Source organism: Nesoenas mayeri (assembly GCF_963082525.1).
Source record: "Nesoenas mayeri genome assembly, chromosome: 2".
Classification (NCBI taxonomy): Eukaryota; Metazoa; Chordata; class Aves; order Columbiformes; family Columbidae; genus Nesoenas; species Nesoenas mayeri.
The window spans coordinates 26,402,697-26,464,196 of NC_137543.1; the positions used below are offsets into that span (position 1 = coordinate 26,402,697).

At 40.5% G+C, this 61,500-nt stretch overlaps 2 protein-coding genes across 8 annotated transcripts; one reads left to right on the top strand and one right to left on the bottom strand.

Annotated features, from left to right (window-relative positions):
- Positions 1–23,411: 23,411 nt before the first annotated feature.
- On the bottom strand, positions 23,412–52,063 carry TMEM67 (transmembrane protein 67; the record flags this gene model as incomplete). Its single annotated transcript, XM_080364288.1, has 28 exons — positions 23,412–23,492; positions 23,935–24,077; positions 26,058–26,160; positions 26,523–26,627; positions 26,710–26,826; positions 28,112–28,228; positions 29,364–29,444; positions 29,908–30,048; positions 32,690–32,829; positions 32,926–33,025; positions 33,758–33,844; positions 34,202–34,300; positions 34,754–34,852; positions 34,948–35,004; positions 35,958–36,063; positions 37,222–37,345; positions 37,710–37,866; positions 39,242–39,307; positions 41,252–41,338; positions 42,283–42,391; positions 42,511–42,665; positions 44,928–44,990; positions 46,218–46,292; positions 46,474–46,543; positions 46,987–47,086; positions 48,312–48,405; positions 49,691–49,779; positions 51,880–52,063. The coding sequence occupies 28 exons, from the start codon at positions 52,061–52,063 to the stop codon at positions 23,412–23,414; spliced, it is 2,949 nt and encodes a 982-aa protein (XP_080220414.1).
- A 1,289-nt stretch (positions 52,064–53,352) lies between these two features.
- On the top strand, positions 53,353–59,740 carry RBM12B (RNA binding motif protein 12B). Of its 7 annotated transcripts, none has more exons than XM_080340680.1 (3): positions 53,363–53,450; positions 56,246–56,291; positions 57,100–59,740. In XM_080340680.1, the coding sequence occupies exon 3, from the start codon at positions 57,216–57,218 to the stop codon at positions 59,139–59,141; it is 1,926 nt and encodes a 641-aa protein (XP_080196806.1). In that variant the 5' UTR covers positions 53,363–53,450; positions 56,246–56,291; positions 57,100–57,215; the 3' UTR covers positions 59,142–59,740. The 7 variants fall into 7 exon arrangements, with proteins under 7 accessions (XP_080196801.1, XP_080196806.1, XP_080196804.1 ...); XM_080340678.1 differs by having other exon boundaries at positions 53,367–53,450; positions 57,020–59,740; XM_080340677.1 differs by having other exon boundaries at positions 53,368–53,450; positions 56,368–59,740.
- Positions 59,741–61,500: the final 1,760 nt, after the last annotated feature.

Below are 61,500 nucleotides of genomic sequence, written 5' to 3' on the forward strand. Positions count from 1 at the left end.
AACATTTACTGTTTGCATTATACTGGATGTTTAGTTTATATTTTTGAACAACAAAACAAAAATCTGGTTTGTGTGCCCATCCCTAGACAGTGTGCTTCTCAGTTCAAGGAAAATACTTCCCTGGTGGCTTGGAAAGGAGTTAGCTTGGGTCTAGCTACAGACAAACAACTGAGGAAGTAGTCTAACCAATATATAGCTAATATAATAATTTTAAAAGTCTTAGGGCTAGATACAATAAATTATTCTGTTCTTCCAGGTAGGTGCCCTAAGCAGAAGGTTACTGAGTGCCAGGAGTGGTGGATTCCTGCGTGAGTCGGGGACCAGCCCCCACTGCGGGACAGAGAACTGTCCTCACCTCAGCTGACCTACAGCCGGACAGTGACAGCACTGCCTGGGCCAACAGGCGGTGTGGACTGAAGGAGAAAATTATACCAGTGTTTTCCAGTTACAGTGACTAAGCTTTAGCCACCAGGTTATTACACGGTAAGACAGGATCAAGCAGAAGGAGGGACGCTATGTATTACAACCATTTGTCCATGGTGCTCAGGAACTGGAGGTAAACACCCCCCTCTGAAAGATCCTGTCAATCTCAGCAGAACAAAACTGTGCTCCTGTGCCAGGCTTCTAATCAAAAGAGAAGGCCTAACTGTGACCATTTCCAGCAGGCCTGCTTTAGGGGTGTCCTTCTAGTCCTGTGGAGTTTTTTAGAAGGTCATTTAGGGATCCCCACTCTAGTTTTGTCCTGGATTGGCAGCTGGGTGCCTTCCTTGGCTCTGGATTCCAGCCCAGAGCTGGATTTAGCTTGCAAGTCCGAATAACCTGCATATTCAGTTGCACGGATCAATGCTGTCCTGGTGGCTCACGCCAGGGAGGTGGTGCAAGGTCACAGATTTCCCCACAGACAGGCTGTGCCTCTGAGGAACCTCTAGAATGACCTGGGGGCACCAGGAAGATATTCAGTAAAGCGTGTCTGGTACTCTGCTTGTTGTCAGGAGCTCACAGCGTATGTTTCCTGTGGATGACTTTGGGCTTGCAAGTTAGCAGTCCAGGCACCTTGCCCCGTGATCATTTACTCAACGTGTTTCAAATGTCCTGGAACACATCCAGATTGTGAGCTAAGTGTTTCAGAGTAGCATTTTGACAGGTAGGATGATTTCTTCTACCAGCATTGATACTAAATGCAGAGGCTAAACTCAGGCCCCATCAGGCTGTTTCTTTAAAAATTCTTTGAACTTCGGATGCATCTCTGCAACCCACAGCTTTGTATAACTGCAGAGGTTTGTCCAATTTGGCTGGATGTTATATAATCAGTCTTTTATTTTCCTTTTGCTTGTGATCATGTTATGTAGGCTGCCTTCTTAAATTTCAGCAACCTAAGGCAGCCTGAGTCATGTGTATGAGGCTATTTTGCACTGTTGTGTAAGGTGGTGAGTTGCAAAGGTCATGGGAATGAGTTATTTAAAAACTGAAACATGCTGGGCTTTATCCAGCTTAGAATAGATGAGCTCAGAAAGGCATTTACGTTTTAAATTACAGCTTTGGTTATCAAGGACTTGGTGACTTCAAGTCAGTATTTCTGTTTCCTTAGTGAACAGCAGTAGCACACAATATTCCCTTTTCTTTTATACGTGTTGCTGATATAATAATGCATTCACACATGAGACAATTAATAAAATATTTACTCCCCAGCCTCAGAAGACAAATGCATTCACAAATACTGCCGTCATAGGCACAGTCTTCATGCTCATTAAGTTTTGGTGCTCACAGTAATTAATCTCCCTTACTGTTTTTATCTCAAAGGAAAACATTAGATTCACGGTCAAAGTGTGTACCTGAGAGCTTTGTTCCACCCAGCGGACAACCGGGTTGCAATGTGTCACTATGCTCTTGTGTCACCTGGCTCAGTCATATTGATGCCATTCAGGTGAAAGGCACAATGACAGGTAACTGTGGATGTCCCCCGGGCAGGTCCGTATGTTTCTATATGCTGTCACCTGCCTATTTGAAGCCACCCAGCCGTACCTTTGCTTATAGAAAGACCTTTCTTGCTTCATCGTTCATGTCCTCTCCTAAGCCCTCCAAGTCCCCACCCACGCAAGGGTCTGTCCAGCCATACTTCAAAGCTGAAGTGCTCTGAACTACCCCAAAAGCGCAGTTAAGCTTGGATCATTTCCCAGAGCAGCTCAGGGCAGGGCTCATCAGGCAGAGCTGGGCAGGCAGCTGTGCCAGAAGGGAAGGGCATTGCACCGCGGCCGGGGGAGCAGGAGGGAGGGAACACAGAGCCGCACCCCAGGGTGGTTTTTTTTCTCTCCATCAGCCTGTGCAGCTATCTTAACATCATTTTGGCCATTTCCAAAATCCCACATGTGCAATTGTGATTTGCTTCCATTTTCATGCAGCAAAATGTAATCAGCCTGTGATCACATCAACTCTTGTTGAAAATAGTAAGAGGAAGTTATGGGATGAGAAAAAAATACATTAAATTGGTTCAGCATGAGGAACTAGTTAAATGACTCTGGTTACTGGAAACCAAAACAGTACAATCCACCTCCCAGAGTATCCACTAGTATCACAAAATTAAGTAATACCATGTCCCATACAGGCTGGTAATACAGTGTACTGGCAAGTAACATAGGCAGAAAGTGATTAAACCATGAGTTGTGTAGTCACATATGTGCACATAAAAAACTCAAACAAAACAAAAAAAAAACCACAAAAAATGAAGGGTAGAAATGCAAAGGGCACAATAAAATTATTTCAGGGACATGACACTGAAAGAAAAGAGAACACTGGGACAAAGTGCTTCCTGAAAAAGGCTTGAATGTGAGTATAGGTGGGCTCTTGCTGTTTGACTGCCTGGTTTTTGCTGCGTTCAGAAAAACAAGAACTTTGTCTGTGTCTTTTTAAATAAAGGAATTGTAGAAAGAATAATACTTGAGTCTATTGCAGTAAAACCAGTACCAGCATCATGAGTCAAGATGATTGGTAGGATCAACAGCAACAGCTATAAAAGGAGAGCTGGAATAAGGGAGAGCAGGGACTATGAAGCTATAAGGGTTTAAAGATTTTAACAAAAAAAAAATCCCAGTGATTTTCCTAGGCTCAAGCCATTCTGTTTTGTATTTGCCTGTATCAGTGGGTAAAATATATAAGATTCAAAGGTCTTTGTGTTTCTTGCATGATAATAATAAGGGGATGCCTTACTTAGAGTCAAAATCAATGCCTTAGGTTAATCTGGAAACCACCGCTTGAATCTGCCAGCACCTGGAAGCTGGCAAAACTGGAGGAGAGCTATAAAACCAAGCAAAAGAAATCTGAAAAGAGAAGGTCTGCTCGCTTCTCTAACACGGCTCTTATCCTCTTGAACTATCCCAGGTCGAGCCGCTGTAAGACGGCATGTTCTGCAGGCCGATGGCTCCTGGCAGGCAGTCAGTACAGCTGCGAATATGAGACTCCCTGCCAAACATGAGTCTGTAATTTCTACTACTCTCCAACTGTCAGCTTTTTGAGGATACCATTTAGTCATTTCCTCGGAAGACAAAGGGTGCCCATCAGAGCTAATACTACTTCACTTGCACTTGTGTTGCCATGTGGGTGGTGGCTGTAACACGCATTTGGAAAATGCACAGGGCTGATTCAAAACGACAGCAATGGTGTTAGTGCAGGCATGCGCTGCTAGGCAGTTCGCAGAGTCCCTGAAACCTTTGTGAAACAAGGAGGAATCTTCTTCTGACATAATTCTCTCAGCTGTCTAAATAAGAGAGAAAATGTGCCTCAGGAGAAATGAGAAGTCTGTTGGTTTTCATTAACTTTTAATTTGAAGCCTGCATAACTGAATGAAACCACTGTAGTAATCTGGAAAGGGTATCCAAAAGGCCTGTTGAGTCAGAGCTAATTCCTCCCCTCTCTCTAAAAAGTGCATAGAAACAAGGTGCTTTGTTCAAGACGCACAGTATCCTCACCAGGGCCGGCAAAAGGTCTGCTCAGACTTGAGCAGCCGGAGCAGCTCTACAAAGTCATCTCAGGCTGCTGCAACATTCCCAGGGCTGTCGTAAAGGTCAGCGTGGTGTGTCCTTCAGCTGTGTGGAGTTTTGATTAGCAAATCTGCATCGTCGACAACTCTGAACTGCTTCCAGACAGCGATATATTAGGGCTCCCATGTGCGCAAGGAGTGCTCTCCCCGTGCCCAGCTTGTGCTCGGAGGCGTGGGGCTTGCTGCACAGCAAGCATTTGGCCTGTAACGCTTACTGCAGCAAGGCTCGTGCCCAACTATTCCAGCCATGTCAGGGAAGAAATGCTTGAAAATGTTGTTTTGCTGCCAAGTCTTCCTGAAAGAAAAAAAAAAAAGAGGGTAATTTCAAATACTTAAGGATGACCTATGAGAATGGACAAACCTGTGCGTCTCAAGTGTCTCCCTGCATGCCTGACACCAGTAATGCCAACACTCTTGTGAGCAGGAATTTTGTATATAAAGCAAGGAGAACCTGATTAAAGGAGAGGGGACCACAGTGTGACTGGTTCTTTCCCCACGCTTTACTGTTTTCCAGGGTCATTCCTCAAGGCCATGTTTACAGTGCTCACAGTGCCACAACCTCATATTTTCAGGATCTTAGCATATCTGCAAGAGCTGTAATTCTGCCAGGTGCCTTGCCACCTCCAACTTGTGTTTTGTGATCATGTCCAGGCCTGTTTGGCCTTGATACCAAACCCAAGTCATCAGATGTAGTGTGACGTTGGGAAGCCACATGTCCCTGATCTCATTTTGGCTTTGCCGTTACACCATAGAAGGGGTTCAGTGATGAGTCTGTTAGCAAACAGGACACATAACCACGGATGTAGTTATATGCGGTGCTTTTATTTCAGCGCTGGGAAACCAGGGGTTCACACCCAAAGCTGGCTTCAACCACTGATTCGAACTCCACTACATCTATACAATTTGGTTACATACATATTCATTAGGGTTACAACGTATGTATTGCATATTCATCAGATTACATCATTATTTCACAATATCAGTTGCAACCCCTTGGAACTACTCTAAGCATGCGCAGTGTCCTCTGGTGGTCGTTCAGGGGGTCTTCAGAATGAAATAAGGAGTCTTCTTCACTCGTGAACTTTTCACCTTTTGTCACTGCACATGGGCACTATTCCTATACTCATTATAAAATCATGTAAAATACTCAGGTTTCTTAGATGCGCATCCTCAGCACATTCTACCCGTTCAAGGTAAGATAAGGACTTACTGAGAACTAACAGAACTAATTTTCAGTTCTCTGCTCTCAAACTAAGAGATAAAAACTTGTATACCACCTGTGAAATTTCAAGATAAAGTGAGAATCTTGGATACAGTTTACAAAAGCAAAATACAGCTCACTATAACAAGTCCTGCCAGGAATCTGCCCAGCCCTGTGAACTAGAAATTCCTTCTTTCTTGTGTGCAAGCTCCACTAACCAATCGTGTGTGGCTCAGGTTTAGTTTAAAGGTTTGTCAAGTACAGCTGTGGTGCAGTTGCTTCCATATGGTGCATTGGTACAGTGGATGTTGAAGAAAATACAAGATCTGGAGCATTTTTCCCCTTTTTTTGTTCACCAACAAATAGTAAGTGAAAGCTTGTTTACCAGCTGCCTGAAACCAGGCAGCTACATAAAATATATAAAGAGGAAGGGTTTGCATTTGGTGTTTGAAAATTGCTATTTTTCTTCCTTTATAATCTGTCAGCTATGGCCACTTTCTGCACCAGAAAGAAGAGAAAAACGCTGTTTGAAGCAGAGCTGAATGACAGGCTTGCACCACGTGCCAAGGAGCAGCCGGCGAGAGAAGCACCTCCCTGGCAGCCAGGACATCAGAGGAGCTGGACGCAGAGATGAAATGTCAATATATTGATCATTACTTCTGTTTTGTTTTGTTTTCTGTTAATACCACACTACTGCCTTATTCAAGTTCACGTAATGGGAACACTGGGGACTGTGACAACACAACAAGCTGAGGCTGCTGACGCCAACAAAGGTGGGAGGGAAATACAGGCATTTAAGTGAGAGAAGAATTTGTCCCAGTTTCACCTTTTGATTTTGTGCAATGAAGGAAAACCAAAAAACTGTTGCTGACGGTGCCAGCTTTTAACCCTAACTGCACAGTTAGAGGACATTGTATTAGAATTTATGTTATTACTTAATTTCAGATTTCACCTCTTTTTTTTTTTCCTGTGCCTGTCATCTTGAAATGTATCTATCTCCCTTAATGCCTGGCCACTCTGGAAAGATTTGTCCCTGTAGTCAACAAGAACAGGGAATATGGAGATAACGTCAAATGATTTCTGCAAATATGAACTTCTCAGAAAGTTTAATTTTTGTAAAAGTTCATGCCTTTGAAATGTTTGTAGGCCAATGATTTAGACAATTTATTCTGACTTTCTGAGCACACTATTTTTCTATACCCTCAGTTAAACAGTGTGAATGAAGGTTGCCATAGTTACAGCTGAGTTCAGAAATGAGCTCTATTGTATTGCAATTCTAGTTTCTTATCTCACTCCTCCTGATGTGAAAGACACGTTTCCATCTCTGTAATTAACCATGATGTGAAAGATCTTGGTCATTCATTTAAAAATGCTTGAGCAAGTGTGGGAAGGGGGACATTTTTCATTCTCTCGTTTTCACCAAAACCAGTGAGCAACATGATACTTTCTGCACCCAGTCTGCATACCTTCTGTGCAGAACTTGGGTTAGTCCTTGAAATTTAATTTGGCATTTTAATTTACTGCAAAAATATACACCATAAAGTAAACAGATAAGCCTATGACTTTGTTTTATAAAGAATGTATTAAACATGTAAGCACCTGCATTATGTTGCCATTTATTTTGACAAAAAAAGAGTTCCCAGTGTGACTGGAGTCAGAGGGTCTTAATATTGACTTCTGTGTGATTTGGATCAGGTCTTAAGATGGCGGCTGTTGAGCAGGAATCACCAAGGACTCCATGTAATATCTACTGAAAAGCAAATGCCTTCTTTAGATGAGGAATGACAAGGTGTCTGTCTTACTGTCAGAACAACTTGTCTCCATGAGCTGTTTGCTAACACGTCAAAAATGACACATGAATAACTGATAATGATTTGGGAGCTTTTTCAGGCTCCTGGGTCATCACAAAGCAGATCAGGAGCTGGGTCATCCTGCCCTGCATGAGAGGGCTCCGCACACCTGGGTCTGCCCCATGCTCACCGGTGCGAGCAACGCCTGCTCCAGCCTGCCAGCCTTCCTCCTGTTCCTCCTCAGAATATTTCCTTGTTTTGTTTTGTTTTGTTTTGTTTTCCCCGGACAGGAATAAGGCATCTGTGTCCCTTACAGAAGGGATCCACTGGCCGTTTGGGACAAACTGCCACGAACTGACATGAATGTGGCTTTGTTTTGAACATGACATTCGATGCAACATTAAGGAAAAGCAGCATTTACCGTGCTTTAATGTTAAAATCCACCTCTCAGAGATTATACGCATGTCACATCTACACAGTAGGCATAATAAAATATGCATTTCACCCATAGTGAAATAAATCTTCAGTTTACTTGCAGCCCATGCACTGGAACGGCACATGCTTGGCTGAGCACTGCTGCTGATGGATGGCCATGCAAGGCTCCTTATGCTGGGGGCTGAGTCACTTGGTGACTCACTGGAGTAGAATGTGTGGTAGAAAAGCTCATTTTCCCAGTTACTCAGAAGTAAAATATTTTTGGATCCAAGCCTGGTTTGTGCTAGGAATACTAAGGATGTTTCTGTTTTTCTGATAAAGTTCAGTTGAGAGGCAGAGGGAGATCATTGCTGCAGTGAGCACTGAATTCTCTCAGCCTATAGCTGAGTTTTCCTTTCCAAATCAGTTTGCATGGCTCTGTCTGAAATATGCCTTGAAACAGTTGGGTCAGCTCCTGTATAAAACGCAAGAGGACTGCATTTATTCTTTCATCTTTGTTTTATATTTAATCCCCCATTGCAAACTAACATTGAGCCCTCATCTGAGACATGGGGTGTATGAAATCTGTAATTTTCCATGCCTTGATGGAGTAATTGGAAGACGAATAGCCATATGATTAAAAAAAACCCCACAACTATTTTGAAGGAATAAATGCGTGTTTATCTCAGTTAAAGCTATTGAAGTTCTTCAAAATAATAAGTGGAATTAAAATCATGTGTTTAATTAAAACCAAAGCAATGGAAGGAGTGCCCAGATTTTCCCGTAGTGAAGATCTGAGGAGGCCAAGAGTGAGACAGTGCTGGAGCTGGGGGGTCAGTCAGGAAAGTGAGGCATGTTCTGGGCTTGGTTGTCTGTGCATGGGACTGACCAGCTCTCATGACACCTGGATGTGAGCAGCTGAACACAGAACTTGCTCTGCCAGCAGCAAACACAGCAAAAGCAGAGAACCAACGAGAAAGGGGTGAAGGACTGATCGGCTGTGTGTCTCCGAGTTCAGGAAACCCATGTCCACCAGGGTAGGAAGAGGATGGACCACTCCCCAATCAAAGAATTTGTCTCTTCGTGTATCATAGAACAGTTTGAGTTGGAAGTGACCTCCAAAGGTCATCTATTTATTTTTTGAATATTCATTGAATACCAGACTATTCTAAACATGTTATTTTTTGTTCCTATTCTGTTTTTAAGTGACCACCTGGTTACAGAGGGCAACAGCGCTGTCTGAGCTGCATATGGTTCTGATGGACCAAAAACCAGCACCACACTGAACACGGCCAGGATTTCTGCCTGTTTCTGCTGGAGGCATAATGCTACAACCTTGTTGGCAGAAACAGCAATAGAAGCACTTTAGAAGGAGGTTTTAAGTGTTTGCCTTATCCCTTCAGGGGCTGGGAAGTGCGTTTGTCAGAGGCAGGTACCTGCAATTCTGCAAAGTGCCCCTGAATGTCACCTTTAGCGTGAGCCCTGGAGATGGAGTTTCTCTGAGCTACGGGTGCTCGGTGCTGCTGAGACACCTGAACAGCTCAGCCTTGGTGGGGAAATGGGGGCTGAGGGCTGGTCACCTTGTATGGAAAGACCCTGGACTCTGCAGAGCAGCCTTTGCTCCCTCAGGCAGTGTTAAAAGAGCTGCCCAATTTGACATCCATTCTTGCCCTGAGTGTTGGAAGAAGGTTTACCCAGAAGAAGAGATCATCATAACTGCAGTAGAAGTAGTACACCTCTTGTTCTGACCTATGTCTAGATCTAATACAGGCAATTTCACCCTGGCGTACACCTGGTTTTATGACACCTTGGAAATCATCAGCTAATAGCTCTTATAAACATCAAATACAGGAGAAATAAAAAGACTGATCTTGTGCCCTTAATACAATGAAGCCAACACTGAGGGTAATATATTTTCCCAAAAGAAATACGCAGGAAAACCTGCCATTCCTGCAGCAAGTGAGAGGAAGGGATGGAGAATTACAAACCCAGAGTATTCTCCTTTCCCAGAGGTGGAAGAACGGGTGGTGGGTTTGTCCCTCACAGACCGCAAAGCAGATGTCTAATTTCAAAATGAAATTTCAGTACATTTGTAGATGTGTATGAAACCTGAATGGAAATCTTGGGGTTTAGGTTGGTTGTTTAAGGTTTGCTGTTCCTGTAAACCAACCTTCCTTCCTTTCCTTCCTCTTCTTTTCTTTCTTTCTTTCTTTCTTTCTTCCTTTCTTCCTTTCTTCCTTTCTTCCTTTCTTCCTTTCTTTATTTCTTTCTTTCTTCCTTTCTTTCTTTCTTTCTTTCTTTCTTTCTTTCTTTCTTTCTTTCTTTCTTTCTTTTCTTTTCTTTTCTTTCCTTTTCTTTCCTTTTCTTTCCTTTTCTTTCCTTTTCTTTCCTTTTCTTTCCTTTTCTTTTCTTTTCTTTTCTTTTCTTTTCTTTTCTTTTCTTTTCTTTTCTTTTCTTTTCTTTTCTTTTCTTTTCTTTTCTTTTCTTTTCTCTTTTCTTTTCTTTTCTTTTCTTTTCTTTTCTTTTCTTTTCTTTTCTTTTCTTTTCTTTTCTTTTCTTTCTTTCTTTTTCTTGGAATTTTTTTTTACATTATCCAGATGCTCTCAAATGCATCCAGGCTTCTCATTCCCTTGGGAACCCTAATGTCCTTGGTGTGAGCGGTATCCCCTGGGATGCCAGGCTCTGCCCTGAGCTGCAGGGAGCTAAGCCTTGATCCTGCTAGGTGTTTCCAAGCTGCCTAGCCCTGGGAAATAAAAAATCTGAAAGAATAGAAGCCTCTGGAGCTGCAGATGAAGGAGTTCTGGGAACATGTGCCACTCAAGAAATCAGCAAGCAATGAAGCAGTTCCTGAAAAAAAATCCATTTATTTTTTCTAAGAAGTTCATAAGAAACTGCTCTGTTTGTTCAAAGCCTGCTGATTTTGGTGAACCAGCATTTTCTGATGAAAACCTAACGTTCTGGTGGAAAAACTCACTCCAGCTGTGGGACGTACATTACAGCCTGGCAGAGCTGCAATGACCCACAGCAGCCAGGCCAGCGAGCCTGGGGCTCCTCTGCCTGGGGAATGCGGCCCCACTCAGTTGTCACCCGGCCAGGGTCCACTAGCTGCCTGCAACCTGTCCAGGACTGGAGAGGAGCAGGGTGACGGGCAGCAGATCCTTCTTCACGTGTCCCACAGCCACTGCTGGAAGGGCCTGGCCCTCCCCTTCTTTGCCTCTTGATGCAACGGGGCTACTGGGGCTCATGTATCTCCAGACCAGTTTCATATTGTTTATTGACAATGAGAAAAGCCCCTTTTTACTTCCGTCAGCAGAGGCGCCGCGGCTGTACACGAGCAGCGTGCTCTGCCTCCTGTGTTATCAGCAAAATTGCCAGCTCAGCGCTAACTCCTGGACCCTGTTGTGACTGATGCTCGGCAATGATGTACGGAGCAGAGCAGCAAAACATGTTGCCTGTTTACATTTCGCTGTGCCAGGGGTAAGAAAAATGGGGTTTTAACCAGTGAATTGACCGAGTGTGTAAACATGGAATGTATATGTATACAGGTAGGTGTATGGCCCCAACATGCTGTTTCATGGAAGTATATTTCTGATCGTAAGTGATCTAAAATAACAGGAGTCTTGGTAATGTCTAGCTATTTTGCTTCACTTCATACTTTCTGAGTAATTCTCACAAGACATAGATGGCAGTGATAAGAAGCTGATGGTCCTGGAGTTATTTGCATGTTATTCCATATAACAATACATATATATAATACATATAACAATATGATACAACGGCTTTAACTGAAATTATTGTAGGCCTAACATTAGAAAACCAACACCAACTTGAGATAATTACAGGGAGAATGTTTTCAATTAGCTCCAGGATCGGACTTTCTTCATTGGAAACTCCAGTTCTGCTGTTTTGTCCATTTAACCTCCTCGCTGGCACAGAGAGCAGGGAAATGATGAGCTGGAGTTACCGACAGCACAGGAGGACAGAGGCAGACACAAGAATAAGACGTGACAAAGACACAGCATGGACCTGGCTGAAGCAAATAAACATAAGCAAATTCACGACAGCAAATAAAATACTGGATATTTTACATCACTTAATGACAGGGGCAAGTTTTATAACCTGATATTTTGCAGCGTTTGATATGTTTTTTAATCTGCTATTTTCTGGCCACACAGATATATATCCATGTAATATCTTTCATGCCTAACTCTGTCCCTCTAATATCAGATCCTATTCCATGCATGTTACTTTGAAGTTCCATTAAGACACATTTTGTGCTTTTGTAGGGCACTTAAAAACCTGGTTGGAGTTCAATACAGAGGTTTTCACAAGCGGAACTGGGAGGCCCTTCCTTTGGCTTCTGCCTCACATTCATCCCCTTGGCAGCTGCCAGTGGCAGAGTCCAATATGCATCCAATGGACTGGGTGGTCGGAGAACATCACGGTTCTGTTTGCTTTGAGGAAGCCTCAGCGTTGGAAGCTAGCTGGCAGTGCTGGAGTTGCCCCTAGAAAGGCAACGTGTGGGCTGGAGCTTGTCCCTGTGTAAGAGCAGGCTGCACAGAGTGGTCTTTGCCCAGGAGTCTTCAAGCGCTTGGCAGAGGTTTGATGGCAAAGAGGCGATGTAACATTTTGCAAGGTATTTGGGGAGCCCAGAGTGTTTCAGCTGCCATTCTTGGCAGGCATCCCCAACTCCTTGTGCTGCAGTGGCATCATGTGAGTTAAATTGCCACACCACTGCTTTCAGCCTTCAGCCCAGGCGTTTTTGGAGAACAACAGCAAACTTCATCAAGAGGCATTTCTCCTGTATTCCCAGATGTTTTTACCCTCCTTCCCCAGCCCGCTCTATCCCTGGAGACAAAACAAAATCCTATATCAGTCCTGGATGCAGAATTTCCCCAGGGCAAAGTTGGTCCTGTAGTCACTTGCTGTCCAAGAAAAAGCCTGACTTGGTCTGACCTGACTTCTGCCAGCAGCTGAGCGTGGAAGTAACCGCGCGGGACGGTGGCTGCCAGAGCTGCCTGGCAGTGCCACTTCCTGGTGGCAGCCCTGTCCCTGGGAGAGGCTGCAGGGCTGGCACCTGTCCTGCTGCAGGACATGCAGGTAGGGGCACTCTCAGTGTCTTCTAGCACTGTGGTAGGCGGGAATGTCATATTTGGGATAGGCAGGTGCATAAGGTGGGGAAATGTCCTTAGAGAAGGAGGAGTGGACTGGTGGGCTTCAAAGGGAAAAGGAGTTTGGAGTGAAAGCCAAGCAGTCCCCAGCAACATGTCTAAGAGTGGTGTGACAACTGCTCCTTGTTTCTTGGGCACTGGGCTGGTAGTGCAAAACCTCTTGGCTCCTCTTCCTCCAGCAGCGAGGAGGAGTTTCCTGCAGAGCAGAGCTCGGCCTGGTAGCAGAGCTGCTGCTGCGCGATGGGTTGGATCCTAAAGCGCTGCTTCAGTGCCAAAGGGCCGTTTTGGAGGTGGCTGGGCAGGCGTGGGAGGGGCAGCTGGAGGGAGGAAGGGGTGCCAGAAAACACCCTTCCTCCCTCGGCCCACACAGCTCATAGAAGTGCCTCTTTTGTTCTGCTTTTTTACACACTCCCAAAGATGCCAGCTGCGGTGAAGTCACCCCACCAGCTCTCGTTTTGGGAGTGCAGCCCCCTGAGCCAAGAGCCAGCTCGACTGCAGCAGGGCTCCAGCATGGGCTCAGCCTTCCAAAATCGCTTCCCTGAAGCTGTATCTCATTTAAACTTGTGTGCTCAGGCACATGCAAAAGGGGAATTGTCAGCTGCGTTGCTTCATGCTTTTCCAGAGCCCCGCGGTTTGCTGAACACAAACCTGTCCAGTCCAGTCTCCCAGCAGAATCAATGGGCACAGCGGCTGCCCCTGCCCCTGGAGAGGACTTCACTGAGAGGCCTCCTGTTCTTTCCAGGTTATGAAAGGAATTTAAACTTTTCTAACAGGTCACCGGCAAGACAATGTTCTTAAGTCAATACTGCCCTGGGACTGAGCAAACAAGAAAGGTTGTTTGAAACATTTCTGTTCCAGGCTTGAGTACAGCCTTCATTACGTGTGTGTAAGTGCAGCGAAAAATTGCATTTGATTAACAGCATACTTCATCAGGATCATACATACCTTTCCCAGCTCAGAGATTAACCCTAAAAATGTACATTTTAGGAGGAAACTGTAGGAGAGCCTGTGCTATTAGGCAGCAAAGGGGAACAGGCCACCAGTAGGGTTTAAGCATGTGCTCAGTGGGTCTTTTTGAGAAAAGCATTTAGAAGCACCAGCATCACTGGCCAAAGCAAATGGTGATTTTCCCTTTCCTTTAGCTAAAATCAGTCCTTGGCAGCAAGGGAGACAGACAGCTGGAGCATCACCAGACTTTGGACAGGGATGTGAGCTTTGAGGCAGTTTTATGGTTGCTTACAGCATTCCTTTAAACTCTTAAGCAATGCCTTGCAGCCAGGCTGGTAACTGGACCCAACTGGCTCTTGGGCTAATGGTTACAAACAACCAGGGGCCAGGGGAGTTGATTTTAAGCTGCCAGCATGGCCACCTCACTGGGAACTATCAGATTTATTTACAGAGGTGGTTCCAGGGTGTAAGGAGCCCTTTGGGGATACCCAGAACCGCTGTTGTGAGCGCTGTGGGAAGGTGCTCTCTGCTCCCCGCCGTGCTGCTGGTGTGGGTGCTCCCGCACAGCTGGGCCCTGGTCCTGGCTGCTCCCAGCAAGAACCGGAGGGAAAGCAGAGGAGGGGCGGCTCCTGGGGAGTCCCTGGGAGGGAAAAGGAGCGTTTCTCTCACAGCAGGCAGTTTGTCTCGAGGGATCAGGCTTCGTCCCTCACTGTCCCCAGGGTTTCTGACACTTCTGGAAAAATCCCACAACAGCCAGCCGTGCAGAGCGAGGCCCTGGCTTGGCCTGAGGACATGTGCTGGGGGCTGCCTCTGGTCCTGAGGGGCAACTTAAGCTGAAGGCATGGACCTGGAGTGGAAGACACAGGTCCTCAGGATGTCTCAGGGGTGAATTTCAGGCTTGTCAGTGAGAAACCTACCCAGCAGGCTGGGCAGTGTTGTGTTATTGGGATGAACATAGCCTCTACTGGCTTCATTTCCTCAATTAAAATGACATCTATCCCAATAAATCCATGTTTCTTTAAACTCTGCTTCGGAATGCTTGTAACTGAGGAGATTTGGCCTGTTAAGATGTCTCATGGAGAGGTGGCCGAGTTTCCCTTTTTCTTAGCAGGAGCTCCAGGTGGTTTCACTGTTCATCAGGAGGGACCACAGAAACACCACCTTCCCCTCCACCGGACATGCACACACACTTTCTCTCGCTGTTTACCACATCACAGGAGCCTTTTCGCTCTCTGCATGCAATTTCTGCTGGTTTCACCCTAAGTGAAAAATTCAGTCTAAATTCCTCTGGAAGCAGATGCTCTCCAATGTAACCGGCACCCAGCAGAGAGCAGCTTGCCAGGAGCAACTTGTTCAGAAAAGCATTTTTTCTCATGCAGGAATAAAACCAGGTGCAGAGTCATGAGTCAGAGTGTGAGATACTGGAACAGGTTGCCCAGAGAACTTGTGGATACCCTATCACTGGAAGTGTTCATGGTCATGTTGGACGGGGCTTTGAGCAACCTGATGTAGTGGAAGGTGTCCCTGCCCATGGCAGGAGGCTCGGACATGATGGTCTCTGAAGGTCCCTTCCAACCCAAACCATTCTGTGGTTCTATAATTGCTTACGAAATGAGAGTGTTGGTGGTTCACCATAGGTCCCTCATTCACTCTGGGGGTGGCTGCAGAGACCCCAGAGCTCCCTGGGGAAGCACATCAGGCTGCCTTGGTCGGGCACACACAGGTAGCCAAGCATGTGGCCATATACCCAGAAGGGAGCCCAGGGATCAAAGAGGAGTATCAGTGGTCTAGTTTCCAGAAACCAGACCTGCAGATCCCAGTCATATATTCACTGTGGATCTCCTGAGCCTTTGTCACACAGGGCAAAGCTTGAGGGTGGCACCATCCAGAACTGTAGGCACCTTTCTCGAGAAATGCTGTATTTGCTGGGACAAAGGAATCTTGGGTAAGGTCTGAACACAAAACCATGTGAGAAGCTGTCATCACAGGGCAAGTGTCTCTGCTGCATCAGGTTTGGGTCCCTCACTCTCAGCCCAGCTCGGAGCATGTCAGGTGGGGAGATGACGAGCGGCCAGGGATCATAGCAGTACTGTGTGTTCATCGTTCACATTTACTGCATGTCCTTCTCGCAGAAAAGCAGATACAGAGAAGGAGCAGATGAGAACGGTCTGCCTTATATTTCCTGCACCATCCAAAAAAACATCCAAAAGAGCTGTTGGAGCTGAGCTGAGGCTGTTCTTTGCTGTAGTGCTGCTGGGCCAGGCTGGGCCCTACTGTCCCCACTGCCCTGGACACCTCTGCCCAGGCCTGGCTCCTCCATCTGTTCCGCTCTTCACCTGGTGCCACCAGCATCGTCCTTTCCCTGTGGGGCAGCAAGCTCTGACAGGCTCCTTTCTCATCAGCATCCCTCCGAGCTGCGTTCCCCGTTAGATCCATTTCAGCATCAATGCACAGGCGGCGTCAGGGGCCGGGGCTCATTCCCAGCTGTGGGGTGACTTCTGGGGTGTTTGTTTTGGAGCACAGGCACCACAGCGCTGGCTTGCTCTTCTTGCAGACTTCAATTGAGCTGAGAGTCTGACAGAAGGGTGCGAAAAGCAGCCAGGATTGTGCACACCAGCATATACACAGGCACAGAATGTGGAAACATCCACCTCCTCTAATTATACACTGTTGTTTCCAGTGAGGCTTTTGTAACTACTGGTGTCATGACAGTGATGGGGGGAGGGAGGTGTGTTTTGCTTCCCAAAATCTCGAACTGCTGCTCTCACCTGCTGCACCCATTTCAAGCTCTCCCAGTTAAAGCAGCTGCAACCCAGCAGTGCTGCAGAGAACAGGGAAGCCGAGAACGCTAAAAGCTTCAGGAAACAAAAGCCATTCCCCAGAGGGGATCAATTCCTTGCTGTTCCTCTAATGTCTAGATATATTCAAATGCGTCTGCTACTTAATTGCATCTTTAAGAGTCCCGGCCCTACCCTGGTAATGATTGCTGAGGGTGCAGCATTGCCCGTGATGACAAATGATGGGAAAGGGTCAGAGGAGCAAAGAGCACCAGGTGGCACCAGCAAGAGAGGCTCCGTTACCTCCTGGTGGCTTCTGGCTTGATGTCTGGTGAGTATGGGCAACGAATATTGTTATTTCCAAGAAGCGTGTAATCAAAGCCTCATTCTACTGTTGTTCGTACTGTCAGGAATAACCCCCTGGGGAGCAGTGTGAGCCTGAACAGCAAAAGAGGTCAGGAAACTGTGTTTTGCTTGCTGTTTGAGGTGAGGAAGCAAAACTGCCCCTCTGCTCTGCTCTGGTCAGACCCCACTTGAAGTCCTGTGTCCAGCTCTGGAGCTCTCAGCACAGCAGAGACATGGACCTGTTGGAGAGGGGCCAGAGGAGACCACAAATACCATCAGAGCAATGGAACAGCTCTGCTGTGAGGACAGGCTGAGAGAGCTGGGGCTGTTCAGCCTGGAGAAGAGAAGGCTCCGGGGAGACCTTATTGTGGCCTTTCAGTATTTAGAAGGAGCCTATAAGAAGGATTGGGGACAGAGGTTTTAGAAGGGCGTGTTATGACAGGACAAGGGGTGATGGTTTTCAGCTAAAGGAGGGGAGATTCAGGCTAGACGTGAGGAGGAATTTTTTTATAGTGAAACAAAGAGAAACTAATTTCTGACTCTATGCCTTTGGGAGTAATAAACACCTGAGAGGTCCCTCTCCTGACATCATCTCTACTCCAACCTTCCAGTATAATGTGATAAATATGGAGCTTTCAGTACAGCTGTTACTGAACATAAAGATCCCAGCATAATTCCTGCATCCCCTTGCCAAGATTTTGGAGGGGAGTGGGGGGAGAGGTGTCTCTCTGCAGGGCCAGGAGAACCTGGAAGTGAAGGGGTGAGGGCCAGAGGCTGGGGCAGATGGGGCAGCTGCCCGGGGCTGTGCCCCAAAGCCAGCACCTGGATCTGTCCTCTGGGGGGGGCGCAGAGGAAGATGCTGGTCCTCACAGTGCTCCAGCAGCTCCACAGCACATGGAAAGAACTCAGGGGAAACCATGGCATGTGAAGGAGCAAAATCGTTTGTCCCAACTTGGCTGCTCCCAGCGGGGTGCAGATGGAAAGGGGATTAGGTCCGGCTTGGGAAGAGACTGAGCTGTTTGCTAAGGATGGAGGTTGGTGCAACAATTCTTGTCCCTGGGATCAGGCAAAGCCAAAAGCAAATACCTCCATTCAGCATTTTCAGGAAGAAGTGGAGACTTATTTTTCAAATGATTTGGAGGAGATTATTTTCCTGCAGTTGTAAACCAGGGTGGAAAGGTCATGGAGACCACGGGGTTACAGGTCATTTTTTTAATTTCAGTTTCTTCATACTGAATAAGCTTTTCTGCCACTCTGATGCACTGAGCTGTAAAATGGAAATTCGCTAGCTGCTGTAATAGTAGGCACTTATGAAACCAAACCAAACCAAACCAAACAAACAAAAAGAAACCATATAGATCTGTCTCTTCAATTGTTGTGTATTTTGTAGGCATAACTGTGCTATGACAAATATGTTTCCTTTTCTTTGCTTAGATATAGCCTCTGCTTTTCATACCACAAACACTGCAGGTTATGAGGTCGTGAGGAGATTGTTTGGTGTGGGCTCTGATTTCACAGGCAAAAAAAGAACAATTCTGAACATTTAAAGGGAAATTCTCAATGTCAACTCATGTGGTGCCGTCTCTGGATGTCTGCAGAGACTCTGAGCCTCAGAACTATTCCACAGGTGAGCTTCAAATATTGATTATTTCCTAATTAACCTCCAGGGCTGCCTCACCTCTCCCCAGCTGCCAGGTTTACAGCTGTTCCTGCTGTGACAGATCTTTCTTGGAAAACTAAGGAGGTGACAAGTCTTGAGTAGCACCAGTAGGTTGGCAAAGCAGTCTGGATCAGAGACGGGTGCAGATGGTCAGGGCTCTGGACCATCAGGACTCAGTGAAGCTCTGCCAGGATAAGATGGAAATATTCATCTTACAGAGATGCAAATGCATCTTTGTGGGGTTTCCTGTGGATCAGCCCTCAGACTCCGTGATCCCCAGCCCGAGCTGTGGATCCAGGTCCTCCCTGTGGGCACCAGAGCGCAGAACCCCCTGCAGACTCCTGCCCACAGAGGCTGGCAGCAGCTCGGTGACACCCACAGCCAGGCTGCCTTTAGCAGCCAGTGGTGGGCCAGTCAGGATGGTGTTTTTCCAAACCGGCCATGGCAGGTATCGTCTTCTGTCTGCTGTGGCACGATAAGAGTCACACCAGGAAGCTGGGAGTGCCAGGGTGGAGATGGTATGTAGCCAAGAATGGAGGCAAAGCTGGAGGAAGCCAGTGCTCTGTTTGGAGGTGTCTTGGTTTCATTCCGTCTTCCTTTTAGACATACACAGAAGTCAGGACTTCATGCCTTTAAACTGATGTATAATGCTATGTTTCGATTTTCATTCTCACCAAAGGAGCTGTGCTGAGGCACACCTTGGCACGCAGTTCATTGCCAGCCAGCTTGGCAGCAATCTCCTCCAAAGGCCACCTCCCCTCGGCCTCGGGCCAGCCAGGCTATGTCCAAATGTGGCCAGAGACACCGGGACAGGCAGCAGCAGCCCCAGCAGAGCCTGCAGGCAGGAGGGCAGGGCCAGGATCTGCAGGTGGTGGGGCCAAGTAGGAGGCTGGGGCTGGCACCACCTGGAGGCCCTGGCTTGAGGCACAGGAGAGAGGGACAGCGGAGTAGCACTGTGAAATGGTGAAAAGATGCAGAAGAAAAGCATGTGATACCGAAATCCTGGCTAGAGACAAGAAGAGACGTAGGGGAAAGCAGGTGCTGAAGAAGACTGGTTTTGAGGTGTTTGATGGTTACCTCCTTCCACTACCTCAGCTCACTCATGATTGCTGTAGGAACATAACACAATGTCACCCTTTCCTAGTTACATACTGCTCGTACACTCCCTTTCAGACTGAAAACACAGAGAAAAGCCCACAAGCTTGGTTTGGGTGACATCGCTGTGCTGCTTACACTGCAGCATCTGATGGGTGGGGTGAAGTTCTGAGCATCCCACCAGTTGCACTTCCCAACTCTGCTACTATTTACTTCCACCACAAACCTGCCCCTGCCATTACAATGAATGCTGTAGTAAAATCCAAATCACTCAAGTCCTCACTAGTAAATGATGGGATCAAGCTGGAACACAAGAGGTTCCACTTAAATTTGAGAAGAAACTTCTTCTCAGTGAGGGTGACAGAACACTGGAACAGGCTGCCCAGGGAGGTTGTGGAGTCTCCTTCTCTGGAGACATTCAAAACTCACCTGGACATGTTCCTGTGCGACCTCACCTAGGCGTTCCTGCTCCAGCAGGGGGATTGGACTAGATGATCTTTTGAGGTCCCTTTCAATCCCAGACATTCTGTGATACTGTGAAACCTGGGAATTTCAAACGTGTTATTGAAATTAGTGTCCCTTGTCTGCATATGAGTTATATTTGTGGAATTAACTATTTTGGTATCTAACCCCTAAGACACTCAGCAAAAAGCAACCATCAGATTCCATTAGTTGTGGCTGTACAAAACTGTACCCCCCATTGCCACACCGACTGCAAAAACCCTTCCTTGCACTTGTCCTGGCAGAGCTTCTGTGGGCTGCAGGGCCAGCAGCAGCCCCCTGCGTGACTCTGAAACCTCACGTACATGGAAGGAAAAGCATGTTGTAGGCTTAGGTCAACTGATTTAACAAATACAAAAAGTTCCTCCTGTCCTTGAAAATATTTTTATTGCTCAGAGGGATAGATATGAGAATTTGAAATGCCATGCGATTTTAAAATAAAACATTTAGAAACTTGAAAGACACTCATCATGTGAATGACACACTGTAGCTGCGTATTAGTTTTAAAAAGGAAAAATATTAAGTTGGAAACAAAATCATAGGAGCTATTTCTTGAACAAACATCAAGCAATAGGAGAACAAAGCGCAGTCAACCCGTTTCAGGTGTTCACTGGACAGCAAGAATGAAGAAAAGCTTCTATGAATTCCTGGAGCTTTTGATTCCTGTAATTATTTCCTAAATCACGTAGAGCACATGTGTTAGCTATATTAACATTTTAGATAAATGACCTGGAAAAATAAAACACAACAGAGTAGTGTGTGCACTGAGGAGAAAGAGGAGGACAAGCAACTGAACTGTTTTGACAGGACATTTTTAGATTTATCTATCATTTATCTGTAACAAGAGTTGCATTTAGCAGTAGTTCTTGCAAATTGCAAGGTCATTAAAGCTTTCACGTGCTCTTCTGAGCAGCAGATAATTAAAGGCATATCTAAAACAAACTCAAAGCACAGTTTTTGCATGGAAAGGTATACCTGGTTAGCCAAAGCATTGAGAGCAGGGTCCAGAGTGAGAGGCCCGTGCTGAAAGGTTTCCACCTCTGCTGGTACTGGGACTAACTGAATTAAAACTACACAGCAATGCCTACAGATGGCACAACCGCATCTTTGTTTTGCTTGCAGACATTCTGCAACATGCTGGTTTACCCAGGTCTGGTTACTACTTTTTACTTGTTTTGACTGAAGTCAGACGTAAATGGGACAGTTCTGGATGAGGTATGTCTGAAATGTGGTTCTGGTCCCTGGAATAACTTAATGACTATGGACACGTCATGAGAATCTGCACAGAGAAAAGCGTGTGCCTGTTACCACTGACAACGATGCACAGTCATATTGCTGCAAAGTGTCAGTAGGAAAAGACCTGTCTTAGGGTCATCCGTAGTCTACTTGCTCACTTATGGACCACAGTAACTTTCTACACCCTTTTATTAATAGTTACATCAGTCATCTTGAACAAATATGGTCACATGAGAAAGATTACATTTCCTCGTGTACACTGGCATTTCAGTAGGACTTGCAAGATCTGGAAAGTTCAGTTTAGTTAAGCTATGCAAAGATATTGACCAAAGAAATACACGGGCATCATGTGAGCCTAACTTTGCCTTGCAAATGTCCTAGTGCAGACCATTTTTCAGATTTTTAGCTTAAATTACCATTTTGGCACTCAGTAGATCACTGACAGGAATTATGAGAGAAACCTCACAACATGATTTTTGGCAGTATTTACAGATCCAGGCCCTAATTACCTTAATTACTACATTCACTACAAAGGCAACAACCTTCATTTTATTTATAGTGGCCATTTCACTCTGTTGGAAATTTTGTGTTCTCACCTTTTTTCAGGCATAATGTACACCAACAAACTAAGAATTGTGCACAGAAGCAGACAAAAGTAAGGAAAGCACGACATGGAAAAACCCATGCTAAACTGCACACTAATAAATGTATGTCCCACAGAAAATCAGCTCTGCAGTTATCTACTTTGTCACAGCTTTACTGACATACACACATTCTACCAGTTTATAGCAACTATGTAAGACTAGTAAGCTATTAATACAAAGGTTTTGCAAGGCCAAAAGCAAATGCACCAGAGCAATAATGTCCCTGAGATTTATGTCCATAAGTTTAATATCATGATATGATATGATATGATCAATGTGAAAACACATTCCCCTTTATGAAGCCAAGAACCATCCGAAACACAGTGCTGCTTCAACTCTGATAAGTATGTCGGCATTGAAAATCTGCTAGGTCCAACTCATCCTGTCCTCAGTCTCTGTTTTGGAACAAGCATGCTAACCTTGACTTGCCTTTTTACGCTGTTTTTGCTGGTGAAAGTCCCTTGTTGAATCATCTAAAGACAAGTAACAGTTACAAAAACAGCAAACACCATTCATGTTTAATCATTTACTGAAAAACAACATTTTAAAAAACTAGGGAGATTTTACAGAGATACAAATGGGAGGTAGACACCTCACTTTGAGGTGTTTTGAAGGCCATTCATAATCTCCCTTAACACTTCATAAGTGGCACTTGAGTAATTATTAACTCATCTAAATTCCAAAAATATGACAATAAGACGATGATGGTCTCTGTGTTGTTCCTAAAAATAATAAAGCTAGAGAATTAGAGACACAGAGGTACATGAGCATATATAGGCACCTGTGAAAACACTTCTAAATGGATAAGAACAATTACTTCTATTTCACTTGTGTGGAAACAGCACAGAAGAATTACTCTGTTTCCCTGGGCATCTTGCATCAATGACAGAAGATCAGGAACAAACCCCAAATACCTCTAACTTCCCCTCTGACTGTTTTTCTGCATTGTTGTAACACTACTGTATTTCAAACACAAGGAACCTTTGTCATGTGCAGTCCACACTCAAGAGAAACAATGATAAAAAACAAGAGAAGAGACAAAAGTGTATAATACTATGAAACAATGAAGACAAGTTAACATTTCAAGTCGGAGTCGCTGTAAATAAGTGATATTTAAAAAGTCCTCTTGAAATACTAACTCAATTCAAAACAAATTCTGTGCTATGTAAAACTGTAAATATGTTTGCTAAACATATAGCTCAAAATAAATTACATGAAAAAAAGGGATTTAGGCAATTTTCCAAAAATTTAAGAGTTGACAACCTCTCCTGCCAATCAGAATGCTCAAATTTTTGCCTCAAAGTGAGTGGTCCTTATCTTTTATTTTATTCTAATAATAACAACGGTAAGCTTACTTCTGTCTTATTTTCATGTACTTTTCCTTTTAAAGGCCTATGGCTTAGTGTTCACAAATTAAAACAAATATTTGTAAATACATAAAGTTTAATAGCACACAATACAAAACCGATACATTTCAAAACCATTACATTATTATTATTGAGAAGTGCAGTACAACTACTCTGCAGGTCGGAGATGCTTTGATCGTGGACATAATTTCCTCTATTAACTTCTCAACAAAGTTTTTAATCTTCTTAATTAAATGAGAAATCTTTCATCCACCAAGGTTTTGGATGCCAAATTCTTCTGCCCAAGTGTATTACGAATAAACCTAAATATCTAAGAACATTTTAGAAAAAAATGCATTAAAGAAGAAATACTTAAAAGAGTATGTTTCAGTACTTAATATAAAATAATAACTTTATACTATCTTTAAATCATAATAACATGAGTAGATTAGGTGCTTAACTTTGTTCAGCATTTTTTATATCTTTCCAACCCGAAATATGATATAACTATGTGTGATTAGTTTTAATAGTCACTTGTGTTTTCTATTGAAAGTTATTTGTAGTCTCTTAATTCATGACAGGCATGTGAGTAAAATTAATTTATCAGAAGCCTATTTGACAAAAAAGTCAGAGAAGTATTTTAGAAGCTCTCAATATAATCTTCTGTCACCACATACTGCTAACCTACTGCTCTAATTTTCTACTTAAATAAATAAACTTCCATACTAACCTATATTTTTAAAATATTGCTTTGTTCTTAAATTAAAATTTACCTCTTGTTGCAAGTATGTTAGAATAGCGGCTAAAATAAAACTTTGGGAAGCCAGATCCACAACAGAGAAAAACAGGATATCAAAGATGAGCAGCGTTGTCTCATTTCCATAATAGAGAACATCACTGAAAGAGTGCCCTTCATCTACAAAAAATAAAAATAAATTGAAAACTGATTATTTCTGTGATATACAAGTTTGTGTCAGTTTGTGCTGAGTAAGCTGGTAAGAAAAAGGAAAGTCAGTGCAAGGGCCAGTTATGGCATTCTATTGAAGCAAAGTGATACAAACCTTTTCACTTATAAAATGGCTTAATACTGACAAACACAATAGGAAAAGCCCACGGGTCACATACAACTTTATTCACTCCCAAAATCTCAATCATATTGTTTAAGAAAGGCTACTCTGAACAAGACGCAGATGTAACTTCCTCATCACTGACATATTGAGCAAGTGTAAGCTCTGGCTCTAACTCAAGAAAATAATAAAAACATATGCTTAAAGGCTTACTTAGAAGTAACTTCACAACTTAACATCATCTTTGTTCCTTTGGTTAGCAGTTTCCCAGAAACAGGTCTTATAAGCTTAAAATACCTTTTTCACAGCCAAAGTAGTCTAGACCACTTATCCACTTCAAAGCATGACTTTCAAAAGAGAAAAGAACACTTAAAATAATTACAGAAAACAGATTATTTTCCCTCTTCCTACTACATGTCTAATGCAAGTTTTATATGAAACAGCTTATTTTCATTACAACTTGCGTATGTCCTACTGCCAAGAAATTCTCATTTGTATCTAAACTTCTGGGAGCCATAGCAGTGTAAACCACCAAGCAATATATTTATACCCACCCTTCTGATTAGGAACTTGGAAACAATGGCAGTCAGAAAGACCAAACCTTTGTTGAATGCTGCACAATTTGGAGACAACACATCATGCTTACTCAGTTCTAACTCTGACATTGCATACCTGACAATATCTATGGCTGAGTAAACCTGAGGTTTAGAACAGGGTTTTGGGATGACTGATATTGCAAGGTGTGGAATCACAGACTGAGGCTGAAGAAAGTCCTAGTTATACTTTTAAGGCAGATAGTTGTTCCCTGGCAACATTTATTAGTAAAGATAGTGCTCCACCATGATAGAGGAGGAGAGCCCAGGCCTTTAATGAATTAGGTGTAGCTCAGACATCTGGACTGAGCAAAAATATCAGCCTACAATCAGGGCTAGTTTGAAAGAATGTGCTGCATTCCTGATAACTAGTCAGGTTTACAGTTCATATTAGGATTCAGCTTTTGCGGCTGTGGTGTCAGAAAGCAGGGAAAGTTCTGCAAAGCTCAGTGATGTAATTGGTGGATTGCTATTAGGTAAGAACAATGACATATGTGTAATGGTCATCTGGCAACACCTACGGATTGGGTTATGGTTCTGATAAGGTTTTGAGTTTCTGAACAGCAAAGCTGGAGAGCCAAGTACTTGAGGGTCTCAAAATGAGGGTTTGTATCATCTTGGATCACTAGTTAATGTCTAGTGTTCATGCAGGTGTTGGCCATACTTATGGTTAGGGGAAGAATCAAGGTCGGAACTAAGGTTTTCAAAGGTAATTTTTGATGGATTCTGTACAGCTCGGGGACTGAGGAAGCAGATTGGTATCAGGCCCAAGTTCAGAGCTTATATTTCATTGCCTCTAAAACATCCTCACTGTGATCAATATCCTTTGTAAAGAAATTATCTTTTGTACTTTTAGTTGTTTCGTAAGAGATTTAGTTCTATATATTAAAAATAAAAGTAACAGAGAGCTATTTAAATATTGTGGGTCCTTCTTTCCATTTACAAAGTAGATATCTGATCTAGAGAGTGAGTTAAAGGAGCATTTAGTACATGTGCACATCTCCACACAGAGTCCTTTCAGTTGCCTAAAAGAAAAACATTGCATGTGAGCAACAAATTCTAAATAGGATGTCTGTAGCCTGAAGAACATTTCTTAAATACCTCCCTTACAAATGGTCATTTAGTGACCTTTCCTGCTGTAAAGTCCAGTTTAGACTGTTAACCCTTGGGAAAGAAATCTACACAGAAACCTACATACTTATAATAGTACAAATACCAAGTCACAAATTTTTTTACCATTGTAAAAAATACTTTTCTCTATTGGTTCCATGAACTCCATGCCAAGAATCCGCTCAAGCAGCAACTTATCTTTAACAATATAATCCATCTCTTTGTGAACCTGTAAGAAAAGGAAAAACAAAACTTCTTGTTTTATGATTTTGAAGAAAAAGTGCTTGTTACAAAGTGAAGTAGAGCCAGCTAAGGCCTTTATGAATGAAAAAAAAACACCAGTCTACTTCATGACAAAAATAAGTAGATAATAAAAAAGAGTTTGTCATTTTTAAGAGCAAGCTGCCCTGTTGGACAGTACTCAGTATTTTTTTTTGAATGAAGCACTCTTCCAGTTGCCACACAGTCTTTAACAACAAGGCTTTAACCACATATGCTTAAAGAGAAATTACAGTCTTTCAGATTTACAATTTTTAGTCTCTACTTACTATAATTATATTTTCCTTAGTATAGTAATGTCAATATACATACGTGATCAATAAAAGAACCGAGAAATCTGTTCATTGTGTTGTATGCCCTTGTGCTTTGTTCAAAAGTATTTGCAGATGAGTCCAAAAGCCTTGCGGGACCACGTTTCTGAAATATAACATGACCATGACTTCAGCAGAAGAATTACGTATTTTAAATGACATTTACAGAATACAAATATCTTACTTACTCTTGTTAGGGTTTCATGAATCCTGTCATAGTGCAGTCGCATTCTTCTTGAAATGGAAATCTGAAATGTCTGGCCATCTGTATTCGGCAACAAACCTCTCTGACTACATAGATTTTCCTATACAATTAAAGCAATTGTAGATTAGCATTATTAATGGCATTCATAGACCCAAGAAAGTCAAAAGCTTTTAATTTCTTCTCTTTCATGTACTCATAGTACTTAATATCTCTAAACATATGAATCCACTACACTCTTAGTTCTATTTTAGCAAGGTTTTCTTAGGACATGAAATCCTGACCCCTGCTGTCACAAAGTCATATTCCTCTTTCCACTTGAGTTCAGTTCACTACTTTCCAATACATCTTTGACATTCATTCTGAAGCCCTTTCTTTTATGTTTACAATTTATTCTATATGTGTCCTACTTTTTTTGTGCTTTGGATTCCTGACTTTTTCCATATGTTTCTCAGGTCACATTTAATAAATCTCAAAAAACCCAATAAAATATAAAATTTGACAACTCTATAGGGAAAACATCTGCTTTTTTTCAAAAAATATATTAAAATAAGCAATTAGGAAAAAATTGTAGGAACACATAAGTAAAAAATATTAAAAAGATTCCTCCATATTTCAATGTCTGAGATTTAAGTTTCACAGGGATATGTCTTTTTCTGTCCACTTATCATTGAAATAGCAATATCCTTTGTCTAAGGTACTTTCTTCCTACTTATCCCTACAAAGATGCAAAATGTCATGAAATGTAGTGCAAAGTGCTCCAAACTTGTATGACACATTTTACCTTTGCCTGATCTTGCAGTAAAGTGTCACCATTAATCCAGGACACAACGATAAAACAAACTAGAAAAAACACTTATTCAAATTACCTTCTGTAAAGAACAGGTTAAATCACCAAAGAAGAATAGATGAAATAAAACAAGTTTTTCGAAGTCTCTGTATGAGGAATTTTTCAGACTTGTCTATTATTGAAAGGTTCTTGGTATGCACTTTTTTGAATGTGGTCATGAGCTCATGAAAAGCTTCAATATCAAAAAGAAGGTTCTTAAATACATGAAAAACCTTTTTAGAAAAACAGGAATTGTATATTTATGAAATGAAAGAGAAACAGAGAAGAGGAAATAACGAAGAAGAAAGATGAAGAGCTAGTTAAAAGCACTACTCAGTCATATATTTACACACAAACAGCCAGTATCTTTTAAAGTGTTACAACTTGGTGCAAAGTAATCACAGAATCATAAGGCCTTTAAGATCAAGTCCAACTGTTAACCTAACACTGCCAAGTCCACCACTGAACACAAGTAATGCACAAGTGCAGGACCTTAATGCAAAGTTTTTTAATAAAATAAATAATTAGAGCAGGTATAAACATTACTACTTTTACTTACTGCTTCTCTCTTTAGGTTCATATTCATTTCTTCCATATTGGTATCAGCATGTCCATGCACAGAGCGACCGTGGATATAATAACCAAAGCAGCTGTGTGACAAGAGAAACACTGAAATCTAAAAGAGATGAGAGAAAAGAATACTTTAATTAAACATTATCATTTTATTTCTGAACTTTTCAACTGACAGTAGAAATCAGCATGACTAGCCCTTCTACAAATACAAAGTAGGCGGGTACCAAAATAAATATGGCAGAAAAAAATATTTAATAACTCTTTACTGATTAATCCTATCCATGTTTAACTCGAAACACACACCAGCTTCAAGTTTAGTCTATCGACAGCAAGGATCAGTACTTAATTCTACTGAGCCAAAAAATTAAAGCAAAGTTATTGGCTTTTATTTTGATTCAAAAGTTACTTCTGTGATACATAATGTATATGCATGACTCTAGTTGAGCTCCTAGGAGACTGTATTTAATAGAATTTCATTTGGCATGATACAATGCTTATCTATCACATATAACCTCAAATTAACTCTCTCTACAACCCATGCTCTACATGGGTGTTTCATGGAAGAGGAATAACCAAGGCTGAAAAGGCCGATAAAAAGGATTAATCTCTAAATTTTTAAGAAGTTCTGGAGAAATGAGCTGGTCCAACCTGTTCTGACTGCACTCTTCTTTGGTTAAAAAGGAATTCTCGCAGTACAGAGCTACAAGACCCAATTAGTTCAGATGTAAGTGGAAATGCATGAAAAAGGTGATAACTGTCCAAGGAGGACAACCATGGAGTTCAGTGGTTGAGGGACAACCACAAGACAGGAGCAGAAACTGAACATAAAGCTATTGAATAAAACCAAGACAGCCATGGCTGTAATACAAAAGTACTAAAATGCAAACCAGCAGACAGAATGGCAGCAAAGGGTTCCACACCTAATTTCTGTCATAATTTGTTACTTTTTAATTCTGTATGAGCATATGTAACCAATTTAACTTCAAGAACAACCTAAAAATCACAGGTCTAAAAGGACATATTGATACCTATAGTTCCAGACTCTTTTTCCAATTAAAGTTTAACTGAAATCTTGTAGATTGCACCAATAAAGTGAGCTCAAAAAAAATTACTTTGGCTGTTAGATAGTAATCTCTGATTAAATTAAAAGAATAAATGTTATTTCATATTCTTAAAACTATCTTCTGTGTTATTCTATTAAAATTGCTGCTGTACAGATTAGACAAAGAAATACTTACATTGCTCATGCAACACAAATCAACAAACTGGCTTATCTTATCTTCAACAAATCTTTCATAAAACACAGAAAAAAATATAATCTGAAAGAAATCAACCAAATTTTCTTTTATTAGTTCAACAGATTTGACTTTATTAAGCAATTAGCGTCACAGTTTAACACCCACAAATTACAGACCACCATTGCATTGGACTATGAAAAGGGACTGACATCCTTCCTCTAAGAAGTAAAGTTGTAGCAATAACCTGCTTTTCATTTTGAACTTGGAGATGCTTCAAAACTGTTCAAAACAAAGCAGTTGTGTAAACTAACATCTTTGGGAGGATTAAAATTCTGACTACTAAGTAAGATGTCTCACAGCTCAGAAGATGAATTTTGAGCTCTAAAGGTGTTCCATGCTAAAGTAGCTACAAGTCTAGATCATGTAAAACAGTTACCAGTCTACCCAACGCTATGATACATGGTACGGATGGCCTGGTGGTATGTTCTAGCTTTCAAGAACTGGCCTGAAAATGATAATTTAGTATGTCACATGTTTCACACACCTGTAACAAGGCAATGGCTAGCCAGAGTGCTGCAGACACACCAAATCTTAAAATGCGGCTGCAAGGAGCGATGTAGCTGTCGCTGCTTCTCGTAAGACTGGAAGAAGAATCCATTAAAGCCAGGTTTGAAAATCCCACCACCTGAAGAGATAAAAATGTCAATGTAACGACATGAGGCAATTAATAGTATTAATTATTACCCTGTTGTTTCTGTTATAACAGGAAGAAGAAAAAAATTGGAAAAATGGACCTGGGAATATTAGCATGTTCACTGTGATAGAGCTCACTCGTGTGATCCAGAGTTATTAACAAGAAACATAATTAAAATCATTAAACTGCATGCATGTGTTGACACAATTTCAGAACACATGCAGCTAAATCTCAGGACAGATCAACATTGATTTTTACTGAAAAACTCCAAAGATTCTACTGTTAGACTGCAGAAAGAGATTATTTCTGTCAAATTTCATCTCTTTGGTCCTATATATTCCAGTGTTAATTTTTTACTGTAAGGACTTTAAGAAACAGATTTTTTTTTTGCTTTTATTGAACGGAAATATATTTACCTCTATTGTCTTTATGACTGAATATATTTTAAGCAAACAATCTAGAAAAAAAATCCCAGATAAAGAAGATGAGAGAAACACTATGTCTTGAAACACCAAAGAGGTGAGAATTTTCTGAAAATAATTCAGAATTGGAGCTGCACCATCAACATATTTGTGGTGGGTTAACCCTCACCACAGCAGGATGGGGAACAGGAAGAACAAAAGCAAGAAAACTTATTGGTCAAGATAAAGACAGTTTAATAAGCCAAGAAAAGGGAAGAAGGTGGTGAAACCAAACCAAACCAAACCAAACCAAACCAAACCAAACCAAACCAAACAACATGACAAGAGATGCAAAGGCAATTACTACCTGCCAGAGGCAGACCAATGCCCAGCCAGTCACCAGAATAATCCCTCCCCTCCATTGCTCAGCATGATGGTACATGACATGGAATGGCCCTTTGGTCAGCAGGGACCATCTCTCCTGGTTGTGTTCTCCTCACAGCTTCTTGTGCACCCCAGCCCTCTCATGGAATCACAGAATGGTTAAGGCTGGAAAGGACCTCTGGAGATCATCCTTGATGCTGTGCAAGCACTGTTCAGCCATAGCAAAACTGTCAGTGTGTTATTAGCCTTGTTTTGACCACAAATCCAAAGTATGACATCCTATGGGCTGCTGTGAAGAAAATTAACTCCATCCCAGCCAGACCAAGCACAGTAGTGGAAAGGTCAGTTTTGCGGTCAAAGTGCCATGTAGCCAACACTGCCATGGTGACCCAGTGCCAAACAGGGGCTGCTGCAGTGCCAGCCATGAGGCCCGAGGGCTGGGAGACTCCTTCTGCCACACTCTCCAACTTCCTCCAACTACTGCACTTCCTGACTTGTTTTCCACCACTGCAGAGTCTGTCACCACGATTAATGAGAACTGAACAGTCACTTCATCAAAATCGGTAAGCCAAGAAGGCAGGTTTGAGCAATACAGAAGTTCCTATCTGTAGGGAGGAGCTAAGTGCTATATCTACCCTGAGCATTACACTTCTAGGGAAACTACATTCCAGACTCCAGCATGACAATGAAAGTTATAAAGATCAGCTGAAGTTTTCACAAATACCAATATTAACCTATTTAGGTATCTTTCATGACTTCCTCCACTATCAGTGGCAAGAAAATGATTTTTCAGAGGGAAATTTATAGCAGAAGTTATAGAGCAAGCTGTTAATCACCCTCTACTAAGAGCAGCCTCTCCCTTCTAGTAATATCAGGAGCCTATGAAGAGTAACCTGAGCAAACTAATTAGTTGTAGGAATACTCGCTCTTTCTTCTCCCATTCCTTCCTTAGAACATGGAACAGAAGTTGTTCCTGCCCTGTATTTACCAACAGCAAAAATACTGATGTAGTGAATGAGAAAAGTTTTTTTGTTTTGTTTTGGTGTGGGTTTTTTTGTTTGTGGTTTTTTTTTCTGTATTTAATTTAAAAGAAAAATAGGAAATTCAAAACCAGAAACTAAAAAATTAATAAAAGTATCAAAAATATGTAAAAAACCCCTCATATAAATAACTATATGCTATATGCTTCAAGAATACTTCCCAAAATAAAAGTACTTACCAAGAAACAAACCAAAATGTTTTGAAAAGCTAAAGCTGAAGTTCTCATATCTCCTTAAGCTGTAACTGAAGGCATACTGCCTTGTGTTATGCCATCAGGAACAGAACTGGCACATTTCATTTCCTGCTTTATAAAAGGTCACTACAGCAAATTAGCAGGAAGGAAGTTCAGTTTAGATAAATATGAAACCAGAAATAAACCATGGCAAGAGGGAGCCAGCAGGCAAACAAAGAATTGAGTGTGTACACAGATTTATTAGTCTCTTAAGGAAACTCCCTACCTTAAAAAAACCAAACAGAACTAACAAAGTTCTCTAAGTTAATTAAGGGTTGTTTGTGTGGGTTTTATTTTAAGCCTTCCTTAATGAAACATTGCAAAATATTGCAATGACCTATACATACATCATACAAATACGTTTTAAAATGTTAAAGTAATTATTTCACTAAGTTACACATTTTCAAGTGAACTTGAAGGTCATCCATTATTACCACAGAGCAAGCAAGAAACAAAAACCAAACCCTTACGTTACACTCTGGTTGTGAATCATAAAAAGATAATAATAATAATAATAATAATAATAATAATAATAATAATAATAATAATAATAATAATAATAATAATAATATACCTCCAGGAAAAAAAGAACTGCAAGCACTTGAAAGAGGTGATTTATCTTCCTCACTGTCTGAATTTCATTCCATTCATTTGCTATAAAATATGTTCTCCATATGCTCACAGGTGCCACGGCACTTTTAATAACACCTTCACCTTAAAAGAATGCATACAATAAAGCTCTGAAAGTTAATGCTTGACAGTATTAATTTAATCAAATCTGTTTACACACACAAGCATAGTTTGAGTTACCTTCAACCGCTTTAAGAACTTTGCCCTTAGGTCTTTCCCAGTCAATGAAGAAAATATCTATAGTAAGTTGTGAAACCAGCAATTGTAAGAATTGTAGAGCCTAAGAAAGAAATAGGGGAAATGTAAACAGTAAGGATAGCAACAACAAACAGCCAATGATGAAGAAACAGTAATTGCACGTCATTCATTGAACATAACAACTGATACACTTGACTCTACCTGAGACTGCAACTTTGTTACCAACTTTTGCTATTTTTTTTTTTAACTTAAAAGCTGGGAGTAATGGTAAATCATGGGAGGATGTGCAAAATAATAAAGAAAATATATAAAAGTAACAAATTTATAAAAAATTGACTAAGTAGTTTCCCATGACGTATTAACCCGTATTCTGAATTCCAATTCAATAAAATAACCAAAATTAGTAAAACACTTGTATGTCCCATGAAGACAGAATATTGATATTTGAATTCTAGAAGTATGCTTGAACATGATTATTTTGATGTCTTCTTTTTAATCAGGAACGGACAGCACTTGCACTCTGCTTTAAAAGAAAGTACTTGCTTTCTTGATATAGTGTTATTTTATTTGGATTTCTTTGAACCTTAATCCTTGACAGAATAATTTTCCATAGATCATCTTTCTTAGACATTTATTTCCCCATAGAGTCACCACAAAATAAATGTCTATGGAAAACCGATTTAATTCTTAGAATAATTATTTACATCTATACACTAATAAAATAAACTATACAAAATGTTTAAAAACAAGCCTACTGAAAATATGCAGAAGTGTATGTTGAAATATCTTTCATGCCAGAAGAAAAAATATTTACCTTTAAACTAAAGGCACATGCTATGTATGTAACAAAATATTCTTCTTGAGATGGAAGTGGTAAAAGGACAGAGACAAACTGCTGAGCCTGTAATTGAGAAATTACACTGAAACAATGTGGATGGCATATGTAACAACATACCAAGTGCATAAACATGAATCACATTTTGCAGAAAAATATCAATATTTAACCTGTAATCACTTTGAATTTTTAAAATATTTTAAGTGACTATTAAGCAGACTGCAAGCACAATGAATCCTAAGGAGAAGAAACAGTTGAACACAAAAATATAAGCACACAAAACAAAACATGATATAGAACTTGCCTCAATAGTCTGACCAGAAAGGCAAAAATAAAAATAAAAAAAAAGGAAAAAAGAAAATGAATTTTTGTGTAAATACAGATGCAATATTAACAGGTTTTCATAACTGGAAAAACACTTACTTTGAAGAACACAAGCCAATAAATTCCTGTGCCCACGGTGATGACAAAGAAAACGTTGGCAAGGTCTCCAGCATAAAACAGTAAGAACTTGAAAACTGTCTGCAATTATAAAAACCCACTGTAGAGATCTGTGAAACTGATTAAGTAATGCATATGTACATTCATATAAATGTTATGCAGCTCATACTACAGGAAACTCTAGCACTGAAAATTACCTTTGAACAACATTTTTCTAGTATGGTCATATATCTTTATGGTATATTCAGCATCTGGAACTCCTACTTGTTAGTCTTTGTTCCAAGAAGAATTAATCTGAAAACTAAGGCCACTCAACTGATCAGAATATCTCTGTAAATACCTTTACTTTTAGCAAAAGTATTTCCTAAATAACAACATCGGAATCCTCAAGAGAACCTAATTCTAGGTCACAGTTCTATGCACTAGGCTAGAAATCATTCCAGCTACCACAAGAAACAGAGTAGTTATATTACAGCAAAGATCTCCTTCAAGAGAGGAAGATGTGTCCCTTTTTATGTTACCAGCTGTTTATACCTGCAAGTCAATTATAGAGCTTCCTGTGCGCCTCTTCCAGCCTGCAGTCTTGAGAAGGGACCACAACACTGCAAGCCCACCCAACACACCCAACGTGATCTGAAGAGAACAAAAAATGACTTGCATGTATTTTTAAAAAACACAAAATAGAAATAAATCATTATACCGACAAATGAAAGGGCGATACAACTTACATCAGTCTGAACCCGAGCCTCTGACTGATCCATCTCATAACTGACTGAGAAGGAGACCTGAATATTAAGATACAAAAAGTAAATACGGATAGAAATTCTGAAATGCTACAACTATTACAGACAGCGGTAGTTTCATACACTTTTTTGGTGGGCTACTATACAACTACAACATATATCTTCTTTTACTGTATATATCTGACCTGGTGTGCTCCAGTGCCAGACTTGGCACTAAGACATGCTCTGTTACACTTAGTGCAGATTTCACTGACAGTAATGCTGGAGATGGACACCTGCTACCTGCAACTTAGCAGCTGGACCTAATCACAATCCTTTAAAATGTGCATAATTTTTTTCCTTCTGAAAGGAGACCCCAAAGGTTTGATACTTTCCCTTTTATCAGTGTTGATTACTAGTAACTTTAATGTAATGACATCAATATGCAAAATCAAGAACTGAGCTCTTACATAGCTGAGACACCAAAGTTTTTTACAGCTTGAATGAAATAAAAATTGTCAGGCAGCATCAAAATTGCTCCCTCTAGTGTAAATTCCTGTCTAACCTAAGACCCATTTTTACTTAAGGCTGAAAGATTTGTACAAGGAAAAGAAAAACTTTGTCTTGGTTTTATAACATTCTGGCCTGAGTCTCTGTCACTGCAAGGCTCAAATTAACACAAGTATGATAATAAATAGTATTTTAATTTGGTTTAAAAAAAAAAAGTACAAATCCTCCCCAAAACTAATCCTCCCTCCCCTCTGCCTTCGCTTCCTAAAATATCTGTTCCTGTCAGAACTCCTTCTATCACCACACTTGGATTTATGTCTAAATATGCTTAGTTACTAGAAGCTTTAGGTTTTAGTGAAAACTTGCAACTTAAAAACTGAGCAGAACTAGAAAGTGCTTATTAGATTTTTACAACTCCCCCACACATGTTCACTCAACTGGAATTCCAACAAAACTAAAAGCATGATTAAGAAATCAGTTCAATTAAGACAGCACAAATATCTCACCATGACACCCTGGGTTTCAGGGTTTTGGACAAGCACATCTGTGTAAGCAACAGTAATTAGAGGAGGGTAGATAGTTCCTCTCTGAGCAGGGGATACCAGGCGAATTCTGCAGAAATACAGACAGTATCACTTTTAATACAAAAAATGGATTAATTGCTTGGAAAGTATTGATTGAAACTTGTACTAATAAGAAAATATTAAATGAACAGAACAACCTGATCAATAAATTGTGAGTTTCAAACCCCATGACATGGCAATTCACATTTTAAAAGCAAACAGAGCATACAAAGACATGTACACAAATATATAAATAGAAAAAGCTGGGAAACTCTAAGAAAATACCTGAATCAATCTTTACCTACTGCTTACATTAAGATAGCTGCAATGAAAGTCAATTCCAAAAAGTAACTTTTCTCAAAACATTATACAGTGACCTTTTCTATATTTTGTATTTCTGGCATTATCCTTTTTTTCCAAGGTAGGAGGGTGTTCTCCTAAGATACATAAGCTAATCCTTATTTTTTGAAATAATGTAATACATAATTCTCAGCAAATGGAGTTAGTACATTAAAATCTTCAGGATTATTACTTGTATGGATCAGTTCTCAGTGCTACTCAGGAATCTTTTTAACTAATAAGTTAAGAAGAAGAACTGAAGGAAACGGGATATCTCAATTTTCAGACAGTCATGTCAAAGGAAGACATTACATAAAGGAGGAGAAACAAGGGCTCTTCCAAAACATATTCCAGCTGAGATTAACCATCAGTAATGGCCCTAACAGGTAGTTTCACAATTGCAGTTACATGACTACAAGTCTGTTTTGCATTGTATAGCAGAATAGGTAACAGCTTGCAAAAATACTGCAAAAAAAGAATAGAGACTATGAAATAGCATCCTTGTATAGTCAGCTACACATTGAAAAATAATTAGCAGAGGAGTTTTTAGGTCTTTCCAGATGACACCTGCTTCCACAAGGTGACTGAATGCCTGCTAACTTGCATTAGGCATACACAATCCAATCCATTTTAACTGGAAAGTAATCACAGTAATTTTAACCCCCACGAATCACTGTTACGTATTCTGACTCACTCATCAGAACAACCTGTGGAAACTCTTGCTATTTCCAAGTATGAAACGGAAAAAGCAGCACAGGACATACCAGAAACAACATAATAAAACAACTTTCTTTTAAGACAATAAAATGCAGATTGCACTAAAATTGCTTTACTTTCTATGCACTATGTATCGTATGCAATTAATCACCTTATTGTTATTTTGCTAGCAATTCGAATTACTCTTGGTAGTTTTCCCAAGTCATTCTCTTTTCCACTTAGCGTGTCCACCAAAAAAAATCGACGAGTCAAAAGCCAGTTGTTCATATTACTGCCTTTGAAAAAACATGATAGCCACATAATTTGAAATAAACTAATTCAACACAGAAAAAACAATGAAATCTACTAGAAATGACACATATAACTGTATGATATATATAACTGTATCCAGGGTAAAAATACTTATTTTCAACTTGAAGACATAATTAAATCAGACTACTTTATTGGTGCATATTATTGACTGGGCTAGTGTCTGCAACCAAAGCTTGCACTTAACACTAGCAGAACTTGCCCACAAATATTAAAGTCTTAAAACAGAAACAAGTTATGGTGTGTCGTGGTATCTTTAATACAAATGCTTTCTATTCAAAGTTATTCACATTATTTAAATTCACAGAAATATTACTATGACAGTCTTACCTTGATTAACAAACATTTCACTGTATTGAAGATTCAAGTTTAAAACTGGCACAGCCCAAAGATATTGTTGTCCATTGTCACCATTATATTTAAGGAACAGGTCATAAAAGATTGGATTAGCAAAATCCAATAAAATCTTGGAAACTGAAATTTTGCACTATGAGAAAAGAAATGTTAAAATAAAAGGTCACTTTAGCCATTTAATGATTTTATCAAGTTGTGGATTCTTCTCCTACAAAATTATTGTGGAATCTGTCCCACTTCTTCACAAAAGACAAAGTATTCTGGCTATTTCCAAGCAATTACCGAGTTTTTATACAAACCTCTTGGAAATTATTGCAATTGACCAGAACGACTGATGTGGGAAATGAAGCTCTGCTAACATTTTTCAACAGATTAGGAAAAAAATATCCCAGCAAATTTCCCAGACATAAAATTTGAAACAGCATAAACACTAAAGTCAAGAAACACAAACGCTGAAGTCACGGAGTTCAGTGACTGGTTCTGGGCTCACCAGTACAAAACAGAAACAGAGATACTTGATATAGTGCAGCACAGGCTGCTGAGATGATGAAGGGACTGACGCATCTCTCCTGTGAGGCCAGGCTGAAAGAGCTGGGACTGTTTTGCCTGGAGATGAGAAGGCTCAGGGAGGATCTTATTAATGTGTACACATACCTGAAGGAAGGGTATACAAGACAAAGCCAGGCTCTTTTCAGTCGTGCCCAGTGACAGGACCAGAGGGCACACACTGAAACCCTCTGAGAATCAGGAAACACTGAGCACTGGCACAGGTTGCCCAGAAAGGTTGTGGAGTCTCCCTCCTTGGACATATTCAAAAGCTGCCTGGGCACAGTCCTGGGCAACCAGCTTTAGGTGGCCCTGCTTGAGCAGGGGGTTGGACAAGATGACCTTCAGAGGTCCTGCCAGCCTCAGTCACTGTGATTGTGTGAAGAAATTAGATGTGAAAGTAGTGTTTTGTGTATGTGAACAACCACGCCATCTTGAAATACTTATATAACATGTCTACCATGTTTCCTCCAAAGCTGTAGGGAAAAAAAAAGTGATGCATACAATCCATGAAAATAATTACATTAAAAATACTCAGTAAGTTAATATTTATTGGTGTTTGTATTTAAACCCAGTCATATTAACTGTTGTTAATACTTAACGGCAGGCTCTACTTACTCAATAAATCAAATACATGAGATCTGAAAAAGCACAAAAGAAGAATAGCTATACTTGACCAGTTCAATGATCCTAGATAGAAAATAAGTTTCCATTCTGTCTGAAATACTGAAATATGACTTAAACAACATTAAACATTAAGTAAAAATACTTAACAAAGATTCATCCAAATTTTATTTCACTCAACAATAAAAAAATTAAAATAAGCAACAGCTTCGCAAGAAGAAAGTCTATTTTGCACCTTATGGCTATGCTCCATAAGTTCTTCAATACACACTGAATTACTAATGACATATAAAGCAACTTAATTCAAAACTTAGAATACTATTTTATCTCTTACTTACACTTTGTTGGTAAGTTGTTCCAAATGTATAAGCTGCATCCAGTCTAGTTTGGGTATCAGAACAAAGCTGAACAAAACATAATTATAGTTTGGTTAATTCAAAGGTATAATTTTCTTACATGAAATATTCAGAGGTACCCCAAGATTTTTATACATTCACAGTTCTCACAGAAGATATTTTGTTGTATTCTTTAAGAAGAGAGGGATGGATTTTGAAAAGTAAACATGATTATTTATTGTATTAATATTGGTGTTCCTAAACCTGTTTGACCTCACTGCATAGGATTGTGCAGTTCCATCACTGAAGCTGAAATCTGTGTACAGCAGCATCCAACCAGGCAAAAACCTTTCTGAGGACAGAATGTTCAATGCACTGTGCTACCTTTATCAGTAGCTTGTGCTAAATCCAAGAATCCCATAAGAAATTAACTCCATATTGCCCCCTTTCCCTTGAGCAAGCATTCTCAGATGATGAAAGTTATAATGGCAAGTAACATTATTTTTTTCCTTTTTCAATATAGCTTTTACATTTTCTGCAAAGAACAAGTCATTCTAAGCAGAACTCAGAAAAATGGGCCAAATTCCAACTAAGTGATCATGGCACTTAAGTGGAGGGCACAGACTTTTTCTCCAAATGAAAGTTAAGTCTCAATTTACACAAACCACAATTCTATTGGTGTGCAACTGAAATTCTAGGAATTGCTACAATTATGCTTTGAGGTTGCTTTAGCACCATGATGTCCTATCGCACAAAATCTATTACATTAAAAGAGGCTCTGAAGGGAAAAGCTGTTCCTTTTCCATTTACTTTTTGTAGCTACTAAAAGCTCTGGATTCTAGGAAATTAATGTGTTCAATAAACCTGAAAATCTATGTCAGAATATCTCATTTTCTATGTACAGTCTTAGTAACCCATTTTCTCAGACACTAGTTTTCCTTAAAATTTGAGAGGCAGATGCAAGACTTCATCCTGAGACAATAACGAAAGAGCAGTCACTCTCTAAATCCTGAGTGTCAGCTGCTCTTCTGTAGATTCTGTAGGATTTGAAGTGATGTGCTTCAAGAGTGACACAAAGAGCCTAGAAAATGAGACAATTCCCAATTGTTCTTGCTATTGTTGCCAACCTAGAGAATTGCTGAGAGTGCCCAGATCACCACTGACTGCTAAACAAATTCTGCTCTGTAACACATTTTGTAGCTGCCAGTTCCTGCTAACTCTGACGCTTATTACTATTGCACTGTCCACTTGCTTCTTCTTTGCATTTTTCACACCCTATACAGCACGCTACTGCTGGAGCAGAATGTGTGCACCACTGAAATCTGAGGGTAGAGTGACCAAGGGTACTGTGAATCCTCTAGCCAGTATTCCCTAATTCCATGTAAAGTCTCCTGTCAAGTTTTTATAACTTTTGTTACAAAAAAAGCCAGGCAGATGCTGGACAAAGTGTATATTTTATATTAAAACCAAAATAAATAAACAAAAAGTCCCAGGAGAACAAAAGAAAATATGGTGGTGGATCAGTTTTCCTATCTCTCTTCACAGTGGCATAGTCACTGATTTGCTTGGTATTCTCATAACATGTGAAAGCAGGTGACAACATCCAATAGGGACACACTTCCAGAATTTTCTATGTGGACTGAGAGCTAAAGAATATACTTTTCTTGCCAAGAAAAAGAGGGCTAATAATAAATTATATACATGGGTAACTGCATGCTGAATGGAAGAAAGAGACAGTCAGTTCTAAATGACTAGCACTGCTTTTCAGAGCTTTCCAGTATTCCAGTTTTGTATTGGTTCAATGAGTGAAGGCAATGTTGCTGAATTTATACTTTTGATTTTGTAGAGATCATCGTGAGCAAGAATCAAGGGTTATTTTCCCTAATCTAGCTCTATGGTTATGTTATGAACTGTCACTACCATAGTAACCAAACTCTTGGCTTTTATCTTAATTTGGCTAAAGGTAATCAGAATGTTAGTGTATCAACAAAAGATAATGAAAATCAAATGTACCTGTAAGACACCTCCTTCCAAATTTTGCCACTTGAGAAAGTTTCCTGCTGCATCAAATGAGGCTGCAATAAATTGCAGCTTTACATCCTAACAATGAAAAAACATAAAGGAACAATGAAACTGCCAGAACGTAGATATACACATTTTAGGGACTTCTGTCTCATTGTTTGATGCTTCCCTAAAATGTTCAACATAATGTTTAATTTTTTCCCTTTGATTTAACATATTTTATCTTAGTTTAGGTAGTTTACTTTTGAAAAAGGTGTGATTCTGTGATTCTATGAAATGTGTGTGTAAGCACCAGACGCAACAGAAGGAAACACCACATAGCAGTAATGAAGAACACTGTTCCCAGCAACAAAGCTGAGAAATTGGTTCTGATAAAATCATGACACGGACAACTTGTCAGTAAAAGATCATGTACCTTGGCAGAAGAACAACAGCACATATACCTATTTCCAATTAGCTCACCAGGAAAACTGACAAAAGGATGTATATGTTTAAAACAATGGGAAGAGACAAAGACCAAATTTGCCTCCAAATTTCCATAAACTGGAAACTGAAAGAAACAAGACTCTGAAGCAAAGGACAATGCCAAAACAACTATTAATTCCTAAGGGCTATAAAAGATTTGTCTAATTACCAGTTCATCACCGCCAGTCCAGAAGAACCTTGGGGACATAATGAGGACTTAATAGCTGGCACCCCTTGTTCCCTGTGTCACACACAATTGAGCCCAGTCAGAACACTCAGGCAAACACATCTTGGCCTTATGAGAATGTGGGTATGAGAGCGTAAGCAAAATAAATATGTGACCAAGTGAGTGTAAGTCAGTAAAATCATCTTACCTAGAGATTTTTTTACATAAATATCACCTTCGCCTTCCATAAGATGTCACACTGAGTTTTGTTACACTAACCGTCTAAAAATTATCTTTAGTGGAGCCACATGTGCAATGAATCTAAACTTCTTTATGTGATTATGTCTTCCTCCTAACGTGTGTTTCCCCATGTCTGCTACCCAACACCTACCTTATCTGTTCCTTTAAAACTGAAGGTCGTAGGGAAATGATTTGCCTCAAGCACTTGGGATGCTAATCCTGGTTGATCACCATAATATAGCCACGGAAGATTATGCCTCCTGAAAACAATTACAATGTTTTCTCTAAAGAAACATAATGTTTTGCATCAAAGAATATTTAGAATAATAATTTCCATAAAACATTATTAAAGACTGAAGTTATGGAAAAGGTAACTTACCAGAAGGATATTGAATGAACAATGCCTAGCCTTGCTGTATTGATATAAATATACTGAAATAAACCACAGGCATCAGTACTTGAAGAACTCAGAGAGTTCATATTCATCACACACATATTTCCAAGAGCTTGGCATGCTGTTAGATTAGAGTACAACTGCAGTGGAGAAACATAAGAACATAGAAAAGTATTTGTTTACCCCTCCTTTTGGCAAGGTAGTAATAAAATTCATGCTGTCTTTAATAAGTCACTCCTAAACCAGCATTTTTAGTTGAAAGTGATTTCATTTTTTCAATAACTAATATTTTCTTCCAGTTATTCAGGTTCTATATTTTTATAGGTCTGCAGATGGTAGCATGAAACCAATGCTCTTACTTTTTCAGATTATTTTAGTTGCATCAGCTAGATGGTATGAGGTGACAAAAATGTCAAAATCTGCATTTAGAAAATGAAGTAAGAATCAAAATATTTAACACCACTTAGGCAGTATGACAAAGATGACTCCATCAAAGAGCTAAGACTGACAACTATAGTCACGTGTCATAAATATCTTTTAGTACTTTATCCTGCTGTCCAAACTATGTTGTATTTATAACATTGTTCAATTTGGGTAAACAAACCACTGCCATGCGATAGCCAGAAGTGATGCCTGGTGTCTGTGTGCGGTGATCACTGCACTAGTATGAACATACCAACACCTATTGCTTTTGTGTGGGTCAGATGCGCAGTTGCACGTTACACTCAGGCAGCACCTCCAAATAGCTGAGCGGGCTGAGGTCGTCAAACAGGATAAACTAATGTAAGTGATGCAGATAGTCTCAGTTTGTAAAAAGGAATGGGATAAGTAGGAGAATACATCTCAGAACCGTGTGTATGAGGTGGTGACAGGAGTGGCCATAAAGGTGCTCTGGGAAAATACTGAACAGAAGGCTGATGAAATACTGCCAGAGAGAACGCCTGCCAGCCAGGGAGCTGCCAGCCTCAGAATCAGAAACTTCCTTGAGAATTTCAGCTGGGTACCTAAACACCAAGGACATCCTGAGATACCATCAATAAGCACAAAACAAAGAAGCTGTAACAGCACCTTATCACCTGGAAAAGAGGGAAACATTCTAAGAAACTACAAATCAGCAACTGCTATTTGCTGTTCTAGCTGAAAGAGCAGAAAAAATCTGGCAAAATAAAAACTGGTCTGAGAGAACATAAAATCTCATCATCTATTGGCTGCTCCAGGTGGTGCTGTCCTATGCCCCCTTATGTGTCTGTGATATAAAAATGACTTATCTTTTACCTAAAATGGAAAGTGAATCTGTCCCTGTCTGTCTGTCTGTCTCTCTCACACAGAGAACTCCAGACTCTGTGACATGGATCATCTTCGAACTGAGACTTTGTCCATCATTGATTTTGAGGCCCCAGTCCTGGGAGGGGTTTGGTAAGCACTGTACTGGTACTATTTTGAAAAATATATATCTACATAGGCATGCATAGAGGTAATTGTCCATAAGCATATGTGCTGCTTTACTAGTGATAATTTTGTAGTAACTTCTAATATTGGAATATATGCTTGCCATCACCATTTGAATACACATATACTTGCTTTATTAATCATAAGCATATTCATTTTACTAGTAGTAATTCTTAGTAGTCTGTAATAAAGAAATGCAGGAAGTAAAAGAATCCATGTGCTTGTAGAGTATGGAATCCTGTGAACTAACTGTTGTGTTCTTTATACACCTGTAGGAAAGGTAGCCCTTTGGGTCCTGACAGATTGGGTGAAAAGGTAGGATCTGAGAAGTTAAAATCTGATTTTGAGGAAAGGAATATGGAAGGGAAATGATGATGTGTGATAAGAGAGTTGGTAAAAAGGAGGCCAAAGCATATCCCCTTCACAAGTGTGTATGATTCTGCTGGTGTATGCACTCCTCCACCCATGGCTTCTGCCACCCAGACCAATATAGTAGTAATTAACACTTGAATATATAAATCAAAGCAAAGCTAAAAAGGATGGTTCTACAGTTATCCTTCTCCATCACAAAACAAACTGTTTAACTGAAAACCAAATAAGAGGTAAAGACTGGCTACCAATCAACACTGATTATGCAAAAGGTTGATTTTCTGAGTGTTCCCTTAATGGATATGCTCAGTAACAGTTCACATATCTACTGACTATTGCAGGTTTTTTGGTTTATTACCATTCACCTTGTTAAAGTTCTGACCCTGGAGACTTGAACTAACATTGACTAGCACTTACTATCCTTTCTAAACATTCCTTATATATTTCTTCCTTATCTACTGTCATCTCAAAACAAGATTATTTAAAAATAAGCAAGCTAACTTCCAAAAACTAAAGTGCCATGCTTTTACACAGAGTATCACTTCTCTATAAAAAAGCAAGCCACAAACATTAATGAAACTCACCCAACAGGCAGAGGCTGAGGATTGCAGGTTTTTCAGAAACCACGTTGATGTCAGTGTTATACCCTGTAAATAAGGAAATGGTTCACTGTTTTTGTTCAGAACAATTTATCCATAATGTAACAGCCTGGAAAACTATGTCAGCTAAAAGATGCTCCTTATTTTTTTCTACGAGCTTTCCGTCCTTTGTAAATGTCTAAATCAAATCAGCTCAGTTCAAAACACAACCATAAAGCAATAATGTTTCACTTCACTAAATTAGACAAAATATTCAGAACAGGAGCAGAAATATTGAAGTTTTGAATATGGATTCTGTGACAAATGAGATTTTTTTTACCACACTAGAGAAGTACTAACAATTTCAAGGGTAAGGTGTTGACTGGCTGGCAAATTTAACTCAGGGCCAAATTTGCCAAATTAATTATTTCATAACCTGCCTTTCATAACTACTCACATATGAACTAGACGTAGTTTCTGTACATGCTGTAAACAACTGAAAAGACATGCTTGCAATAAAATATTATTTAGAAGAATGCTTTCTCAGAAAACAAGACCAATATTAGCTGTCAAGAAAGCTGAAGAATGTTTTTTGCTTTCTTCAAGCAGTCGTCTTTAATTCATTTAAGGACAAATTACACTTACTGGCCACATTTCCTGAATTCAGAACTATGCGGAAAACGGCACTAACTTGAGCAGATGTCACAACTAATACTGGTTCATTAGCTAAAACAATGGAATTGCCTTAATTCTTCTCAATAAAACATATTTTCAATCATTAGCCAATTCATTGAAGTCAACAATTTCATACACAATCTCAAACTGTAGAGGTGTTTATTTTCTTCTGTCAGTTCTAACCATCTGACGGCTAAAAATGACTTTTCAGTCTTTATGTTTTCTTTCAAATATTTTATATGAACAATAATTTTATGTACTAAAAATTACAATAAATTTTAAAAGCCCAGGGGCTTTCCTGGACTCTTCAGCACGTTTTTGTGATACAAGCGTGTGTTCTAAATACCTACAATTTAAACAGTAGACCACATACTACTTGTTTTGATACTACATTCATGTAAATAACTTCCCTTTTTCAGTTTGGAAGAGGGCATTAATTTTCTTAAACATATTCCATTAGAACAATGGTTGCCTGGTCTACATGTATGCACTCTCTCTTAATGCAAATTGCTTTGCAATAACTGTGATCAGATAACAAACCACCACCTTTGTTTTTTCAGGAACACCATTTGAATTAATTAACAAGATAGCTTCAAAATGTTTTAAAATAAACACACTTACTAGCTGTCCAAAACGAACAGTTGCAACTCCCTTTGGGGGTAAGTTTTCACTAGCACTGAAACACAATCCTCCAGTCTGAAAAAACAAAAACATAACAACAACAAACCCCATCCAACCAACCAAAAAAAAACCCAAACAAACAAAAACCCCACCACAACAAAACACCCAGAGAGAAAATAATAATGAAAATTTATACATTTGTCAGCATAACTTTTCTTTTTCTGAGCTTCAATACAATAAGCATTCTTCTACTTACTAAAATGTTTGGGCTGCTGCAGTCACAAGACTTGGTTACATTGATGAATGTTTGTTCACATCTGACACACCTATGGATCACCAACACGAAGAATGCACTTAAAATGTAGTTAAGTCTGAGATTTAGTACTTAGTGAAAGCTGATTTCATAGTATGCCTGATAACACCAGAGCATCTTCACTAGTTTGGATTGAAATCCAAAAGACATTACTGATTTGTATCTACTGTCAGTGAAGAAGAAATTAAATAATTGATTATCAAAATAAGAATTATGTTTCTGCTTCCAATTCAAAGTCCTTCTTGTAGCCACACTTAAGACTAACAAACCAAGCCACTGGCCATAAAAGGAATTCAGACAACATAAAACATATTGAGTTTGATTTGGGGTTGGTTGAGGATTTCTAATTCACTGCTTTTAAAACTGTCATCCCAAAGATACAGACTCAAGAATGTTCCATTTAAACAGAACATGGCATGTTCAAATTAATCATCACAAAAGGAAAGGGACACTAACCTATTTCCTGACGAATCTGAGGCAGAGAACGATTGCTCGCTTCCATTACAGTGAATGCATAATGCTTCATCCAGCAAAACTCCATCGACACTTCTTTCCACTAAGTGGAAAAGAAAAACAACTGTGATAAAATTGCATGTCACATGGGTTAAGAAAAGTGTGGAAAAATAGCATCTATGCAATCTAAAATAAATGCAAAGATTTCATTTAAAAAAGAAAAAAAATCAAGAGCACAACTTCCTAATAACATCCACTATAAATAAGTGCACCTTGGTACGTATAAATGTGAATTGTTCAGAGCTATGCACATACAGTTGAGTTTTAACGAGAAATGTGGTATTTCATGTTCGTTTTTGGTGTTCCTTTGTTATTTATTCTGAAGTAAATTTCAAACCAAGGCTTCCTTCCAAAGCTAAAACTTAAAACATCAAGTTTACAAATTACTGGAAAAAAATATTTTTAATTCTCATCTGAAATGATTAATGCAAATGTCACAAATTCAAAGTTTCAAAGCTGCATTTTCCAGCAATTAAATCATTTGGCAAGATATTTCAAGTCTAATTATCACAAAACCCTCTAAAAACCAACAAAGAGAATAAAAAGAATTAAAATATTAATGTTCTTTCCTGCCTATTAGATTACAGAATCAGTTTTGCTCTCAGTATTTTACCATAAAGTCTCAGAATGATTTTGTAACTCTCTTAAAGTTGAATGGAGATGATTTGGTATTCACTTTTTTACAGATTCCTAGGAAAATTATAAATTAATGATCTGGAAAACAGTGATTCTCCTGTATACTCTATTTGAAATGTAACCAAAGAGGACATTAGTAATACCTATTCAAAGAATTACAGACACATGGAAAATCTTTTCCATCATGTCTCTTTGAAAATAAGGAAAACTAGAGCTCCCAGGAGCTTTTCTGTTTTATAACCTTGATGAAAATTATACTTTGCCCTTAGTTTTTTACTATGCAATATACGCAAAATATAGTTAACACAGATGCTGAAGTTAATCTGTATTGACATTGGTTTTATCCCCATTTTAATGCCTCCACCCAGCATCAACCAGCTTAAAGGAACTGATACACCAGTATTCATTTTGAAAGGTTTGCATAATAGTTCTTATTGCAATGAACAATGGTACAGATTTATCTCTTGTCTTTCAGGAATGAGGTTTAAGATCAAGAGCAATGTTGAATCTTTACATTAGATATGTAAACATATGTTAAATTTCCTTTCTTATTTAATAGAAGAGCATGTCTTAATAAACTCAATATCTAAGATAGATTTCTTACCTAATATATAGATATATAGATTTCTTACCTAATATTTCATTATTCAGGCATTTACATTTTCCTTCTGAAGTTAGGCCTTTAGGGCAAATAATACAATTCCACCCATCTTGAGTAACTCCACTCTAAAACAAAAGGTAAAACTATAATAATTTTCAAAAATTTAGACATCACCCAATATCTGTGAACAACGCCTGATCCAGATGTTATTTAGTAGAAAATGTATTCGGATACAACACTGACAACATTCATTCAGGTTCTATAGTGAAAAAAAAATCAATAAACATAACAATGAATAAGTAGACATGTTTGCACATAAGTATACAGAAGTAATGGAAGTGGAGGAGTCTTAAGTCAAGCAGCTTATATAACTGCATGGAATTTTGCACGTACCCAAACAGTTCAAATCCACACTTATTTTATACTATGAAGTAGCTGCACTACAGATCAAAACCAAAGAGGAAAATGAAGATAACTGCTCATCCTCAGGCGACACGAACGTTATTCCCTTCTCCACTATCATCATTTTATCATTACATAAGCTTTGCCACAGGATGAAAAACTAATGCCACCATTATAGGAAAGAGAAAGCAGAATGATCAAAACACCAGTAGATATTTGTCAGTGTCTTTGTCTAACATAGCAAGAAGACGGAAAGAAGAGGGAAATTACTTACATTACCCATTAGCCATTGAACACCTAACTTATGCAATTAAGCTGGTCTCGTGAGAGTTCTTCTACAGCTATTGGAGAGAAAGAAGTATTCAGGAAGACTCTCACTCTGAAAAGTTGTTTTTGCTGGAGAAAAAATATTTTTACTATAGTGGGAAAAAGCTGGTTAAGCCTGGTGCTTCTGGCTCAGTGCTGTGAATATGACCCAAAATCACAGCTTAGTTTGTCAAGAAAGGTAGAAAGAACTGACCAAACTGAAAAGAGATATATAATTAAAGTAATAAAATAGCAGCAGCTCATTTTGAAGTAAAAATATAAAGTATCAGGAACTATGAAGATACAACCTAAATATTACAACAATAGCATTTATATAAATAATTGAATGAGAAACCTATGAGCTGAAAAGCATCTTTGACATTCTATAAAACAGTGGTCTCTGGGCAAGGATAACATACCACAAAGGAGAAAAGAAAAGCAGTGGAAGGAAATGAAACATTTAAAATATTCTTCCTTTGGTTGTGAGATCAAATTTAGAATGAAAAAAATGCCTCCAAAATAATAGCAATAATGCTTCTGAAGAGAAAAAATATTACTACCTATAAGCATAGTCTTAAAAATTTACAGGTAAAGGCTATTACGCAAAATAATTTTAAATTAACAAAAAAAGAACTTGCACTGAGGAGCAAATTTAAAATAATAATAATAATAATTACAAAGTATAAAAAGTTCAATACTTACCATATTTGCTGGGCATTTTTCACAAATAATGGAAGACCCACCATTACTAGAAACCATCCTGTATCCTGGCTGACATTCACATGAACTACCTGAAAAAAAAACCACATGCACTTTTAATCTAGATAAAACTATGTGGGGTTTTTTTGTGTTTGTTGTTTTTTTTTTTTTCCACAGAATACTAAGAACAACTGCTATTGTTCTCAAGGGATCAATATAGATTATTATATAGACAAATAAAGCACCCAAGTGAGATGTGTAAGAAAATCACCTTTCTTTTAAAAAAATGTTCATGTTACAGTTTGTACAAAGATGTTGTAGGAAAACATTACTGGGCTGACTTATATAGTGGGGAGGGGGGAGGAGGGGCGGAGGGGGAGGAATAAGAACCCAGAGTTTGTGTTTTGTGAGTTTTTTTAAACTAAACTATATCAGTTGGTCTAATAACAGATATAAACTCTCCCTCTAAATCTTGCCACACTGCCATTCCTCGCCCATCCTCTCCAAAACACCATAGGTTTGTGTACAGTTTTTATCCTTTGAATAGGAAGGCAGTCTTAAAAACAAAACGTGTTTACGTGCAGAGGTTTTTCAAAACACAACTGTAGTTTGTAAAGGTATTTTAAACTCTAAGCTTGTAAAAAACATGCATGGGGATCAAGCTTTATATTGAATGGTTTTAAGTGAGTAACAGAACATACATAACTTTTACTATGAAATTAAACACTACTTTCATGGCACATCATAGTGCACATCTGCTAGTGCTCAACAACTGTATTTTTCAGAAACATTTTCAGTCTCACTATCATGGACCTCTCTCTGTATTTTTAAACACATACTACAAACCAAACTTGATTTTATGTACTAAATAAACTGGAGTTATTATTATTTAAGCTTGTTGAACTGTGCATGTAAAAACCATGCAAAATTCTGTGAAAAGCTTTATAACCTCAAAGTACATCGTCATGAGATCAGTTTTACAGAAACAACATTACTCAAAATGATCAGCCATTCATACTTAATATAAAGAAGAAAAGGCCCAACAGGTTAGATCAATGAAGATATTCGAGTTGTGATATTCACTGTGATGATACTTAGATTTTTAGACCCGTTACTTGAAAGCAGAATCCACAGTGATGATTTAGTCATGGAGTGCATGGGTAGACTTGTGCAATCCCAAGTGGAATTCAGAACTCAGACAAGATGCAAACAGCACACTGAGTGGCAGCTACCTACACTGCTCCAGCCACAAAAAATTAAATCCTTGAACCCCCTCTGGAACTTATCTCTCCTTGAAGCCCTTGAGGTAGGGGAAGATTCAAGCCTAAAAGGGAGTTATATATCTAGACATCCACATTATCAGGAGGTCTGAAAACTATTACAGTGCATTTTTTCTGCAAGTAAACTACAGGATTACTCTTTTAAGATATCGTGACGGTGGAGGAAGAGGTGACCAGCCTTTACACAGCAGTTGTGAAGATGGCCATCCAGATCAGTGCATCTGAGGTACCAGTTCTGAAGAGAGATGCTGTTGGGTCTTAGTCCCCAATTTGTTTCCATACACACAACACGGAACTCCCACTTCTTTTGCACTGTGTATTTACAAAAGATGGACATTCTCATGCCATCTTAACTCCTAAAGAAAGTGAATTACCATCTGTATTTTTCATTTAATACTGTCACGCTGTGTTGTGTATGCTCCAAGTTCGCATGTGCTACTTGGATTAGAATGTGCATGGCCTGAAGATCTCAGACACCCAATATCGCAGCCATTCAAGTTTTGACAAGAAGTTTCACATTATGGAACTGTTCACATTATGGAACAGTTCAAGAAGATAAATTCAGGGCCCTATGAAATGTTATTGATGTTATTGATGAAGATGTGAATACCTATAACCTGAGGACAGATGATTTAAAGAAAAAAAAAAAGGTCGACAGACGTTCCTCTGGGATATATCTCAGACACAGGTATCAAAGTTGTGCTGTGGCAAATTATGTCTTTGCGGGATCCCGGCCCTTTTCGCTGCCTTTTCAGGCTTGCCTCTGATGAAAGCTGTTTGACCGCCAAAACCTGAGCTCAGATTTAGCACCTCCCTCTGTAGGGGGGCGCATATTTCAGCGCGGAGCTACCCGAGCCCCGCCGACCCCGGGCCGCCCCGCCTCCCCTCGCGCCGCAGGGCCGTGTCGCTCACCGCCGGCGCTCTGTCGTTGGTGGGCCCCGCACGGCCCGCAGGCCAGGCGGGAGATGTCGAAGTAGCGGGCGTCGCCGCAGTCGCCGGGCTGCTGCAGCGGGAGGGAGAAGCCGCGGGCGGGCGGCGGCGCCGCAGCCACTGCCAGGAGCAGGACAGCGGCGGCCCAGCGCCCCGGCGTCGCCATGGCGACCTGCGGCCTCCTACGGCACGTCCCCATTGGTCAATCGCCTCTCCTACGGCAAGCGCGAGGGGCCCGTTCCAGGAGGCGAAGCATTCGGGGGCAGAGGGCGGGGGACGCAGGCCCGGGAGAGGATTTAGGGTCTTGGCTACAAAGAGGCCAGAAGGCGGCTCGGGAAACGCCAGCGGGGGTGGGGTTGCTGAAAACGGAGTAGCTCAGTTCAGAGGGTTTTGTTTTGCGTGGTTTACAACATGGAGCTGGATGGGATCAGCGGGGAGAGCTGAAGATGATTAAGAGAGTGGAACATCTCCCTTATGAGGAAAGGCTGAGGGAGCTGGGTCTGTTCAGCTTGAAGGAGACTGAGGGGTGACCTCATTAATATTTATAAATATGTAAAGGGTGAGTATCATGAGGATGGAGCTTCTTCGTGGTGAGGGTGACAGACACTGGAACAGGCTGCCCAGGGGGGTTGTGGAGTCTCATCTGGAGACATTCAAAACCTGCCTGGACACATCCCTGTGTAACCTCACCCAGGTGTTCCTGCTCCGGCAGGGGGACTGGACTAGCTGATCTTTCGAGGTCCCTTCCAATCCCTGACATTCTGTGATTCTGTGAAAAGCAAGTGGGATAAACACCAGTGTAACGTAACTTCCTCACCTACACAACCCAAGCTGTGCCTCTCCTCTTCCCTGTATGCAGCTTCACACCTTTCTTGCTCCTCTTCCCCCCTAAAACCAGACTCGAGCCAGCCCCGAGTTAGAAACCGCGTCTGTAGCCACTGGCCGAGAAGCCGCGGGTTCAAACCACCCCCTTCCTCCTCCTCCTCCTGAGGCACCCACAGGCACAGGCCTGTCAGCACTGGGCACTCCTCCCTGCCTCAGTTCCTCAGCGGGGCAGGCACCGGGGCTAATGGGAACGAGAGACTGAAGGAAAGGTTTCACACGCCAAAGTAACAGTACGCTAAGCGACACTGTCCCCTATATAAACCTCGGTTTAATCCGGGCGCCACAAGGACGGCCGCCGGCGCATGCGCACTAACTGCAGCGCAACTGTCCGGCTCTGCCAGCGTCCACCCCGTCTGCGCGCATTGGCACAGGCCTCAGACTGCGCATGCGCAGGCGCGAGCGGTAGGACAGCGGCATTTGCCACCCCGCCTGCAGGTGGCGGGCTGGGGCGCCGCGCGCTTGTAGTGTGCGCGCGCAGGGTCGCGCCCGGCGACCGAGGGCCGGAAGGACTCGTCGCCGCAGGGGCGAAGGCGAGGGGGTCGCGCAGGCGCACTGCGCCCTCTCCGCGCAGCGCTGTGGGGAGCACCGAGGAGCGCCATTTTGGCGGTGCTGTGCCGGGAGCTGCAGGAGCGGGGCTCGGCGCGGAGCCTGGCCTGGTGGCGTGTCCGGTGGGTGGATGGCGCGAGGGAGAGCGCCCGGGCTCCCGGGACGCTGCGTGTAACCAAGGGCGCGGGGTTCCCGCCCTGAGCCGCTTCTCGGCGCGGCGCTTCTCCGGGCCGCGGCCTTCCGTGCCGCCTGGCTGCCCATCGCCTTTCTCTCCCCGGTGCCGCCCCTCAGCCCTGTCCCGGTGCTGTGGGAAGGCCGGGCTTCTCCGCGGGGCAGGACCACAAGTGGCCTCCGGCGGCCCGGAGCGCCAGTGGCGCGGGGCGGTGTCCCCCTCATGTTCCCCGCTTCGCCGCCCGCGGGCCTGGGCTGCGGCCCGCTCTGCCCTGCGGGCTCGGGCCGTGCCGGCTGCGGTCGGAGCGGTGCAGGGGCGGTGCGGCTGGGCCTCGAGCGGCGCCGCCGGCGGGGCCGCCTCACGGGCGTGCTCCAGCCAGTTGGCAGCGGTCAGGCCGGCCGTGCCGCGGGCCCGGCTGCGCACACAGCTCACTCGCGTCTTCAGCGATGAGACAACTCAGTAGTAACAGCTTACTGCGGCTGCTTTGAAGAGGATTAGAATAAGAAATCGTGCTCTGATGCACCAGTTATCCTTGTATTGTTCTATTATACTTGGGGTATTTCTGTGGGTGTTATTTCTAGTTTGCATACTCACTGCATGCAGAATAATCTCTTAAGGATGTCTTTGTGCAAGCTTTGTTTTCTACAGTGTTTGTAAGTTGGATTTTTTTTTAGTGAAGTTTTAACGGTATTTGCAATTTGGTGAGGCTGTGGAAATATAGGTATAGTACTGTCTTATAGTGAACTCAGTTCACATATAAAATTTCTTAAAATGGTGTGCATGCTTCTGTGCTTTTAAGTTAGTGGCATGAAGTTGTCAGTCTGTTTTCTAAATCCTTGTTCTCTGAAGTCCTTGCTTGCTTAATGATTTGGCCTTAGTTTTGTGTGGCGCTTCCATCCCAAAGGCACTCTTTTTGGTCACTCAAATTGTTGGATGGCTTGTCTACACTTTCTACCAATGCTTGATTGTCAGTAAAAGTTAATTATTTGAAATTGCATTTCTGTTTATGGACTTCTTAAATATTACATTATGATCTGGAATCACCGTGTCTGGTTTGCACCACTGAAGGTCGTGTGTTGTATCCATGGTTCATTGTGGAGAACTTGCTGTTTGTCATCGAAGGAATACTGAGATCTGTTCTGAAAGTTGTTTGAAAATTGGGATAAGAATGCAGAGTTGTGGAATTCAGAAATACTACAGATTAAATACATCATGAAGTAGCAGGGCAAGGGATGTAATTTTTCAAGACGTGAAGGTCCTATAAGAAAATTCTGCCCTTGAATTCTCCTTGCCTTTTGGCATTGCCGTCACATCCATTGAGAAGATATGTTAAAAAGTGTACTGGGTCTGTCTGGGATGGCGTTGACGTTCTTCATAGCAGCTCAGAGCAGGCAAGAAGCTCGGAGGGGACACAGCTGGGACAGTTGACCCAAACTGACCAAAGGGATATTCTATGCCATGTAATATCATGCTCAGCAACAAAACCTGAGGCAGAGGAAGAAGGTTTTTGTTTGTTTTGGTTTTTTTTGGGAGGGATTTTTTATTGGCTTCCAAAGTGGTTTTTCAGAGGCAGGCTGGGCATCATTCAGCCTGTGATTTCTTTTGTTCCACTTTTTTCTCTTTCCTTCGCTGATGGAACTGTCTTCATCTTGACCCACAAGTTTCTTGACTTTGTTCTTCCTCATCCCACTGGTAGGGATGAGGAGTCATTGCTGGCTGAGGTCAACCCACCAGAAAAATACAGAGAGCTGATGATCTTCAGTGCAGCTATTAAACAGGCTGTTGGTTTTGGTTTGTTGTGTCTACAAAGTGCTGGTGTGGAAGTGATGTAGAATCTGTTAGTTACAGAATTTGGATTTTGCTCTTGTTTTGCTAAGCTCAGGTGGCGTGATAGTTACTGTGATCAACAGATATTTTGGCATCAGGATTCAGTGCTTTATGTTATTGAACAAGGGGTTTGCAGAAGGGATATTCTCCAGCACTTGTCATTGGAGCATTGGGCTCTTCTATTTTTTTTTTTTTAAAGGGATGTAGTGATTGACTACAGAAGCTTGTTTGTTCCGAGAGTACTGTGTAATATACTGTGTGATGCTAGATAGTGTTTAAAATCGGGATATGTTCAAGTCAGTTTATTCAAGTGATTCTTCTTATGTTTGAAAGGGAGCCAATATATAGGGAAAATATTAAAGTTTGCTTTGCAAATTTAAGCACTCCCTGAAGTTTCTCCTTATTAGATAGTTTTGCTCTTTCATTTGCGTGTCTTCACTGTGTACACTAAGTGCAGTGCTGGACTGGTGAGTAGCATACTCTTGGTGTGAACTTTGAAAGCGGGTGGATTTCAGAAGAACGGACACATCCTGTAATCTTGAGATGGACTTACGCATCTTTCAAGGACTCAAAGGAATTGAATTGAGAGATTTTCCCTCGATTTACTTTCAATCTGTTTCATTTCAACAGTTCAATGTGGCACAACTGATGACCAAGTAATCTCACTGTGTCTTCCGCGTTTGGAGAAGTCAGCTTATGTTTTGAAGTTCTTTTTCTTCTAAAATGGGAACACAAGAATGCAGTGCATAGCATCATGGAACATGGAAGGAGTTCATCATAGTATCCCGAACTGTGGGTTCATTACATGCTTGGCTTTAATATTAGCCACTGCTATGGATGAGCTGCAGCAGTGTAGTGCAGTATGTAAAGAAAAATACAGATATCAGACATTAATTATGTTTCGTTTTCTTTCCACAGTTAAGTTGATTTTACAGAATTTATCAGGTCTCCAAAGCAGAAACAGGTAAGCTGCCAAAAGCTTAACACTTCTCACTGAGTATTGTGACAAGATCATGCACAGCCTTTTTTTTTTCTCACAGACTTGTGGCCAGGAACTAGGATTTGCTCTCCTGAGTGCATGTGGCTGCTGCAGTTAATACTCTGACTACATGAAAAAGACAACATTTTTGAACGCTGAGAAAACATACATTATTGAACAGAACTGACCACTGGGTAGAGCAGCTTGTCAAAACAGTGAAGTCATCACTGTGTGTGAATTACTTCATTTTCTAGTGATGTAGTTATCCTTTTTCATTCCTCTTCTTATCGTCTAGTATTTTCGGTGTTACACTCACAAGTGTCCTGTTCAAAAGTAAACAGGATTATTTTTTTTGTTCCTGAGGACTGGGCAGAGATCTCTGGCATACAGTAACTATGCCATGAAAGACTTTAGGTGTTCTTCAGGCACCATGGATCGTGAGAAGTGACTGAGGTGGATTTTGTTGCTTTTAGGATAGGGAATATTGATAGACTTGTGCACGTGTGCTGGTGGAGTAGCTAACTGTTCTGACTAATCAACTTTCAGTTAATCTTTTTTTAATCTTGTTCTTGTGAACTTGTGGGTTTTTTGGTACCTTCTCTCATGATTGAGACAAGGACATTCATTAAAAAGGCTCTAGCTTCTAAAGTGTTAAGATACTGTAACAGCTGAGTACTAAACACGTGCTATCATGTGTACCTTTTTGTCTGCAGGTGATTTTTGCTGTGGGTTGAGCTCAGCATGGCTGTAGTCATCCGTTTACAGGGGCTTCCTGTTGTTGCGGGTCCTGCAGATATTCGTCGTTTCTTCTTGGGATTGAATATTCCTGATGGAGGTGTGCATATTATTGGAGGAGAGATTGGGGAGGCTTTTATTATATTTGCAACAGATGAAGATGCACGGCGTGCCATGAGCTGTTCAGGAGGGTTTATCAAGGACTCGCGCATAGAGCTCTTTCTCAGCAGCAAGGCAGAAATGCAGAATACCATAGAAATGAGCCGGAGACAGTTTGGCCGTGGGGGACGAGAAATGATGTCTGGCTCTAGAAGAACAGGTACTAATGGTTCTGGTGCATCGGGTGTTGGAGACTTTCCACATGTAGTCCCGGTTTTTCCAAAAGGAATGAGTAAACCTGATTATGGTCCACCAAATCATCCAGAGGCTGGATTCCATACTAATGGCACAAGACATGGTGATATGGGTATGCCTAAATCAAGCTATCAGTCAAGAAAGGGTTCTCATCCATTTAACCCAGATGATCTTTATCTATATCTACGTGGTATACCTTACTCTGCAACAGAAGATGAAGTACGTGCTTTCTTTTCTGGGATACACGTGGATGGAGTGATTCTGATAAAGCATCGCAATGGTTTAAGCAATGGTGATTGCTTGGTAAAATTTGCTACGCCTGATGATGCCTTAGAAGGACTTCAACGTCATAGACAATACATGGGTCAGAGGTTTATAGAAATAAGCCCATCTACAGAGGAACGATGGATTGAATATGGTGGGACAGTGGACATGCCAAATGAGATGGATCACTTCTTGTGTGAAGACCGTTCTCCAAGAAGTTCAGGCTATATGCATTCAAGGAAACATTCTCATTCAAGATCACCAAGGAGACAAAGAACACGTTCTCGTTCACCTCCCACCCAGGAATATTACATACACTTAAGAAATCTGTCTACTAATGTGGAGAAGAGAGATTTGAGAGATTTTTTTCCTGATCTGGACATATGTAGCAAACAAATCAAGCTTCTAACAGATAAGCATCAGAGGAGGACTAGAGATGCTTTTGTCCTGTTAAGGAGTGAGAGAGATTACCAGGCTGCTTTGGAATGTCACAGAAAGGTTCTGCTCAATCGTCCTGTTTACATTTTTCCAATTTCAAAAAAGTCAATGTTGAAAATAATTGATTCTTGTGAGAGGAGAAGATCACAGGACAGAGATCATCCTGGACAGGCCATACCAGAAAAAGGTTACCGGGAAGGTCATTCTGGCCCTAAGACATGTGTTTATGTAAGGAATTTTCCATTTGATGTGTCAAAAATTGAAGTGCAAAAGTTCTTTGTGAGATTTGATATTGATGAAGATGATATTTACTTGCTCTGTGATGACAAAGGAGTTGGGCTGGGAGAAGCATTAGTGAAATTTAAATCTGAAGAACAAGCCATGAAAGCAGAAAGTTTAAATCGTCGAAGATTCTTGGGAATGGAGGTATTAATAAGACTTATATCTGAAGATCAGATGGAGAAGTTTGGTGTAACTGTACCATTCTCTGCACCAAATGACATGCGGAGTCATTCACATCCTTATGACAGAGATGAGCTTTCCCGTCCAGTTGGTTCACCACCCGGGCCACCACAAGGGCCACGCATGCATTCATTTGGTCCCCCTGGGAACTTTAGGCATCCTGAATTTAGACACCCCCCTGAGGACTTCATGTGCCCTCCTGAGGATTTTAGAGGTCCACCACCCCTCGTGGATTTGGGTGGTGATGAACCTTTTGGCAGAATGGAGTTTGGGAATAATAAAATGGGAAGTTTTCCTGAAGGAAGATTTATGCCGGATCCAAATTTCAGTGGTGGTTCTGAACATGGTGTTCCTATTAGATTGAAAAATTTACCTTTTAAAGCTACTCCTAATGAGATTCTGGATTTTTTCTATGGCTACAGAGTCATACCAGAGTCAGTTTGTGTACAGTACAACAAACAAGGATTACCTTCTGGTGATGCCATCATTGCTATGACAAACTATGAGGAAGCTATGGCGGCTATTAATGAACTGAATGATAGGCCAATTGGTCCACGGAAAGTTAAGTTGAGCTTGCTGTGAAGGAGGAAAAGATGTTATAGAATAAGACGTTCTAGATTTGACAGTATTGACAGTTATTTTCACTTTTTTAGTTACTGGAAGATGCAGAAGAAACTGCTTCCATCAACGGTTGTAAATAATATCTAGTTCGGTTTTTTAGCTTTTGGTCGAAATATCTGTATGGTTGAGATATAAGACTGCATTGTGCCTACTTCTTGTGGCAGAGAAGAGCCCAGAAATTCTAGAGGACATTGAATGTCTTACATGGAGGCATAAAGGCATGGAGTTGTAATGCTTTGGGGTTTTTTTTAGTTTGCTTTTATTCCATGTCTCATGACTTTGCATCAAATAAAAATGTAAGCGCTGGTTGATTGACCACACAAACGGTTTAAATAGAAGAACTTCAGTGCTACTGCATTAGTAGATTATGCTTCTTGCTGAGGTTAGCTTAATAAAATTAAAAATGACTGTTTTGTGTAAACTGTTCAGGTTTTGATTTTATGTGGTTGCAGGCATTCCTATTAAAAGAAGAAAAAAGAGCTTCCTGTTCACATTAGCTGGCTTTGCAACTTTTTTTTTTTTTTTAATAAAAAATAAATTGCCATTAAATGTGTCTTTATATTTTAAATCTGTACAGTTAATGATCTCAACTATTACGCTCAGCATACATGGGTCTTGGCAAGAATGATGCTGGCTGCTTCCTATGGTAAGAGTGAACTTATTAAACACAGCAATGAATACATATAGTTACAAAGACTGCAAAGTCTGTATTAATCAGTCAGATATATTTTCTTGTTTGCCTCGCTGTAGTACCTTGAGGCAGAAAACAAACCTTGGAATTAAATCAAGAATTCTATCTTCAGCCTGGGTATTCAGAGTGGTCTTTGTTTTGTCTCCACATGCTTGTAGTATGAACATTAACTTGATAATAATGTCTGGAGGCATTCCAGGTCAATCTCTAATTAGTTTTAACTAACATCTGTCACTTGCAACTAAGCTGACAACCAACTGTGTTATTTTCTTTTGTAAGAAAAGAAATGTTTATGTCAGTATTGAGAATGATTGGTTTGGTACTAGCATATTTAAATGTTAGGAAGTAATAAAGGCTGGCCTCTGAGGAAAAACTGCATCTTCAACATTCAGGCTTAGTAGGAAACTGGTTGTGTGGAAAAGGACTTTGTACCACTGTTGACACTGCAACTGTATAAGACAGTACTTGGAGTACTAAAGAATTTTATAAACCTCTTAGTTCCCTCAAACTAAGATGACAAAGTTGCAATTGGGTGATGAAAACTTATTTTAACCTTTGCTCAGGCAGTACCAAAACACTATTCATAGAGTAGTTGGGGTTGGAAGGGACCTGGAGCTTTCTAATTCAACTCCCTTCTCAAAGCATCAACTACAACAAGTTGTTCATGGCCTTGTCTGTTTGATTTGGAATATCTTGAGAGACTCCACAGCCTTTCTGGGCAGCCTGTTCCAGTGACTGATCACCCTCACCTGTGGTCAAGTCATCATCATTACTAAACTTCCATGTAAACTCTTTTAAGTAGAAGCAAACTAAATCATTTTTTTTTGTTCTATAATCTTTAAGTGGCCAGTGTAGCTTCACTTCTTCTGTATATTATTTGTTCTCTAAGTGCTAGGAAAAAGGCATTTTGAATGAGAATGCCAAGTCTGCATATGTAAATTCCTCTGAGGAAAAAAAAAATGTGGCCAAATTTTCAAATTCTGAACACTTACATATATTTTTTTTTTCTGTCTGGGAGGAACTAGTTTCAGAATGTTCTGTTCTGAACCCTCCTCTGAATTTAAATGGAATTAAAATTTTAAAAATCCTCAAAAAATCAGTGCTTTTAAATTACAGTTGTTATAAAAGAGACTGAGGAGACAGAAACTTCAGGGAAAAAAAAGTTGTTAAAAGAATCCTGAAAATAAACTTGTGTGACCTAATCATGTTGAAAACTTCATTGTGATAATTTTTGTAAGCTAACATCTTTACAAATTTTGGCCTTTGTATTATCAGCTGTTTTGTAAATGTGAATGCAAGTAACTTTTCCAGTTAATCAGCTTTAGATGATTTGTTTGAATTTCTTATATAAATTGGTAAACTTTTACCATACTTTTCAAGTAGTGCTGGTACACACACATGAATCCTTGTAATCAAGAAAATGATTTGGAGTCTGGAAGGGTAGGGGAATCTTGTAGGGATTTTCATGGTTAAGTAAGTGTGAGATGATCTTTTAGGAAAAACATAATCTATTATCAAGAAAGTCTGAGTAATTACTGATAAAGTACCATTAATTTTGGAGATGGTGAACTTTTTTCCCCCTACTGAATGCATAAAAAGTCACAGAGCTTATAATGACAGAGGTCATAA

Excerpts from the sequence above, each read along its gene's own strand:
- RBM12B (XM_080340675.1), top strand. The coding sequence starts at position 57,048 with ATGGCTGTAGTCATCCGTTTACAGGGGCTTCCTGTTGTTGCGGGTCCT.